Source organism: Equus caballus, chromosome 27, assembly GCF_041296265.1.
Source record: "Equus caballus isolate H_3958 breed thoroughbred chromosome 27, TB-T2T, whole genome shotgun sequence".
Lineage (NCBI taxonomy): Eukaryota > Metazoa > Chordata > Mammalia > Perissodactyla > Equidae > Equus > Equus caballus.
The window spans coordinates 40,392,522-40,464,610 of NC_091710.1; positions in this window are offsets into that span (position 1 = coordinate 40,392,522).

Below are 72,089 nucleotides of genomic sequence, written 5' to 3' on the forward strand. Positions count from 1 at the left end.
CTCTTCCTCTTCTTGCTATCAAGAGCTTGACAGTAAGGAGCCCTCTTTCAATAATGAGGTAAAAAATCCTGAGAACAAAACGCACAGGATAATTCCAACTCAACAGGAAGAGAGAAGAATACCAGTTCCTGAAAGCATCATGATGCATTTGAACTAGCCTGCCTTGTTACGTGAGCAAATAAAACTGCTACTTAAGCCACTTTAAATTGTACTTTCTGTTGTGTTCCACTGAATGAATTCCTAGCTGATAAATCATCTTTGTACCATGATCTTATGACAGGTCTTGTTCTTGCCTCACCTGGTCTTTTTGGAAACCACCTTTCTCCTTATTCTTGAACTTCAAGCAATTTTTATATTCATGCTCTCCTTAGAAGCATCATTGCCGGAGTTGCCAATTCCACTGACTGCCTTGCTTATGAAATCTCTACAAGTTTCCATTTTGGTTTTCCATTATGTTCTATATCCTCTGTTTCAGAAAGCTGTTTATATTTCAGAATATTTCCATAATTTGCTCATGCTTAATCCTACAAAATTATGGTGAACCTTTGCTGTCTGCTTATATTTAAGAGTGAAGCCCTAAATTGTATTTATATGTATATATTTCCTAAATATATGGAAATTACAGGCACAACCTTCACATCAACTTGAGCTTCACTCTAGTTTAAACTAGGTTAGGCATCTTCGGAGATCCCCTGAAGTCAATATTTTTATGCCCTTTTTCTTGGTTTTCTCAAATTCCCCAGAAGTAACCCTCGGATTTCCTGCATAGAATATGTTTTAGGAGCCACAGGAGAGGCTGAGTAGTCTCAATATTCATTTTGTAAACTTTACTTCTCTTTTTTGTTGCCCCTCTTCTTGGTGTCTCCCATTGTAGAGAAGCTCTGTTTGTCCTGTTCCAGAGAATAAACGCCAATCTTCTCCCAGGGTGGAGAAAAGAGAGTTGCCTGGCTGGCTGGCCGGTGTGAGAGTGAGGATTGTGGGAGGAGAGCGTCTACCTGTTTCTTAAATGGCCTTTCATTCTATGCCCACCAATTTCTGGAGCTTTGGGAGTTTTCTGGTATAAATCATGCTGCTTCTTTGCTTTGCCCATTGCCAACCTTGACTTGAGTTTTCACAGGTCCCCTAGTCTATCACTCCTTCATTTGCTTTCTACTTCCAATATTTTGTTACTATTGTCTCCTCTCTTCATAATTTTACCCTTATAAGTTCATGCCTTAAAATAAAACAAAACAAACCCCTTTATGCAGCTTTTGTGCCCACTTGAGAAGAAGCAGAGGTTGATACATATTTCCAATCTCTCTTCTTTAACCAAGAAATTATACCTTCGCTCCAAATGTTTATTATTAATATAACAGAAATATTCATTGTACTAAATGCAGAAACATTTGAAAACTGATGGTTAGCAGTAGTGTATTTCTTTTGAGCCTCTTCTCCCTATACCTATATTCAATGCCAATTTAAATATATTTTATGTTTAAATTTATGATGTATAGCTTACATATTATATAAATATAAAACCTATGAGATAACATATATAGATACATGATTATTACATGTATATTTAAGTAAATTATCATCAATTTTCTAGCCTGCTTTTTAAACTTCCCATTCTATCATGAGCATCGACTCGTAAAATATTAATTGGAACATGATTTTTTAATGGCTATACGATATTTGGTCTTGTAAATGAATTTATTTAAAATATTTCTTTATCGTTTACACTAAGATTGATTTTTGGAATTTAGTTGTTTTCGATCAGTGTCCTGCTCCCACCTCTGTTCCCCTCTACAGGTGGTACACTTACTTTCCTCAAACTCCCACAAGGAAAAGGAGTTCTGTGACCGCTGTTGTTGACAGAGGAGTATTGATAAATCAACTCTGGAAGATCCTTCAAAAATACTCCAGAAATCCTTCTTGAGGAGCAGAGCGATGTTGGCTAGAACCTCTCACCGTGTGAGGTTGTTGCTGCTGTTGCTGGTGCTGTATTACATGCCTGCGTGTGAGTGTGTGTGTGTGTGTGTGAGTGTGTGTGTGTGTGTTAGTATGGCTGGGGAGACGGCAATAAAAATTCCTTCTTTTTTTTTAAATTCTCATGGGCCACCCAGCAAGCATGGACTTTTACACTCTCCATGGGGTAGTGTGGCCAAGCTAACTGTTATATAAATACCAGTTTATGGGACATTCCCATAGCATATAAACTGAGATTTATTCTCCCAGAACAGCTATACGGTTTGAGACTGGCCTGTCCATGAATATAAACCATTTACACACATACTGACTTATTTACTTTGTTTCACTGGTCTTGTTTGAATTCTAAATATACAACAGTGACCCTGATTTTCTGAGAATCATGATTTCTTTTTTCAAAACATGTGTCTGGTATTAAAAGGTTTATTTCCAGTAAGACTCCATACTCCATTTCCATGACTGCAAAGACCAAATAAACTGTGTTGGATAATGGTGAGCCCTTGACCACTTCTTGAGTCTAAAGACCAAGTCTTCAGTCTTGACCGCTTAGTCATTGCTTAAACCGTGGACCAAAAAGGTCAAGTCATTTAACAAGAATGAAGTTGTTTACCTTTTCTAAGTCTCACTTTCCTCCTGTGAAAGATAAAATAGATCTCTTCTTTCTACCTCAGAGGATTGATCAAATCCAAATCCAAACAAGGTCAAATGAGATAATGTCGAGTTATCCATTAAATATTTAGGGAAGGTTGCAGAAGTGCAAGTCCTGAGAAGAGACGTTATCTCCTCATTTCTCTAGCTTAAATGCTAATTGCTTTGTAAAAACTTTTCTCTATGCTTCCACAGCGTTTCTCTCAGGCATAAAGATTATCTGATGATACTCTTGTCTTTTCTTCTAGAGTCTAGACCTTCTAGAGTGAGCCCCCTGAGGGCGGGGATTTTGTGTCCTAAGTCCCCAGCATCTAGAAGAGTGCGTGATATCCCAGAGGTCTCAGTTAGCGATTGTGAATTGAATTGAGGAGTGTTTTGAAAAGGCTTTATAGATGTAAGGGACTTTGTAATAATGACTTCTGTGTAGGGCTCTGCATTGTACAAAGTTCTTTCACATGTATTATTCATTCTCTCTTATTTGATCTTCCTGGCAACCCTGTGAAGGTAGATATTGATATCTTCATTTTGCAGAGAGGACTTAGAATAAGCTAGGTTTGGGGCTAAGAAATGAAAAAAGCTATTAAGTATCTCTTGCAGTTTAGTGAACTTATGAAAAGGAGTCCCTTGGTTATTGAGTATAGGATGGTGCCTCTGTGACTGTCAGTTTGACAAACTGAGGCACATTCAGAGCTCATCTCTTCAGGACCGTAGAAAGTTTAATAATCTTCCACTGTCTACTCGTCTTTAAACATCCAGTGAACTCATCAGGGATATGAATTAAATAATTTAGTGCTGTTCTTTTAGAAAAATGAAAGCCCTATTTTCTCATTATAATAAAATGTTTTAATATTCAGTTCCTGTTTATAACTTGCTCTCTTTACACTGGTGGTTTCAACTTAATTTTGTATCTCTTTTATCCTTAATCTCTTTACCTTTAAATCATCTTTTATCTTTTTTGGAAACAGCTGACAATGCTGTTTTTCAGTTCAGGACGTTTTCATAATTACATTTTTAGCCTTGAGGGAAAAATTGCATACCTCATCAAATCCTCTGGCTCTGTCACTGAGTAACTTTAACAGTCCTGAATGCCACTTGCTGTTATTATAACTTAATTGTGAATTATGAAAAATAAAACTACTTTATGACTTCTGACAATGTTAAATTTGATTTAAATTGAAGCATTTTATATAGTGTTTTGATGTTCCCAGTAAATCAATAATAGGGACTCTCGCAGGCGTTCATCTCCAGTGAGAGGACTTGACCCCCGGACCAGTGTCACTCCACACTGATTTAATCACTTTACATCTGGTGCAAAACTATTTCTCAAAGTGAAACACACATTGCTTGGTTTTGGGTTTTTTTTATTTGTTTGTTTTATAGCAATCTTTTGTTTGTAAATTCCAGACTTCTTGGTAGTGTATTTTAGCTGGGTTATTTTCTCACACTTTGCAGGCCAGCTGGATCTTATGAAGAGGTGTAAGTGAGACTAGCTTAGGTAGACCTGCTAAGGAGCTGCAATGATTCTTCCTCTGACAAATAAGCTATCACAACTAGTACATATGGAAAGGCCACTCTTAATTTTGATATTCATCAAACTTTCTTTTTTTTTGCAATAGTTGTAATTTATATTGAGCCAATTGTTGCATTAGTCTCGGTCATTTTTCCTTCATAGAGACAAGAGGAAGATATTGCTGAGTGGGTTAACAGAAGGAATTCTGACTCCACATTTACTTGTATAGAAACATAGAGTATACAAGGCCCTTCACCATCTGCTACATTCCCAAATTTAAATTCTTGGCTCCAGTCACTTTTCCCTATAAATTGAACGCTTCAGGTAAGTGAGGATACTAGCTATTCTATCAACATTTCAGCTACTACCACATGGCTGTTTTTCCTCAGGCTACTCCCTCTGCAGAAATTCCCCAGCTAGCATCTTTTTTTTCGATGTCCAGTCTAAACATCACCTCCTCTCCATAGTTTGTACAACTCTGTGCCCCACACCTATCCCTTACCCCCAGCGCTGCCAAGTAAAATAGGTTTAAATGTTCCATTGTTAATAATAAATAGTTTTACTATATTAAGATTATTTGTTTTTACAATGTCTATTTAACCACATAGAGATCAAATTTCCCTCTAAACATAGCATTGCTTTCCCTGCATCCCACAACTTTTAATATGAGTTTTCCTTATCGTATTGTTCAAAATATTTTCTAATTTCTCATGTAATTTCCTCTTTGACTCTGGGTTCTTTCTAATTATGTTGCTTAATTTGCAGATACTTTGGAGTTTTCAAGATACCTGTTCCTTACTGATTTCTAATTTAATTCATTTGCGCTTAGAGAACCTACTCTGCCATTATTTCAATTCTTTTAAATTTCTCAAGACTTACTTTATGGACCAGCATATGATCTGTCTTTGTGAATATTCCATGTACGCTTGACAAGAGTGTGTAACATGCTGTTGCTATGTGCTGTATTCTGTAAATGTCAAAGAAATTGAGTTGATTGATCGTGTTGCTCACATCTCCTCTATCCTTACTGAGTTTCTCACTACATCCATCAGTTGCTGAGAGAGTAGCGTGAAAATATCCAACCATAAATATGGATTTCTGTTTATTTCTGTTTTGTGTCTTTTGAAATTCTGTTATTAGATGTATATACGTTTAGGATTGTTACATCTTCTTGATGAATTTCCTTCTTTATTATTGTGCAATGTTCTTTTTGACCTCTAGTTATATTCTTTGTCTTGAGTCTACTTTGTCTGAAATTAATATAGCCAACCCAGCTCTTTCAATTAGTGTTTGCATGGTGTATCTTTTCCCATCCTTTTATGTTAATCTATCTGAATCATTATACTTAAAATGAGTTTATTGTAGACAGCATGTAGTTTGGATTTGTTTTTTATATAGTCTGACAATCTCTGATTTTCCAACATCCCTGCCATATCCAAGTCTGGTTCTGATGCTTTCTCTGTCTTTCAAATTATGTTTTGCCTTTAGTATGCATTGTAATTTTTTGTTCAAAGCTGGACCTGGTGTACCGTGTAAAAGGAATTGCAGTAAATAGGTCATTAGTGATAGGATAGTAAGGTGTGGAAGTAAGCATAGGAAGCATCCTATAGTCTTATGTTTATGCTTCAGTGATTGTGTGTCTCTGGTGACATCACAAACGCTTCTCAGTTCTCCCTCCTACTACTACTTTGATGGGACAGGAAGTCTAGAGGGGACTGAAGTTGGGTATTTTCCTTGCTCCAGGTTGGTTAGGCTCTGGTAAATAGTTTCTCTTGAGGGAAGGCCTTGTTAAGAACAACAGAATGCTCTGGGCATAATTCAAAATGGCTGTTTTCTCCCTCACATTGCCATGAGCAAGGTTTTCTTTCCTGAGGGCCTTTTTCTCTAGTCTTTGCCGTGAGAGCCTGGTAGGGCTCCTGGAAGAAAAATACAAAAGTATGGAAGTATCCCTAATATTGGGGTCCCCTGGAGATTTTAACTCTCAATCTTGTCTAAACTGAGCTTCCAGCAATTTGTAAATTACAGTTTATGTTTTTCTACCTCAGTACTGGTTCTCATGGAATTACAGTGAGTGGTAATTCTCTGTATCCTCTTGTCTGTCTCTCCAATTTTGGGGGTGGAAGTTTGTCCTGTGACTTTAAGTCTCTGATGGATCTGAGAGGAATCATTGACTTTCAAGTTGTTCAGGTTGTTAACTGTTAGGAAAGAGTAATGACTCCCAGGTTTGTTACAGGCTGGACTGGAAACTGAAGTCAATCTCTGACTTTTAATTGAAATATTACATCATTTACATTTATTGTAATTATTTATCAGGTTGAGCTTAAGTCCATCATCTTGCTATTTGTTTTCTGTGTGTGTCATATTCTAGTTGTTCTCTTTTTCCCTTTATTTTCTGCCTTAGTTTTGATTATCTTTTATCATTCTGTTTTATGTCCACTTTTAGCTCATTAGCTATACCTCCGTATTTTTAAAGTTGTTGCTCTAAGTTTTATAACATATCTTTAACTTAATACAATGTACCTTAAAATAAAATTATGCCATTATACCATTTTATCTATAATATAAGAAACTCATAGCAGCAATTCTGTCTTTTTGCTGCAGATGCTGTCTCAGATTAAATTAACTATTGAAATATCTATACATATTTAGTGGTAGTGACTCTATAAAAGGGAACAGAAACTAACAAATGATAAAGTAATATATCAAAATGTAGGACTTAAATTTGAAATTTAAATAAAGAATATTAGAGAATTACATTGTAACATAGAATATAATATATTGAGAATAAAGTATATTAGAGAACATAGAACCCATAGGTACTTCATAATTTCTTAACTGTATGAATAGTATTCTCATGATTTTTTTCACTCAAATTTAATACAGCTTATACTTCAAAGAAGCACTTTACAATGTCAGCTTTCTGTTTCACAGGAATAATATTTTAAGACTCTAAAATACTATTTGCATTCCAAATATCATTTTACTAGAATAGTATTTATTTCATCTTAAAAAGAAATATAAAAAATAGGATGTCCTTACCATGTGGGCTGATGTTAATTTTCCTAAGTAATTTTACATTCAGAGTATGGAAAAGATGTTAAGATCAGCTCTATACGTATATCTCAGTCTCAAGTAGCCTGATTAAATCTCGCTGAATAAGAATGACATTCTTTCCATAAACTGAAGAAAATGTCCCCACAAATTCCAATCTGCATTCTATTCTATGGACACTCTTTGTGATATTAAATCAAAACATTGTAAATTGCACTCCCTCTACTGCCTCTTACGCTTAATAGGGCATTGTTTTTGATCTACAGTCTGGATTTTCTTTCTCCAAGTGTATATTTTATCTAAATGTTTCCTGAGAAATGCTTTATTTTGTTAGAAAAGGATGAAATAAAGCTATAAAAATGTAAAGAATCTAGGGGAAAAAAAGAGTAGAAATACTTGTTATTTCAGAGACATGTGTGCTGCAAAATGGAAAATAATGCTCCAAGAAATCTTAGAAGAGTATTTTAACTTTTTTTTCAAATGAAGTTAAAAAGTAGGAATTCAAGATTTGGAGTTGTTGACTATCTTAAACAGTATTGTCAAATGTATTATATAAAAGACCAAATAGTAAAACAAGTTTCTCCTTGATTCTTAAACTAAAGAAAGATAGTGAACTCACCCAAGGTCACACTGTAATATGAGGCTACAACTCAGTGTTCGTTTTTTCGCAAAATCTTCTGCCTGTCTCTTTTCCCATGGGTTGGATGATAGCCTCAGAGGACTTTGGGCTAATCCCCATAATACAAGACAATGCTGTGGTTTCTGGAGCTGGCTGGTTTTGCTTTCAAGAGAGACCAATTTCATCAGTGTATTTTGAAGAGACTTTCAGCCAATCCAGGGTCACTGCATATTTGTAGCTTCTGACCTAGGGTGGGTCCTGAGCTCTCTTCTAAAATTCTTCCATGTCCAGCAGCCTGTCATGTTCCCCTCTGTGGCTTTATTGAAATCCTCATGGTTCTCCCTCAGGATCTCAAAAATCTTCTTTCTCCCCTCATCCTTTTCTCCCCAGATGACGTTGCTTCATACGTTACAAAAGAAAAAAAAAAAAAAGACATATACAAACATACTTATAGCTGTGTTCATCCTTATCTTCTTTTCTTTTACTCCTTTCTCTTTTTAAAGGTAATTCTCTCTATGTAGAGACCATACTCCTTTCCACCTCTCCTCAGAATATTTTCCTCTTATCACTGTTACTCTCCTCACTACGTTGTATTATAAAAATCTGCTGTGGATTTTTCTCGTTAGACTGTAAGCTCTTTGAGGGAAAGGACTGTGGGGTTTTTGTTTGTTTGTTTGTTTTCACTTTGCATCCGTCAAACCTAATCCAGCTCCTGGAACAAATTCTTTCATTTGTTCATTTCTCTAAAATATTTATTGAAAGGCCAGACACTGCTGTAGTCCTTAAAGATATGGCAGTGAGTAAGAGTAAGTCCGCATCATCCTGGAGCTTAGATTTTGGTAGGAGAGATATATTTTAATTTAACACACACACGTATACATAGGCACATATATATATACGTATGTATATCTACATATATATATAGTTAATTACTCTGCTGAGAACTAAACTAAGGTCATGTAATAGCAAGAGACAGAGACAGGCTGGACACTAAGTTAGGGAGTCAGTGAAGAGCTCACTGAGGATCTTTTTTTTTTTGAGGAAGATTAGCCCTAAGCTAACATCTGCTGCCAATCCTGCTCTTTTTGCTGAGGAAGACTGGCCCTGAGCTAACGTCCATGCCCATCTTCCTCTGCTTTATACATATACATATAGTGGGATGCCTGCAATAGCATGGCTTTTGCCAAGTGGTGCCATGTCTGCACCCCAGATCTGAACCGGCGAACCCCAGGCTGCTGAAGTGGAATGTGCCAACTTAACCACTGCGCCACGGGGCCAGCCCCGAGAATATTCTTATTGTTGTTGTTATTTAAAAGATCTGAATAATGAGAAAGAGCCTGGCCTGGGACAATCTGAAGAAAGAATGCAAAAGCCCTAAGATGGAAATGAGCTTGGCATGTTTGAACGTAAAGATATAAAAGATTTAGAAGAAGAAGCTGGAGAAAGAGGCAGGAGCCAGGCAATGGAAAATTCAGTAAGTCAGGAAAGAAGTTTCAGTTTTATTCTGAGTGAGGGAGCATCATGGGAGGATCTGACAACATCCCTTGACGTGATCTATTTACATTTTAGAAAGAATATGCTGGCTGCTGGGGACGAATACAGTGAGGAGCAGCAGTGGACTGGGGAGACGGACTAGGAGGTTATTACAGTCATTTCGATGAGATATGGCCGCCTGATGCCAGTGGCAGTAGAGGAAATGGGAGAAGCAGGCAGAGCTAAGGTGTGCTTCGGAGGAAGCCTTGACAGTTCCTGAGGTGAGGGAGAAAGGAAGGAAGGATAATGTCTAGGTTTTTGGCTTGAGTTTTAGAGTGGACAGTGATGTTATTTATTGAGATGGTCCCACAGCCACCCTCCCCACTGCTGGAGAACAGAGGCAGCCTCTAAGCCACGTATGCTCCAGCCACCATACCCGGGGCTGTGCATTTCATTCTCGCAAAAGAAAAGGCAGTTTCTAGTCTCCTCCTCCATGTGTGACCACCCTTTCCATACCGGCCACATCACCGCGCCTTTAGAGAGAAGAAGCCCTCCCACCATCCAGTGCTTCGGGTCCCAGAAAGACTAATTGTTACGGAGTCCTTTTCTCTCCCCTTGGTTGCCAGAACAATGGCCCCTGCAGGAAAGAGCAGTCAACCACTGGACCCGTAACATCCATCTTGAACTGGCTACCGACCTGTCTTCAGGAAAGAGTCAGCACTCAGCACATTACCTCATTCACCCAGAAACCAAGTCCCCGGGTCATCTGTCATCATGCAGTCCCTCCACCTTGAGCTATTTGTATATCCACTAACTTGACTTTATTTCCCACGCTTCTCTATGCCTTCTTAAACACATGCTCCGCCATTTCTTCAGGATATTCTCTGGACTTTTTCTTCACTTTTTTATCCTAATTGAAACCCGATTATCCCCTGAAAACACCACTTCCTCTGAAGCCCTCTAGGTGAGGGTGTCCTTCAGAACCTTCACCTCTGTTTTTCGCTTTCTGGCAATTGCATTCACATGCTTCACTTTTCTGCCTGTTGTCACAGATGAATGCTCCCTACTCCCATAGGAAGCCAATCCTCCAACTTGTCCTCAGATTCATCCCCTCCATCGTGGAAGGACCTCACATCAGCTATTTCCCCCTCACTCTTCTATTCAATATTTTTTCTCTTGCTGCTGTAATATTCTCACTAGCAAGCCAACATACTGTATTTCTCTCAATCAAGGAAAAAAATCCAACAGCCTCATCTTGATCCTACTTCTCCCACTAGCTACCACCCCATTTCCTTATTCTCCTTTATTGTGAAGGTATTCACAAGAATTGCTATTTCCAATTTCTCTTCCCCTTTCTCTTTCTCCTCCCTCCGCTCTTTCTTTCAACAAAATTTCTGATCTACTTTGCACCATACATAAAAGTTAAAAGTATAGTATAAGAAATTCCTATATTTCAAATACTCAGTTGCTTTCTTCTATCTATCTATCTGTCTATCTATCTATCTCTCTGTCTATCTACACACAGACACACACACTTTGTTTTCCCTGAGTGATTTGAGAGTGAGTTGGAGACACTATGCCCTTACCACTAAACGCTTTAGTGTTTCCTAAAAACAAGTGCATTCTCTTTCATAACCACAATAAAGTTATCAAAATCAGAAAATTAAGCATTGATACAACACTATTATCCAATATATAGTCTACATTCAAATTTTGTCAGTTGTCCTAGTGGAACCTAGGATCATGCATTGCACTTAATTATCATGTCTCTTTAGTAGCTTTTAATCTGGAACCATTCCTCAGGCTTTCTTTATCATTGCTGACTTTGACATCGTTCCTAAATGCATTCCTTTTAGGTATTTTCCCTGCCATTCTACCAAAACAGTTCTTAGCATGACAAGTAATGTCCACAGGGTTAATTCTAATCGTCAATTTTCCATCTCATCCGACAGCAGCATTTGACACAGCCGATGACCCCATGCTCCTTGATGCAAGTTAAAGTCCATCAGGCCCCACCATCTTTGGATGCTCCTCCTCTATCCCTGCCCTCTCTTCAGTTTTCATTGCTGGTTCTTCCCCAGCTCTATTACCTCTCAAAGTTGGCTAGCCCCAAGGGCTCACTTCTGGGGAACCTTCTCTTTACCTACACGTCCCCCCTAAATGACCTCACCCCATCTCAATGGCTTTATATACCATCCAGAGGTGAATCACTTCCAAATGCGTATTTCCAGCCCGTAAGTCACTCACAAACTTTAGGCTCAAGTGTCTAACTGCCTCCTTGACATCTCCATCAGTGCTGAAACTTTTCGTCTAGGATACCAATGATACTCAAATAGGCAGTTCTGTTATTCACCGCTCAGTCCTCCTCTCACCGGATCTTTCCGCTGTACTTATTTCTATTAACCAGAGACTCTGTTTTAAAACTTGAGTTCTTTAGTGTTTCCTATATCACTTTTCTGGTTTTCCTCCTATTTCTGTTTTGCTTAGTAGCTTTCAGGTCTCCTTTTGCCCTCCCCCTCCCAGCTTCCCCGTCAGTTTGGTCCTTAGCTAATTTTCTCTTTAAACTCTTTAGGTGATTACAACCAAAATTTGCACTATCCCCAATTTTGTACTGATCATTTCCAAATATCTCTCCAGCTTTGTCTTTCCTCTGAACAGTAAATTCATATATCCCCAGGTCTGACCGACAGTTCAATATCTACAGGGCAAAAATGTCCAAACCTCATTATCTTTTCTCCCTAGCCTCTCTAATCCTCCTTCATCTCTTATATTGGTAAATTTTGTCTTAAATAGCCAGTCACACAAGCAAGAAATTATGGAGCCATCCTAGAGTTGTCCTTATCCTCTATATCCAATTAGATACCAAGTTTGGTTGGTTATACCTCATTGAAGTCTCCTATTTCCCTCTTTCTCTTTTCATCACACTCCTTTAAACCAGACCCTGTGTTCCCACTAAGACTATGGGACAGCAGTCTCCTATTATCTCTGCTTCCTGTTTTGAAAACGCTAATCACTGCTGCTAGAATAAATCAGAAGACGTTCAAATCATAGGTTTATCAACAAAGCAAGTCAGAAAAACCATTTACTATTGAGAATGCTTTCATTTTAATTCAACATTATTATTTTATTACAAAGAGAGTAAATCTCTTTTAATTTAAATATAGACAGTTTAGGCAACTTTGAATTTCCATTCATATTACTAAGAACAAATTTGCATTTGATTCTTGCTCACAAAATTGAGCAATTATGCTAAAATACTTGAATGTTTTCCAGGGAATTATGTCATTTAATTATTAAGTAAAGAAATTTTTCATGTTTAAGCTATGTTTAGTGTTATTTGTTTTAACTGTAAAATATAATTAGTCTAATGTGTTTCGTACAAGAAAATAATATAATTCTTTCAAAAAGGTTTCTTTGGTAGCATGAATAACATAATTGAAATGAATTCCAGGAAACTGAGCCCAGGAAGCAAAGTTTCTTTTTACGTTTCCCTAAGAAAAAAGTCCTTATACCAAATAATATTTGACAAAAATCTGCAAAGTTTTGTTTTCCTTACCTCCTGGATGTTTATTTCTATTTTTTATTTTATTTTATTTATTTTTTTAAGAAGATTAGCCCTAAGCTAACATCTGCCACCAATCCTCCTCTTTTTTGCTGAAGAAGACTGACCCTGAGCTAACATCTGTGTTCATCTTCCTCCACTTGATATGTGGGACGCCTACCACGGCATGGCTTGACAAGCGGTGCATAGGTCGGCATCCAGGATCCGAACCGGCAAATGCCAGGCTGCAGAAGTGGAACGTGTGGACTTAACCACTGCGCCACCAGGCTGGCCCCATGTTTGTTCCTATTTTTAAAAAGTAAAATAAAGATGGAATATCATCAATTATCCCAGTGAAGCAATGAAAAATTTCTTTCAAAATTGGCTTTGGTGTCCAGAGTAGGTGACAGAAAGTTGGTTAGTGATTGCCAGGGAGTGAAGGGAGCGGGGATGGGAAGGGACTGCTAATGAGGACGGGGTTTCTTTTTGGAGTGATGAGAATGTTCTAGAATTGGATAATGGTGATGGTTGCACCACTTGTAAATATGTTAAAAAACACTGGATTATACACTTTAAAAGGGTGACCTTTGTGGTATGTAAATTATATCTCAATTTTAAAAATTGGTTTTGTTAGCAGAAGTTACATTATGTTGAATTCTAAAAGCACCTTGTGCTCCTGCCAGATTGACAATTCATTCAGCAACGGAAAACTGCTCCTATAACGGCTCACATCTGAGGTACAAAGTCACTGAGTGGGTTTAACAATCCTGTAACAGATTAAGAGTGCTCATTTGTTTACTGATATTTTTGACCCCACAGCCGATACATTCAATTTCTTCATTTATCAAGTTGAGATAAGCATAAATGGCAAAAAAATTAGAATTATGAGTTGTTAATAGAAATATGTATAAGATTGATTGAAATTGTAAGCTCTTTATATCCTGGCTGAAGTGAATAGCATTTAATCAGTCTTCAGGAAATCCTTTAATAGCTTAACCACTGGGGAATGTTATAAAATGGCATATCTGGTCATTTTGAAGAAATATCACTAGAAAAAAATTTAATGATGCCTATGTACTTTTCTCTAGAGGACTTGATTCCATAAAACAGGGTTTTTTTCCCTGTCAAGTGACATCCTTGAGATTTTGCTTTCTATAAAAATTCTACTTTATAAAAGAACATATTAGAGGAGGTGAGTGTTTCCTGAATTAGTTCATTATGGGTCTTCTTTTTTTAAGTCAGCTTCTCTAGGACACTTAAAATTATATGTTCTCTCTCTTCCCACAAGGTCGGTTCTTTGGGAACACATCTAGTGTCCACAGAAGTGGGAAAGGGCCTGACGCTGGGGACTCCCTTCACATCAAGGAGAATTGCTCTGGAATGCTGTGGCCCATTTCACCACCCAAGGTAGAGATAAAAAAACGAAAGGTGTGAAACTTCATACTTTTCCCTGAAATCTTTGCCTTTTATGTCTAACAAATGAAGCGACCTCAGAGTATATTGAAATTTGTTTCCTAGCCCTTCTCACCTTCTTGTACACCTCTGACTTAAAAACTAAATAGTTTTTCAAAATGCAGCGTTGGGGCCTCCCCCTGGCCAAATGGTTAAGTTCACGTGCTCCACTTCCACAGCATGGGGTTCACCGGTTCAGATCCTGGGCACGGACCTACACAATGCTCATCAAGCCATGCTGTGGTGGCATCACACATAGAAGTTCTAGAATGACCTACAGCTAGGATATACAACTATGTACTGGGGCTTTGGGGAGGAAAAGAAAAAGAGGAAGATTGGCAAGAGATGTTAGTTCAGAGCCAACCTTCCTAAAAAATAAAAGAAAATACAATGTTGTCTTTCCAAATATGGATAAAACCAATCACTATTCCTTTCTAATTTATGTGCGAGGACTTAAAATATTAACCATTGAGCTAACCGCTTGCTTCTAAAATTTAGGGGGACAAAAGGAACCAAATGTAAGTTTTTGATTCAAAGTTGAACTTGCTATACACAACTATAGTTCAAATAAAGACAAAGAAGGGGAATTTTATATTCAAATAAAACAATTTTGACATGCCACAATACGTCTTTCCTTCCACTAAAAAAAATTTCAGATAAAATACATTGAAGTTAATGTGAAATACTAAAAATATGCATGATAGGCCTTCAGCACTTGCACCTGTTCTGAACAAAGACACACGCCTGGACGTAAATTGAAGAGGATATTAAAGATTAACTGAAAAATATATCACAAATATTTTTGTTTTATTAATTAGTTAATTAATTTATCACTTTGCTATCAATGAAATTGATTGCCAGGTTGTGGCAGGTCTTGGGCACACAGTAATGAACAAATATAAACTTTAAACTCATGGAACCTCCCACAGGTTCTCAGAAAAGAGCCCATTGACTGAAATTTTTTTAAAGTTCATATAATTGATTTAACAACATGCTTTCTACTGGCTTTATTTAGTTCTCTGTAGGCTTCAGTGAATGGTAAATTAAAATGCAGGGCTCTACAGTGGACAAAAATGCTAGAAATGGACATATAAAAAGCTCGGAAGTCTGGGACCACTTGATATAAGGACAATATTCATTCACTTGGCAATTAATTTATTATAATTGTTTATTTAAGGAAAATGCATTTGTCATTATGTTACTTAAGAACAAAGATCTAATATAAAGCACAAAATATTTTGAAGATGTTATAATTGAATATTTTATTTTTATTATCCAAATCGCAAATTTGATGAAATTTGTAATTTTAAGTTTAGAAAAGAAATTATCAGAGAATTTCCTGTTTTGTGCTTTAAAGTGTCTCATGAATCTTTAGATTTTTGTTTACTTTTCCTTTGGTGTTTTCTCAATGCTGATTACATTTCTGTTTTTGGATTAAAGCCCATTAAATAAAATTTTCATAATGTTCGAGTTTACTTAACCATATATGTTGTTTTATAGATCTCCATTTCTATTTTATTCTCCATGCAGTATCTATTTTTTGTGTATTTATAAATACAATATCAAGGTTAGTATACTCATTGCTATTTCAGGATTTTAAGTTGACTTGTCTGTATATAATTATTTTTATACCATCTTTTCTCCAAATCCCTTAATATTGGGCTCAGAACCCAAATTACTCTCCATAACTGATTATTTACTAAGTGCAAGTTAGTCAAGATTAGGCCTTTTGAAAATGAAATAAATGTTCCACAAAAAGAAACCAACACATAAATGCTGAGTACAGAAGAAATCTCTGAATAGTGAAAATGTGACACAGCAGGTGGCTTTCACCTTTTGACTTTCAATGATTCCAGTCACTGGAATTAACAGGTTGGGTTTTTGCTGAGCACAAAGCAATTTCTGTGGCAACTTTTTACATAGGGCCAAAGAGCAAACTAAAAAGCAGAAAGTGACTGTGTGTGATTTTCTGAGCAGCACAAAGACATCATTGAATTGTTTCTTTTTGTACAATACAGGAAATGTTTGGCTCCATTGTGACTCTTAGAGGAGGCTTTTTAGTTGTTCTGTCAGCAATTGAGGGTTTGCCACACTTTTCCAGTGCTTCTTGCTTTATTTATTTATTTTTTTGAGGAAGATTAACCCTGAGCTAACATCTGCCACCAATCCTCCTCTTTTTTGCTGAGGAAGATTGGCCCTGAGCTAACATCTGTGTCCATCATCCTCTACTTTATATGTGGGACGCCTGCCACAGCATGGCTTGATAGACAGTGTGTAGGTCCACACCCGGGATCCAAACCAGTGGATCCTGGGCCGCTGAAGTGGGATGTGCGAACTTAACTGCTATGCCATCAGGCCAGCCTCTTGCTTTATTTTAATTGAGAATGCTTGAGTATCTAACAATTCTTTCAGCTTCAAATTTCAGAAGAGATTATTTAAATGTTTGAAGAGGCAGCATCAGTAGGCTTCCTTGTATTTTTGGGGTATTATAATTTTCAGTGACCCAGTGAACAGAGACACATTTGTTTAGATTTATTACTTCAGTCTATAGGTTTGTATTTTAAACTAGTTAATATTGAATTCAGTGCCAGCTTTTGTGATATAGAAAGAGTGAAAACTAGTGAGGGAGGAAAGATTCATACCAAGAAGCATTGCTATAACATGCAGGAGGATGCAATTAGACATCTGATTTACGTGGAAGAGAAGTGAATGCAATGCATTAGGAGCTCAAAGAAGAAGACCCTGTACAAGGTGTGGAGTAGTCAGCAAGGATTTCCAAAGAGTGCTGAGACTTGAAATAGATCTCAGTAGAGGGACATCATTGGATTTTCAGAGGGGAGAGAGGGAGACAGTTTGTCCAGGCACAAGGAGTGGAATTTAGTTTGGATGAGCTCTTGGAGGTCATCTGATCCAGCCCTGTGAGTGGTCCATGAAATTCCTTTCCTTCTGTGATCATTTTGCAGTTGTTTTAGTTTAAAAATGACCTTTAGATGAGACCTGAAACCATAAGCCTTCTGGAAGAAAACGTAGGCAGTACACTCTTTGACATCAGTATTAAAAGGATCTTTTCAGACACCATGCCTTCTCAGAGAAGGGAAACAATAGAAAGAATAAACAAATGGGACTTCATCAGATTAAAGAGCTTCTTCAAGGCAAATGAAAACAGGATTGAAACAAAAAAACAACCCACTAACTGGGAAAAAAATATTTGCAAGTCATATATCTGACAAAGGCTTAATATCCATTATATATAAAGAACTCTCACAACTCAACAACAAAAAAATCAAACAACCCAATCAAAAAATGGGCTGGAGACATGAACAGACATTTCTCCAAAGAAGATATACGGATGGCCAATAGGCACATGAAAAGATGCTCATCATCGCTGATCATCAGGGAAATGCAAATCAAAACTACACTAAGATATCACCTTACACCCGTTAGAATGACAAAAATATCTAAAACTAATAGCAACAAATGTTGGAGAGGTTGCGGAGAAAAAGGAACCCTCATATACTGCTGGTGGGAATACAAACTAGTGCAGCCACTATGGAAAACAGTATGGAGATTCCTCAAAAAACTAAAAATAGAACTACCATACGATCCAGCCATCCCACTACTGGGTATTTACCCAAAGAGCTTGAAGTCAGCAATCCCAAAAGTCCTGTGCACCCCAATGTTTATTGCAGCACTGTTTACAATAGCCAAGACGTGGAAGCAACCTAAGTGCCCATCAACAGACGAATGGATAAAGAAGATGTGGTACATATATACAATGGAATACTACTCAGCTGCAAAACAGAACAAAATCATTCCATTTGCAATAACATGGATGGAACTTGAGAGAATTATGTTAAGTGAAATAAGTCAGCAAGAGAAAGATAATCTGTGTATGACTCCACTCATATGAGGAATTTAAAACTATGGACCAAGACCAGTTTAGTGGATACCAGGGGAAAGGTGGTGTCGGGGGTGGGCACAAAGGGTGAAGTGGTGCACCTACAACATGACTGACAAACATTAATGTACAATTGAAATTTCACAAGATTGTAACCTATCAAAAACCCAATAAAAAAAAAAAATGACCTTTAGAGCCTCCCTTCGAGTCCAGTCATCAGAAAGTGCCATTGGTTGCTCTTTTGAAATGTCACTCCTATCCATCCTTTCTGGTCCAGTCCCGTGCTGCCTCTGTAGTTGTGGCTCTTTTCTCATGCTTGGTTTATTCCAAAAGCTTCCCAACACATCCTGCCTCTAGGACATCACACCTCAAATTTTTCCTGCACACTAGCAGGCACATCAGATAAATGATCTTAAAATGACTCCTTTCATCACGCCGTCAACCACAGTTTATAGAATAGTCTTAAAAGCCTAGGCTTTCATTGGAGGTGCTCCCCATGCTGCAAAACTGTGATTTTCCCATCACCTCCTCCACCCCACCCACCGTGGGAATAGTCTTCCTTCCCAAAGCTAATTTATGTTTTTCTCTAAACATGCCATGCCCATTCCAGACTTGATTTTCCTCCTGCTGTGAATACATTCCTGAAATGCACTCTAATCCTTCAGCATCATTTCAAATCATATCCATTTTTGAAGGTGCGATTCATGTTCTCCATGAAATCAGCCAAGACCATGCCAATTGTAGTGAATTTCACTCCCCTGAAGTCCTACAATGCTATTTCATTGACTTAGATGGTACTTATATGTATTAACTGACTTGTTAATGAAGTTTTTAATATTCGCCTGTCCTCTTTCCATATACTGTCCTCCAAGATAAGGAGTGAATATCAGTAATGTTTATTTGACTATTGTGTAATGACTAACTCAACTTTGTACATAGTAATTGCTTAATTAAATACGTATTGGAGTATTCAAGTGAAAAATAAGATTAGGTCTTCTGAGGTAGGACCAAATTTGAAGAACTTTGGAAATTTCTTTTTATTGCTGGTACATGAACAAGCAGAAGTCAGCACTTTGTAAATATTGACTTTCAGATTGACAGACTAAAATCTAAACCCCAAATCCCAAATCTACATGACATGCTTAATCAGTCATCATCTGAAATTGTTCAGTGCAAATTTAAATGGCCAGAAACGGGAGAAAGAGCTTTAATCCTTAGCATTAAAAACAAACAAAAATTCACTATTATTACTATAGTCCACCCCCCCCCCACACTTTCTTTTTCTCTCAAGGAAGATTAGCCCTGAGCTAACATCTGCTGCCAATCATCCTCTTTTTTCTGAGGAAGACTGCCCTGAGCTAACATCTGTGCCCATCTTCCTCTACTTTATATGTGGGACGCCTACCACAGCATGGCTTGCCGCGGGGTGCCATGTCTGCACCTGGGATCTGAACCGGCAAACCCTGGGCTGCCAAAGCAGAATGTGGGCACTTAACTGCTGCACCACTGGGCCAGCCTCCCCTACGCTTTTTCATATGACCTCTAAGAACGGGAGAGGATCTTGACGAAAGTACTATTTATTTTCTTTTAACACAGTCATTTTTGGGTGATGAGCATGCAATAGTCTGGATTTTCTTATTATCTGAGGCTATTTCTAAAATTAATTAATTTATTTACTCACCATTTATAGAGTATGTATTATAGTACCTATTACAGGCCAAGGTCTGTGGAAGGGGATTGAGATGTAGGAGGAAAGTTACGTGAACATGATGCTTGCCCTTGTGGAACTTATCACACGATAAGTGACATTTAATCAAAGAAGTGGTCGGTCATCATGTTATCTAATTTATTTCTACTTTTAAATATAAAATCCACTTCTCTTTTGTTATTAATACTGTATTAATGATATTGTTTATCATATTTTGTATAGAATGGACCAAATATCATAATTACAATTTGTGAAAAATTTACTCCCCAAAAGTAAAACAATATAATGGCTGCTTTCGGTAGAAGTCAATTTGTGTTATTTTCCTTTCTTTTCTTTTTTTTCTTGAGGAAGATGCTCCCTGAGCTAACAACTGTTGCCAATCTTCCTCTTTTTTTGCTTGAGGAAGATTAGCCCAAAGCTAACATCTGTGCAAGTCTTCCTCTACTTTGTATGTGGGTCACCGCCACAGCTTGGCTGATGAGTGGTGTATGTTCACACCTGGGATCCAAACCTGTGAACCCAGGCTGGCGAAGTGGAGCGTGCACTTAACCACTACTCCTTGGGGCCTCTCCTTTCTTTTTCAACACTATCAATGTGTTATAAAATATTGAACTACTTGAAAGACTCTTAGATGTTAGAAACTGGACCATATGAATATTGCTATCTACTTTAGGCAAAGTCCTGTCTCTAACCTATTGAACCAATCTGAACTATTTATGAGTGTATGTATCTCCAACTAGATTATATTTTTCTATATTACAAACCATATTCTTTCACACTTTTATGTTCTGGTCCATGTCAATCCCTCTTTCTACTTATCCATCTTTTATGAAATCTCCTTGGTCCAACTCAAGTTCTAGTTTTCCTGTGGAGCCTCTCTGATGCTTTCAGTACAAAAACTGCAACAGAGCACATTTCTATGTGCTGTTTTGTTCCTTAACTGTTCATGACTATATCGTTTTTACCCGATCAATTAGAAGGATTTTTGTGGGAAGACATGTTTTTTCCCATTGGTTAAAAAAATTTCCTCTTTGTCTAACACAGTGCTATTTATATAATAAGAGGTCAATAAATATGCCATTCATAGCTAATAGCAGTAACTTGATTAAGTAGGCTTATGTTACACTTGATGTAAGTAGGCTTACGATATGCTTCTTCAGGCAAACTACAAGGGGAAGAAACAAACAAAGCAAGTAAATGAGTGAGGATTGGAATGAATTTCTAATAATAATTATGATGAATGGAAGAAATTTATCTTTTTCTCTTGTACAGCGACAACCAAGGGTTTCAGTGAAGAGGGATAAAAATTTATTGTTTTGCTTTGCTCAATTGAGGGCATCTGCCAAAGGCAGAGTTTTTAGAAAACCAATTCAGTTTAGAAATTGTCTTATTTTCTTGCCGTCATAAACCTATATCATCTCAAGAGGTGCTTCCTTAATTATCTGGCTTTGATATAGGAATATATGGAAAGCCTTTTGTCAAAGGTGCTAGACATTTTGTTACAGAACTGATCAATATTAGTAAGTACCTGTAATGGAGGTTGCCCAGCAAAGAAGGTTGGCAGTCTGATTTAACAGCACATGCCAGACTTACCTGCCAGGAGCATACCCTTTAAGTAGTGCCCAACTATGACAGGTAGAACCAATTTGAAATTAATTCAACAAGCTTTATAGAAGCTTTAAGCAGAGCTAACTAAAAAAAGGAGAAAACAAAAGCTCTAGACCAGAGCTTACAGTTTTCTTTACATAGCTCATTTGTGAATCTTGGAAGACAGTTTAAAGATATTTATTACTGCTGTTTTCTTTGTTTCTTTCCCATTTTATTTCCTTCAACATGGCAAAAGAAAAAAATAATAACTTCAACATGAAGAAATATGTTAAAATATCTTACTGGGGTTTCAGAAGTATAAACCACCTATTCTCATCAAAATAATTGAAAGATCTTATTTAAGGAGATACTTTACTGGCTTCAGGCACTAAAAATATTGAGTGTGTATTAGTTCTAAATATGTGATGCTCTAAATATATGGTACATTGTCTTCAGACTCCACCCGTGCCATGTCTGTAAAACATACAGCAGTCTTCCGGTGGGCAATTATTTTACAGCATCTTAATTAGTATGATCTGTTGAAACTCTACTCTTGGTTAATATTTATACAGATGTCTATGCTTAGCAGCCACCCAGTTGTGAATAAACAGAATGAACCTTTGGTAAACCGTCTGTAATATGGTCATTCATTTTGCATGCGCGTCAACCATTTTGCAGCATCACTACATGCATTATTTATCTCTCCCTCTCCTATGCCTTGCTGATTTGAAATGAGCTCAGAATCAATTGTTTACAGGCTAAATCTCTTAATATATGCTCTTGCAATAGAAAGGATGAAGTAAAGCTGACGAGGTATTACCATGCAATAATCAGCGATGAGCGTCAATGATGACATGATTAGGAAGAGCTTTGCTTTCGTGCTGGTCATCCACTCTTACTATGGGTATCATTTATGTCAGTGATGTCGTTCTGAGGTTTGTTTCCAGGACAAATTTGCATTTGCAATTGGTGGGGTATACCTGTTTGGGGACCAGAGAGGGAGTTTCTGGAGCCGCATGAATGTTTCTGCTTAGTCTACAGCTGAGGCTCTGTCACAGCTGAACCACTTCAGTGAAGTTTCTTGTAGCCACCAGCTGCTGTGGCTCTGAGTCTAGGATTTTTTCATCGTCACAAATGCTTAATCTTGATTCTGCATTTGACGGAGAATAATTGTAAAATGTGTGATGTCTTTTGGTTAGTATTGTGTTCTCATTCTCTGCTGAAATAAATAAATTCTGTTATATGTGTTCGTGTGCGCATCAGTGTCTATGTGTACCTAACTTCATTCATTTCAAAATCTGAAATTGTCAGTGCTCACAGTGCTCTCCTCAATATGAAAGTCCTTGTGCGTGTGTGTGTGTGTGTGTGTGTTTGCTATTGGCAGTACTTTTTAAGAAGTAATCTGCTCTGGGTCAGTTGAATACATCTCTTTGTCTTTTGTAAGTATGGTATTTTTTCCCCCTCTCGATGTGCTCTTTCACCCCATCATAGAAATTTGGGAAAGTGGAAATGAAGCAAAGGTATGAAAGAGACAAGGGCAGTGTCAGCAGAAAGTACTCGTAATAAAAGGCTGAGGAACAGCCCTTCAAAGTATTTTGCATTTAATTGTAACCTGATGTAAAAGTTATAAAATGCCATAGAAATGTAGACCCTAACCTTTTAAAGGTGGCTTCCAACTTTTTGTGCGTGTATGTATATGTGTGTGTGTGTACTTGTCTCCTAGGGATCATTCATTAACATTTGAATTAGTATTTTACAATTTCCTTTTAAATCATTTCCAATTATGGAGATTTGTATAGCGCTTTTTTTTCTCCTTTTATGGCCCCTATGTCCATTCTGAGCTCTTTTATGCTGGCTTTTGAATACAAATAACTGTGTCATAGAATGTACCATCCTTATATGTCAGCATCTGAGATTGCTGAATTCTTGTATTATGCAATAATATACAAACTGTAGAAGGAATAATATACCACATATACTTAATCCCCGTGTTTATAGTAGGGACAAAACCAGACTATCCTATGGATTATTCCTGTTTCCCCCAAGACATGAGAAAAAATGACCTTAAAAAAGCTCTACAAATTTTTACATTGTCTACGAATTTTTGAAAACAAGCTCAGTGGCTTATATCTCTTAATAGTTTCTTTAGCACAAAGCATAGTGCCTTGCTTAAAAATAGTCTGTAGTATGAATGAATACATAATTGGGGGGATTGATGAATGAATCCATGCCTTTAGATTAAGGAAGGAAGGGCTTACAGCCTATGAACAAATGGGTTAGTAGTGGTTTTCCTAGGGTCAGCTACTTTAATAAGCACAATATGACCAGGTGGTCATTCATTTTTCTCACTGCATGTCCTAGATTAATATTTCCTAATTAAAGATCTTTGGTTTCCACTCAGTCAATTCCCATTTTAACTCTACTTGCCCTCATTGTGTGAAAAAGTCTCCAATGACATCCAGCTGCTCCTTGCCTGGAATTTGAGTGTAGAAACAAATTACACGCTGAAAATGGATTGGAACGTTTCACCACGTATTGGTCTGGGCTGAATACCCTGCTAGGAGCAGACGGCTCTAATTAGAATGTGCTCCTATGGCAGGGAATTTGATTAGAGATGAGAAAGTTATAAATTCTTCATGGGAAAAAATTGTCTGATAAAATTAAAAATTACCTGTATTTCATGGATATTGTCCCTGCTTCTTACCCCACAAAGTTGCTAACGCTAAATCCTGTGATACAAAGGTACATTAACAAACATTTGAAAACGAAATTGGTTAGCAGAAAACAAATGTAAAATATTGTAAAATCTTGGATAACAATACAGACAATGGTTAAAGATAACGCTTAGAAGCAGCCATTTCTTCCGCAGTTGGTTTGCATGCAATGTTTTTATGGCACACCCACGTAAGAGCACCTCCTTTGTAAACTTCTTTTTAAAATTGTGTAGATGGGAACAACACGTGAAAATAGTAGAGATGATTGGAGTACTTAATGATGGGAAGTTATTTAAAGAGATTTCAACATAAGGGAAAAATACCATACCTACAAAAGACAAGAGATGTATTCTCTTTTAAAGATGTCTATCCTTATATGCTAGCCCCCATATGCCTCTGATCCCCCTCCTGAATTGTGGTCTCCTTTTCCCCACCTCCAGCTCTTGTAGATACAGAAGAATTCAAGAGTTAGGGAAATTCTCCAGAATTTCCATAGTATAGCTTCCCCTGCAATTGAAGGGATTATAAATGGAGGAATGTCTCTATCACTTAAATAGATACTCAGGACATTTAAAGCAGGTCAGGAAATCCTTTAAGGACACTGGCACTTGAAGAATTTAGAGGGGGAAAAACCACTAAAACTAAAACTTACACTTTCTCTGTGGAATTGAAGAATACCACTTTTATCAAGGACTATAGAGAATTTAACACCTTTTCGAAGTCTATAAATAATCAATCCTATAAACATTAACCATGATTAAAAAAAATACAGACATTATAATGTGTTAAAGGAAAAATCTCCATTGAGCCCTGGTTCCAGGTTGTAGAATCCTGATTCTTGATTGCTAATCCAGCGGTGGAGATGGAATACGGATGGGGTAGGGGTGGGTTGGCGGTGTCCCATCAAGGCCTGTGCCAGGCATCCATTGTCTGTGCCCTCTTACCTGATGTGCTATCAACCGCTACCCCCTGACCACCCTCTGTCTGGGTGACACCAACTTCCTTCCATTGCTTTTTATTTTCCTATTGCCCTTCATTAAAAAATTAGCTCTAGGGCAGTGGTTCTCAATAGATTTTCAACCCCCTCCCGCACAAGGGGACATTCGGCAATGTCTAGAGACATTTTTGTCACACTGTGTGGGTGTTTGTGTGTGTATGCTACTGGCACCTAGTGGTAGAGGCCAGGAATTCTGCTCAATTAATTGCCCCCGTGACAAGTAATTATCTGACCCAGAATGTCAGTAGTACCAATGGTTGAAAAAAATAACTTCTCTAGACAAAAACAGCAAAGAATCATAATTTTATCCCTTTATGGAAATTCTGTCTCCCACCAAGAGCATTTTTGTGTTTGTTGCAAGTTGCATTCCTGGTAAAGCTGACTCTGAGATGGAGGTTAGCAAACCACGTGTTTATTAGGGAATAGTTTAAGGATTCACACTTGTCCAAGGAGAGGAAGAAGAAGGACTGGGCAGAAGGTGAGCTGAAATGAAGTTCCGATGACTGTCTTAGCCAAACCCACCGAGAGTTCTGAAGTTGGGATGAACTTTCAGAGCTGCTCCTAGTGGTGAGTGGGCATAGCCTTTATACCGCTCTGTTGGTCACTCTTTGGATGTGGACTGCCCTGGATAGAGGCATGACTGGAATGAAGCATTATTCTTCACCTGAAGCAATCCCCAAAGACAGTTGAGAGCCAAGGGCCATCTTCCAACGGCACTTCAAACCGCTGAAGCAATCCCCAAAGACAGTTGAGAGCCAAGGGCCATCTTCCAATGGCACTTCAAACTGCTGGGGAAATAGGTTCTTCCTGAAATGGGAACCCAGCTGGGGAATTCCAGTGTCCCCCACAGTTTCCTACAGAGTCCCATAATGAAGCTCACAGCCTATACTGCTTATAGAGAGAGTTAATCTATATGTAGTCAAGATTCTGATTCTAAGGTTCAGTTTGGTGATGCTTTAAGACATTCAAGATAGTTCAAGTACTATTAATACTTTTAATTTATGTATCCACAAATAAAATACAACACTTTTTGAAGGATGCAGATATGTCACAATTAAACTGATAGATTAATAAGAAATAAATAGGAAGATACAAGGCAAAGAAAAAAATTTATTTATTATCTACTACATGTAAAACTGTGGTAGATATTTCAAAGAAATGAGTTCCACAGTTTATTTCTAATATTATTAATTAGTAAATACTATCACCATATTTTAAACTTAAGTCATTATTAATTAAATCGCATGTGATGTCAAAGATACCAACTCTGTTTTCCTGAAGCAAATATCACCTATTCATAATAAAACTTTGACTATTAATACATCACTCATGTAAATACTGAAAATATGTTGGAAATGACTCTCTCTTTTTTTTTTTTTTGGTGAGGAAGATTCACCCTGACCTAAAATCTATTGCCAGTCTTCCTCTTTTTGCTTGGTGAGGACTGTCCCTGAACTAACATCGGTGCCAATCTTCCTCTATTTTATGTGAGATGCCACCACAGTATGGCTTGACAAGTGGTGCTGGATCTGCACCCAGGATCTGAACCTGTGAATCCTGGGCCACTGAAGTGGAGTGTGTGAACTCAACCACTATGCCACTAGGATGGCCCCAAGACCCTTCATTAACAAGGAAAAGATACAATACAATACAATGTGATTTAATACAGTAAGTATTTATTGAAAAAGAAAAATGCTCAGGAACACACTGAGTATATCTCAATGAGTAAAAGAATAAGAATGATATTGTTTTTGGTAAAGGGACATTTGCAGCCCCTACATAAAAAGTAAGTATGGTGCACCCCAGGAGCTGTATGTGTGCTGTCTCTGGAGGTTCAGAGAGAGGACTTGCTGGATGTTGGGTTAGGGTGATCAAAAAGAACTCCAAGGAGCTCAAGTATAGACAGGATTTTCACATGTAAAAATGGAAACAAATAAGGTTATCTCAGGCAGAGGAAAGAGCATAAACGTGATTTAAATAAAGATGTAGTTTTTTGGGAATAATGTTGGATCTATAGAGAATTATCATCTTTTCTAGTTGACCTATCTATTTAATAAAATGAAACCTCTAGAAGAGGTAGTTTTAAGTATCTATTACTATGTGGCCAGCCCCAGTGGTCTATTGGTTAAGTTTGGCACACTCCACTTCAGTGGCCCAGGTTTGATTCCCGGGTGTGGACCTAGAGCACTCGGCAGCAGCCATGCAGTAGTGGTGACCTACATACAAAAAGAGGAAGATTTTCAACATATGTTAGCTCGGGGTGAAGCTTCCTCAGGAAAAAAAAAAATCTATTATGAAAAAAGCAATTTTTCTTTGGATTCAAAGCCTCTTTTCTTCATCATTATAGAATTCTGCTTCAATGAGTGTTTGTATTTTCTTAAATCCTTGTAAATGTTTATGATTAGATATGGAACATCCACTGGGGAGGAATTTATGAGAGAGAAATTTTTTGCTGGCAAGTAAACCCCTATCAGAACTCAGGCTCAGACATTTTCAGGATGGGTCAGATCAGAATAGGTTACGATCAGGAAACTGGGCAGACCCAAAGGGTCAGGAGAATGGCAAATGTGATATAGGAGTAAGGCTTGGGTTTGTTATTCAGGAAATCAGTACAAAGAGATATGTTCCCAACATTAGGTCTGAAAAGCAGTCATTAGTCTATGGGGTCAATATGGATGTGGAACAAGCACTATGAGCCAAAGATACAAACCAAGTCTGGCTTCCAGATCATCCATCTGACCAGTTGTTGAAGGCTAGTAGGTGGAGATTCAGCAGCAGGAAGTCAGTAAGTGTATAGGAGGAGTATTAGTATTGAGAACCCTGTCCCTGGATTCAGGAGCCAACGAGTAGAACATTTGCTTTGTAGGGATGAAGGTATGTGTGTAGGAAATAAAAGGCCAAATTATCAGGCAAGTATTCAGGTATCAAGAACAAGGCTGGAACACAGTGCTCAACGAACCAGGGTACTAGGCAAAAAAATAGAGAATAAACTGGTTTAGCAGCAAAATGAGGTTCCAAGCGTGCCATCCGACTTAAGGTGGAGATAATGGATGACTGATCTGGGGCCAGCATTGTGGCAGGTAGGTTCCAGGAGGCCCCCAGTCTCTGCCTTCTAGTACTCATGTCCTGGGGTGATCCTCATCCCTTAAGTGTAGGTGGGGCCTGTGACTTGTTTGTACTCAATAGGATACAGCAAAGGTGGTGAGATGTCACTTTCAGGATTATGTTGCATAAGATTTTGACTTCTCTCTTGCTGTCATACTCTCTCCATTGACTTTTTCCCTTGCTGGCTCTGATAAAGTAAGCTGCCACATGAAGAAGGTCAAGGTGGCAAGAAGCCAAGAGCCAGCAAGGACCTGAGGCCCGTAGTTTGACAACCTGCAAGGAACTGAATCCTGCCAAAACCCATGCAAACTCGGAAGTGAATCCTCCTCTCGTAGAGCCTCAGATGAGCCCCCAGCCCCGGTTAACACTACGACAGCAGCCTTAAGAGATGCTGAAGCAGAGGCCATAGCTAAGTGGAGTCTAGATTCCTGACTATAGAAACTGAAGGATAATAAATGTGTGTTGTGTTAAGCCGCTAAGTCATGGTAATTTGTTACACAGCAACTGATAACTAACATGGGGATTGAGTTGGTGGTGAGGCTAAGCGAGTACTGGGTTGAATGGCCTCGAAGGCAAAGGTTGATGAAGAGAGACAAAGAACAACACAGAGAGACAAGCGCATCTCTATAGGATCAGTCACTGTCAGCAGCTGCTAGGACAGGACATGAGACAGTTCGACACTTTGATGATACTCCACACCCTCTTTTCTCTCCTCTCTTTTTTCTAGCTGAGATGGCAACACTTTGTCATGCATACTTTCTGATTGCAAGGCTATAAACCGATGAATGGGTAATATACAAAGATCTGGCTTTCTTTTAAACAAATATCAAGTCCAGTTCCACTATGATTACATGGAAATAGAGTTTTGGGATAAATCCAATTGTATGGAATCCAAATTTAATAGCTGGAACAAAAACAGAATTTCAAAGGGATGTTCAGAAACATGTTCAGTGTTCTTAGTGAATTTAAAAAATAAACTTTGTGTATGGAGTTTGAAAGTCCTCATTCTTGAATCCAGCTTTCTTTTTTCTCCTCTAACCTTTAATGGAATCAATGATTTTTGATGTAGACGCTTAGAAGGGCAATGTGAAAAGTCTTGATCCCCAACGATATTGTGTTCTAATACCTTACGGGGAAAAGAAAAGCAAAATGCTTTTGCTTCCTCTATAAAACAATACTGTATTTTAGGAAATGAACAGAAACGAGGAGTTTATTAGATACAAGCATGAGGGATAAAATCGAAATTAGGTTCCTCATTCTAGGATAGATCCCTTTTATAACCTTGGTAAACTCGTCAACCTTTTTGGTGTGCGTGTTTTCCATAGTACTTTCAGAAATAAAGCACTGTATAAATAGGAAAGGTTTTTGAAAATGTTTTCAGTGCATGGTGCCATGTTTGAAAACTTATTTGAAAAAGTTGGATCATAAGATCTAACATAAGCTTAGCAATAACTATATAGATTATATTGATTGCTTGTTAGAGAACTTTATATTTTTCTATTTTAATAACTGTTTCTAGGTGTCTAAGATTAAAAACTAATTTCTTTTGTGTAAATTTGAGTCACAGCAGTGGAACAACTTTGCAAAACAGATGATTAAAGTCACGCAGTGTACAATTGTGACTACTTAGGCCCGATAACTAGATTTTTTCCTATTTTATCTATTTGTATAAAGAAAAAATAAGTATCCTATTACATATTTTAGTGTGCTTGTAACTTTTTACTGTATTAGAGCCTACTTTATATCAAAAAGGCACATTTTGCAGTACTGGAGCATTTTCATATGGTGAGAGAAGAGGAAAAAGAAAATGAAACTAGAAAACAAATTAAAAAATTGCCACTAAATCAAATCAGAAGTCATTTTCGCATAAAATAAAAGACCTTTTCTCTGCAGCAAACTATATCTGATAAGAAATCTATAGTGACAAATAGCTTCTTTTCAAAGTATAGTGAAACTGGCGTGCAATGTTTTTGGAAGTTGGTTATAAACAACTTTAAATAAAATGCTCCTATAGCTAGATTCTGGCAAAGGCTATAAATGGAGCTTTGCAGAGAAAAATTCTCGCAGACTGAAGATTGAAGAAGCACAATATTGAGATCTTATTTTCTTTAGAAGTCAAGCTAATTGTACATCTACAAGGTTGGGGGGAAGAAGAGACAGAAAATAGTTACTTATAAAAATTATTATTAGCAAAAAACAAAAATTCCTTTGATTTTTAATGTGAAAGAACATTTTTTAAAAATGACTTGGAATTATCATGGGGAATAATTTTATATAGAATAAAGTGCATACTTTACCCAGTCCTGTATTTATACATATTTTGCCTGAAAATTTGTAACATACAATAAGATAATTATATATAATAATAAACAATTATTACATATAATGTATATAAGCAAAACTGTATGTAACAAAGATGACTGTATATAATCTATATATTTATATACAGTTGATTTTTGTTATTCATAGCAATTTGTTCCATAAAGTTGCCACCAACACTGAATTAGCAAATGCTGAACCATTGCTCTGAGGGAGCATACATACATATATGTGTATACATATCTTACATAGATTATGTGGTGTTAAATCCTGATATAACTCATCCTGCTATTTTCTAGAATTTTTTTTATTCTATTTTACAAAACAGAAAACGAGGTCTGGGAATATTAAATAACTTGCCTGCGGTCACTCCACTAACGGGTGCCAGAGTTGGGATTCAAACCCCTGTCCACGTGGCCCAGAGCCGGAGTTTCCTGCACCAGACTGCACAGTGCTGCCCCCTACCGTCTCCAGCCTCTGGTCCTCTCTATGACCGCTGAAACAAGAAGACAGAGGTCGCTTCGTTGACCTCATCTGGGAACATGTAAGACAGGAGACTCAAAGTTTTCCCCCTCAGTCTCTTCACGTCCTTGAATGACCAAGAAAGCACCACGCTTATTGATTTGGGGGTTCTGAATAAATTTGAGAGAGTAGGCGAATTTGTAAGCATGGAATCCGCGAATAATGAGAAGGGACTGTAGTTAACCCAGAGAGCTATTCACAATCTTTACCAACTAGTACAGCTCAGGCATGGAATGATCAGAATGGATGCCAGCAGTGAATGACTGGCATGGCTGGACTGACCTGTGCTGGCTCTCATCCTGAGTTACCCCAAACTGTCAAAGTCAAGAAGCTTTCAAATACATTTTTCTGGGTTTTCATATAAGATTGCATTTGTACTAACTGCTGTTGCAGAGCAGGTCTGCATCTGTGCAGGTGTACTAGCTAACCTCGCTTTCTTTTTCAGCTTTGTGCAAATGCTTAAAGACTTCTTTCATTTAATTTTTGATGTATAAATCCTGAAAAAATACTAAACTATTACTTTTTCCTTGCACTCTCAACTCCATTATATTGCTTAAATCTGTTTCATTTAAAATGCTTAAAAACTTGTATTTGAATTACACACAATAATGATTACAAGTTTCTGAAGATAACTGGGTTTCAGTAAAAATATCTGTGAATCGACTAGGATGGTAACTCTAAGATGGATGTGACTGAGGCCGGTTGTTCCACTTTATATGCTGTATTAATTTAAATAGTCTGTGATTAGTTAGATTCACCCAGAAAATGCTTTTAATTTTTAATTTACAGATTTTGAAGTCTAAAGGACAGCAATATCATTTATTTAATTTTTATTATTTTGTAGGTAATTTCAGTGGCAATTTTCAATTTTACGTGTTTACAAAAGGTTACACTCATAAATCTTCAAGTGTGAAGAACAAATTTTCTCTACACATTAAACACGGGAATTTATTACCAGATCTATTTCTAAAAATGAAGCAAATAAATTGCACATAAAAATATGTCACTACTTCATTAAAATTCTACCTGTAAACTTTCCTCTGATAGTAGGTGTTTGTAGCTTCTTACTTCATTCTCCACTTTCCAGGAAAAATGTTTTTCCCTGATATTGGGATTTTGATTTCATATGTCCAATTTTAGTAGCAAAGAAGGTATGCAAGAAATACTTCTGCTCTAAGGTGAGTAAGAAGTCTCAGGATAGGAGTTAGTGTTTATAAAGTGATGTGGCAGATGTCATCCATCATAAGGAAGAGGTCTTTTCATTCGAAAGGAGACCAGGAGTGCAAAAGATACAATTAGTAAGTGATATTTTATTTGCATTGACAGAATGCCAACAGTTGAGTCAACCAAGTAGCTGTGTGTGGAGCATCCTAGAAATGATCTGAGAAATAACCAGGAATGCTGGTGACCATCATAATCCCAGATACCCAGCACATTTCCATTAACCAAATTTATATAGATGGTGATCAGGTGAATTTAAACCTGCCCCTCTACAGTATGGGTCTCAGGGCGATGGAGACGCATCCTCAAACCCCTCCCGCTCTCCTGTGATGTATAAGTTACAGCTCAAATTCAAATTGTAAGAAGGACTTGGCATTCCAGACACTTTCATGGGATCTAGTCACACCTGAGTCTCTTCTGGCCCATGTGGCCTTGGAGGGGACAGCAGTTCTAGATTGCATTTATAATTTTCTTTCTTGTCCTTTCTTCTTCAGATTTGTCCTACCCTCTCTGTTCCTATTACCCCTGCCCTAATTGAGCCACTTATTCTTGTTTACCTAGACCAGGGCTTCTCTAAAATTAAAGTATATCAATCACTTAGGGATCTTGTTAAAATAATAGATTCTACTTCAGTAGGTTTGGAGGGCGGCCTGAAGTTCTTCATTTCTTACTGGTGCTGACGCTGCTGTACCACTGGCCACATTTTGAATAACATGAGCCTAGATTGCTCTGCCTGCTTCTTAAGGGTTTCTGTTCCGTTAAATGTTTTCCCATAATGCACTGAAGTGTTTCCCATAGCCAAGAAGTTCTTCCTAAAGTTCTTTCAGAAGATTCTCATAACCCTTACACATCACTGCTCCTTACTTCTTGTTATCCTCAATTCTCTAATGATAACTCTCCTTTTCTCCCTTGCAGTGTTTTACCATGTAAGCATTCATTCCTACACACTATAAACTTTTTAGTCTATAATTTTATAGTTTTGCTTGTTTTCTTGAAATGTTTAATAAATCGTATTTAACAAATAAATTCACAGTATGATATCTTATATGCCTGGCTTCCTTGCTCAAAACTATCTTTGTGAGATTTATCTATAGGATACATTCATTTTCTTTGCTGGATAGTGTTCTACTGTAGGATGGATCACTAACTATGGACTTTGTACTCTCAGTGGGTAATTGGGTTATTTTTAGCTACTCCCAATAATGCTGCTATAAACATTCTAGTGGATGTACTAGAATAAGTTTTAGCTTAGTATTTACCTAGTAGTGAAATTTGGGGGCCATAGGGTATGTGGATTATATATCTTCTTCAATTTTAGTATACAATGTCAAACTCTTTTTTGAAGTGATTATATCAATTTGCAGACCCAACCTCAGTGAATGAGAGTTTATGTTGCTCTATAATCTTGCCAACACTTGCTACTGTCTGTTTTTAATTTTAGAAAATCTGGAGAGTATGTTAGTGATATCACCAGTGGTTTTAATTTGCTGATTCTGAGGTTAAACATACTTAAAAATATGTTTATTGATCAATTATAACATGCTCTTCCATAAAACTTTAAGTTTTTTGCTTATTTTTTTCTATCAGTTTGTCAGACTTTTTCTTACTGCTTTGTAGGAGTTCTTTATGTTACTTATATGTGTTGTAAATATTTTCTCCTGCCCATGTCTAGTTTCATCACTCTCTTAATGGTTTCTTTTGATAAACAGAGTTCTTAAGGTTTATATAGTCCAATTGAGCAGTATTTTATTTGAAGGTTTTTGTTTTGGGGGTGTCTATTTAAGAAATCTTTTTCTACTCCAAAGTCATGAAGTTCCTTATAATATTATCTTCTAGAAGCTTCATAAATTATTTTCATTTTTAGCTTTATAATACAGTTGGAATTAATTATTGTGTATGTTATGAAGTAGGAGTCAAGCTTAACATATATTTCTATATAGATATCCAACTGATATCTACCATTTATTGAAAAGACCATCCTTTTCATGTTGCTACTTTTGTCATAAATCAAGTGTACATATAAGCATGAGCCTGTGTATGGGCTTTCTATTGTACTTAATTGATACCTCTTTGTTTAATCCTAGTGCTAATGTAACACTGAATTACTGTAGCTTTCTTGAGTCTTGATATTGGCTAGGGCAAGTTCTCCCATCTTATTGTTTGTATTCAAGAGTGCCTTGACTATTCTTGTCTTTTCATGTTCACATATAAATTTAGTATCTGCTGATTAGAAAAAAAAAAGCCTGGGATATTTGTTACATTATACATACATCTATACATTGATGATATAGATCAATTTGGAGGAAATTTACAGCTTTACTACACTGATTCTTTCAAGCTATTAGTATATCCTCTATTCATTTAGATTTTCTTTAATTTGTCTCGATAACATTTTATAGATGTCCATGTAGAGATCTTGTATGTCATTTGTTAAATTTCTTCCTAATTTTTATTCTTTCATAAATAGCATTTTTAAAAAATTTCTTTGCCTTAGCAAATGTGTTTTTCATTTTTGTTATTTTTTGTCATAATATTTTTAAGTTATGGCTGTAAATAGTGTTTTTAAACAATTAAATTTTCTTTCTTGCTAATATGTTCACTTTGTATGTACTAATATTGCAATATTTACTAATTATTTTTAATAATTTATCAGATGTAAAATAGATAAATGTTTTTAAAAACTCAGATCAAAACCTGTCATAATTAACATCATTTAAACTTATTGTTCCATATTTAAGTTGCCTGTTCCTACTTTTAAAGCTTTTGCAGTTGTAATAAAAGTACACATTTTTTATGAGTTTTGTACTTAGGCATCTGCACTAAGATGAGACAGTTTGATCCATAGCTGGCTTCTCCTCAAAGATGTAAAGGTCATTAATGCCAATAAAAGCAATAAACACTTTTAAACTCCTCTTGGCTGATTTCTCTATCAGGCAATTGAACATAGAGCAATAATAAATTGGGATATAAACACATCAATGTATTTTGTGATCCCACATAAAATGTGGACCTTAGGGACCAATATTTGCAGGTTTAAGAAGAAATTTGGCATGATTTAAAAGAAATTGTACTAGAAAAACATAAGACAGTACTCAAATCTTAAGTATGCAACTCAATCATTTTTAATATCTTAATATATAATATACTTTAAAATATATATTTAAAATACGTGTACATATATAGTATATATATCTATGTGGCCTCAACACAGATTGAAATGAAGAACATTCACGAGACTACAGAAGTTTTTGTTTTGTCTCTTCACAATTAATACCAGTTATATCCCCTAGAGAAAATCACTGTTTTGTATTCTATCTCTGTAAATTAATTTTTTCTGTTCTTGAATTTATATAAATGGAATTATGCAGGATGTAATGTTTTGTGTCTGGTTTCTTTAGCTTTTGATTACATTTGTGCAATTCATCCCTGGTATTGCATATGCAAATAGTATTTTAAGTGCTCTATAGTATTCTATTTTATGAAACACCACAATTTGTTCCTTCTACCATTGGTAAACATTTGAGTTGTTTCTAGATTTTGACTATTATGAACAATGCTGCTATAAAAATTCATTTCTTTTGGTGCATATACACTCTCTTTTCCTATGTGTATGCCTAGGAGAGCTGGGTCATAGGTTTAGTGTATGGTTAGCTTTGATAGATATGGGAATACTATTTTAAATTAATAGAGTTAAACAATAATTCTGTAATTCCGACAGAACTGAGGGTCGTTTTTATTAAAATAAGGCCAAAAATAATTGGAGTCCTTGTAGGAGGTATTGTAGATGAATTGATTAAACAGTTTGTCAAGAGTCAGAAGCCAGCAAAGAGGCTTCTAAGTATTCTGATTGCAAAAAGTTTCTATCATGTTCTTCTACTTACTTTGAGGTGTTTCGTCTGATAAGTAACACGAGAATACGGTAACCTAACCATGTGAGGATGAGCGTAAACATTATGAAAGGTGCTTAAGAATCCCATGACTTTCATGAAATGATTGTGTCGTTATTCCCTTTCCAATTATTTTCATGTCTCATTGCTTTGGATACGATGTTGAATAGTAGCATAAAATAGTCCCACTCAATGAGAGAGAGAATATCAACCAAGGCAAAGGGATTAAGCCAGGAAAGCTTGACAATGTGAACGCCCTAAAATAAAGCCTACTGCTCTGCCTTCTGGAAATACTTAGTTGCCTTATAAATAAATCAAGTTAACAATGCACCCTTAATTCCACAAGCTATCTCTAGAAAAGTGGTCCATGAGGAAATAGGACACCCTTCCAAATTGTCTTTAGATAAGACATTGCCCACAAATTTATCAGCTGACTCTAAGAAGAGTATCTAAGGGTAGGAAGGGTCAAATGGAAGTTCGGCTACTAACCAGCTATTTGACCTTGGACAAATTATTTAACTAAGTCTCGGTTTCCTCACATGCAAAATGATGATGATAATAAGTCTTAATGTTATTCTGAGGATTAGATGAGGTAATCTTAGCATAACATTTAGCAGAATATCCAATAAATGTCAGAAAATAATTCTGGCCTCGTATTTCCAAATGGCAATATCTTAGCTGTAGAGTTAATGATATTAAAGGCTGGCTTTAGTTTGACAGTTTGCTCCTTGACATTAAAAATATAAAAATAAAGGCTTCTTACACCATTTTATTAGGATTTTGAACTAAAACAGGAAAAAATTATACCTGTTGATTTTCATTCTGACAGTGTCTGATATTAAAGAAGCAATTTACCCTAAATCTATTCTGAATATTTTTTTCTTTTCACTATTCAACCAACAGAAAGATATGGATATATTGTTTAGAGTTTTCTCTTCTGGAAATATATTATTATAAAATAAAATATTGGTATTTTTCCATTTGGAAAGCAATTTTTAGGAAAGGAATTGGAATCATTATGTAGTACATTACAAGGAAACGTCCATGGTTTGGAAGTAACTTCATGAATTTTACAGTCACATCAATTTATAGAGCTCATTGAGAGTTTGGACCTAAGCTGAATAGCCTTAGTTCACCTGACCTGACAAATAGCTGACAAGTCTCGGGGGCAAGGTTTGCTTGCAGAGAGCTAAGATTTACTAATGAGTCAATAATTTGGAAGAATTATATTAAACCGTGACTGGGAAGATTTGAATTGGACTCTGCTATTATTTTTTATTTATTTATTTTATTTTATTTAAAGATTGGCACCTGAGCTAATATCTGTTGCCAATCTTCTCTTTTTTCTTCTTCTTCTTCTCCCTGAAGTCCCCCAGTACATAGTTGAATGTTTTAGTTGTAGGTCCTTCTGGTTGTGCTATGTGGGATGCCACCTCAGCATCTCAGCATGGCTTGATGAGTGGTGCTGTGTCTGCTCCCAGGAGCCAAACCAGCAAAACCCTGGACCACCAAAGCAGAGCATGCAAACTTAACCACTCGGCCATGGGGCCAGCCCATGGACTCTGCTATTACATGATCTATGGAACTATGTCCTTGGCAAGGATAAGATCTAAGGAAGTATCATGGTGTATGCTTGGATAAGGAGTATAATAGATTGGCGAGACAGGGTTCTCTCTTGAATGGGCCTTTTAAATGAGATAAATTGAATGGTTGGTTTGGGAATATAGTAAATTGAGTAAATCAATACACAGTACTTGGGGTTTTTTGAGAAAGATTGGCCCTGAGCTAACATCTGTAGCCAATCTTCCTCTTTTTGCTTGAAGAAGATTGTCGCTGAGCTAACGTCTGTGGCAATCCTCCTCCACTCTGTGTATGGGATGCCACCACAGCATGGCTTGATGAGCAGTGTGCAGGTCCACACCCAGGATCCAAACCCACGAACCCAGGGCTAATGAAGTGGCCCATGAACTTAACCACTACCCCACCAGGCTGGCCCCAATACACAGTAATTTTAACACACTTCTGTTATTATTTACATTGATATTTACATGTCTGCACTTCTAGATTTGAGTTTTTAAGAGCTGAATCTTAATCATCTGTGCATCCTTAGACCCTAACGTGGTGCCTGACACATGGGGACCCTCCAGCATGTTTTAGATCAGTGGTTTTCAACCAGAGGCAACTTTGCACTGAGGGGACATTTGGCAATATCTGGAGAGATTTTTGGCTTGTCACAACTCATGTGCAGATAGAGGCCAGGGTTGCTACTAAACATCCTATAAAGCGCAGGCAGGCCCCACAACAAAGAAGTATCTGGCCCAAAATGTCAATAGTGCTGAGGTTGAGAAACCCTGTTTTAGATGAATGAATAAACTCATTATGGGTAAATGAGCTCTTTAATATGGGATAACCTGGAATTATTTATACCACCCAATTTTGCTCTTAAAATTTAATCCTGGAAATCAGCTAGAAAATATTTGACTTTCATACTCACATGTTTTTGAAGAGGAGTTTAACCTTATACTTTGGATTTATTTACACAATTTTGTCATAAGATTTAAAGTACACTTACACTGTTATATATTTGAACATAAATAGCATAGTAAGACTTTTACTTTCATTTCCATCTAATCCTGAGTGCTGGTGTTGAATCAAGTATATATTATTTATTTTGAAATAATAATTTAAAACAAAAATTTCACAGAGCTTCTCTTTCAGAGCATCAGTGGAATCTGTAGTATTGTAATTTCTCCATTGATTAAAGTAAAATATAGAGCCAGCCCTGACAGCCTAGTGGTTCAAGTTTGGCGCACTCTGCTTCAGTGGCCCAGGTTCAGTTCCTGGTCGTGGAACCACACCACTCATCTGTCAGTAGCCATGCTGTGGTGGCAGCTCACATAGAAGAACTAGAAGGACTTACAACTGGAATATATAACTATGTACTGGGGCTTTGGGGAGGAAAAAAGAAAAGAGAGGAGGAAGATTGGCATCAGATGTTAGCTCAGGGCAAATCTTTCCTAGCAAAAAAATAAATTAAATATAATGTAAAAATGAAAAACAAAGGCTCAGGAAAACTGATGATGGAACCTTATGGCCTTAGACATCATTCACATATAATGGGTTATATGAAATGATAATACTTGTCATTTAAGCTTCAAACATAAAAGTAGCCTTGGACTTGATTTTTATCTATTCCATTTTCATCTACTGTGTAAATCTGACAGGTTGATTGTTGCCAGTGATGTCTAAATTAGAAGGAAGATACTAGAGCACAAATGATTGGAGAGCTGAATAGTAATGTTTGTCCTCCCTGAAAAATGTGCCTAGCAAGATTTTTTCATCAAATATCTTCTCTACTATCACCCCAAATGAGTAGAAAACAATGAAGAAGTGCTCAAGATAAAAATGATGGTGCTTCATTTTTTCGTTATTTTTGGTCAATGGAAATGAACGTACATAGTGGATTTTGTCATGGTGTACACAGATCAAGTGTCAGAGTCATCCAGAACATATGTTTTGACCTCCAGATTAAAAATAGAAAGGGCCAAGAAGGATGAACTTCTCCACACGTTGAGCAGAACACCGTGCAGCGGTAACCAATGCCAGAGGAACCAACCGCGTGGAGGAGAGCAAAGACCATCACAATGCCAGACACCAGGGACAGAAGTCCAAACGCTTCTGCTCGCTACGTCGTGCTATCAGAGTCACCAGGGAAGACACAAACAGCTGAACACTGGATGGAACAAGGCTTTTACTCACATAGGTAAGAGAGAACAAGATCAGCTCCAATAATCTGCGTCAGTCCCTCATGGCTACTGGGTGCCCCTGACAGCTGACTCAGGGCAATTGACCTATGTGCACCGCTCTTGTGCTGCAGTAGAAGGATGTTGACACCTCCTCTGTGGAGTCTGAAATACTGAACTCGGGGAGTGTGCCATAGAGCCACTGATGAATGAAGAAATACTCATTGAGCTCGAAGCAGGGAAAGATATTCCCGCACAAAGTGATAAAGCTGGCACGGGCATGGGCTCTTTATCTCTTGGTAAGGAAATGTTCCAGGCCTGGGGCCCATTTTTATGTGGCTGGGCAGGAGCTGGAAGACTGCACGCATGAGTCTGCCATTCCCACACCACATAAACACACGGAGCCTCACAGAAAATCAGACACTCCTCTCAAACCAAATAAATGGTGTAATCCTTGGGGAAAACTATATGCTATTTCAGCAATCTCCACAATATACTGTATTGGATTTACTTTGTTCACAAAATTGGTGTCAAAGACAAAGCTATGAATACAGAAAAATCTGGAATGTGATGGTAAACTTAACAATTTTTAAGCATGGATAGAATAAACTACTAAAACATATGCATAATCTCATCACCTATAGAGCAAGGAAGGCATTTCCTGTGACTTCTGGAATAATTATCATAACATCTTCAAGCATCGAGATGGCAGCAATTACTCTATTTCCTGATACCCACTGCTGGTAGGGGTCATTGAGTGCAACACGTGATTGGATATACTGTGGGGCTTGAGGCCATGCAGAATTCTACTTTGAAAATCTTGTGATGTAGGAGAGAAGTTCAGAAAACAGTATTGCAGTTTCTTTATTATAGACACTGCATTTGGAAAAAAAAGCATTTGACATCATAAGTCTAGAATCCGGCAAGTACATAATGCTACACAAATCTGGACATCTCTGGAGTCTCATTAAATCCCCCGAACCTCTCTCAATCCCCAAAGGGAAGAAACAGATCTGTTCATTGTTTCTTTATAATAACTCAGGTTGAAGCTAGAAGAAGACACTGGAAACACATTTTAGAAGGTGCTTCAGTTCTTCCGCGTAGCTCTTTCCACTTTGTAATCTATAGAGACAATTGAAGTCCTTGAGATGTTTATCCATAAACTACTATAAATCCACAATTTTTTTTTTAAAGATTTTTAATTTTTTTTCCTTTTTCTCCCCAAAGCCCCCTGGTACATAGTTGTATATTCTTCGTTGTGGGTCCTTCCGGTTGCGGCATGTGGGATGCTGCCTCAGCGTGGCCCAATGAGCAGTGCCATGTCCGCACCCAGGACCCAAACCAATGAAACACTGGGCCACCCGCAGCGCAGCACGCGAACCCAACCATTCGGCCATGGGGCCAGCCCCTATAAATCCACAATTTAATGAGGCAGCAACGTAAGATAACATCACACATTAAAGACTGATTAGCAAAGCAAAATCATTCCTGTGCACATTACATAACCAAACTGAGACACAATGGTATTCTGGTCTATGTCAAGGAAACATACATGAAAACACAATTTAAGAAAAGATCCTCACTGAAGATAATTAGCTGAAAATTAATGCTTTTTACCCTCAATGAAGCATAGTGCCAAATATATTAGATTCCAGATAAAAGTTAAGGCTACAAATCTTTGTTGATTTGTAGATTGTTTTGTCCAACATTTTCTTTTTATATACCAAAGAATGGAGCACTTAGCGAATACCTGAGTGGCTTCATCAGGGTCGCCAACAATGCAGGTCTGGATAACATTTCAGGCATGTTGACGCCACATGGGCTCTACATGGGTCTAGTTCCCAAATCTACACTCTTCCCACATAACACGTTGCCTCTGAGTTCATCAGAAAAGATGTACAACTCTCCCAGCTAGGAGCTCTAACTGAAATTACAGATCACTGGAATAAAAATAACTGGAAGATGCCTGCACGACCTCTTCATTGGTTTGCAAATTTTTTCCCACATTTCTTTGTTTATAAAACCAAAACAATGTATTGGATCTGTAACTTTGCGGAAGAATCCTTTCCCCGTGAAGCTCACAGTATTTCACAGAGGAAACTAAAGAAAATATTAGCCAAAAGCAGCAGCTCTTCTAAAGGTGGGTATCTAAATTGTGGATTTGAGTTTGGAACTGCACCAGGAAGCATGTAATTGTTTACATATGAGAAGTTTACTGACCACACCCAGGCGCAGACAAGACTGAAATAGCAATTATACATGGCATTGTTTTCTTACAGTTTCCTTAGTGGTCTGTGCACCTAGATAAAAAGCAATTGCTAAACAAAGGAATGGTATTTCAATATAATCAATTGAGTGACTAGCTTTGTAATGTCTAGATTGTGATAATACATCAAGCTTTCATCAATAGCATTTTTAAGAAAACATGCACTTTTTGGTATTCTATTTTCATCCAAATAAAATATAAAAGCTAGATCCATGTATACTGTTAAAATGATCATTGTAATCCTAGTTTTAGACATAAAAGGAATGCCTTGCTAATTACAAAAAGCACATTCTCTAAATGGAGATTATTTTTCCCCGTACACATCACTGTAAAGGTATTTTAAGAGAACAGTTTCTCTGAGGTCTTTTTATGTATTATTTTATTTTTGGTAAATGCAGTGGACATTATCATTTGATCACAATTCTCCTGCAGATGTGTTATGAGTCCATGAAAATTCCAAGACACATAACTAGAAATTTTGACTACACTGCTGCAATCACTATGATACTGCTTTTAATACATCTGTAAAGAAACAGATCTATTGGTTGGGATCTATTGGTTTTGGAGCCAATAGAACTGAGTTGGAATATGGGCTCCTGCACTTCCTATATAACAGGTTCTTAATGGGGTTGGAGATAGTGAACACAGAATGCTTGGGCAGAAGTTGCTCATTAAATAGTAGCTATTAGTGTGAACTCACTTTTTATATCTATTCTTATCCAGTAAATAAGATACGTCATTAGAACCAAGGAAATGATGTTTTGAATTAGACCTGTGTTTCATCCGTTCTCATAGCCTACCTTTAATACAGGTCTCAAAGGATGTTTCGTGGAAGAACATTTTTGGCTTCCATGACACAGACAAAAATGTGAAGGGAAGTCCCTCTTATATTCCCTATTTCCCATTATTAATCACTATAAATTTATTGTCATCAATTTAACACAATCCTTTCGAATTTAATTATAACTAAATCATCATTATTTGTGTAATTCGTTATACATTCTTACCTATATTTAAAATAGAAATTACTTTTATTTCTTCAAAAATTACTTATTTTCAAGTTATAAAAAAAATAGCTACAAATTAGTCCAAGTGAAACCTATGGAATCCTCATAATACTTAGTCAACAAACAAGTTGTTTAGATGTATATGTGCAGAATATGTTGCTAGTTGTTTCTGGGAGACGCAAAAGGAATGAAGCATTTACCTTATTCTCGGGGGGCTTACAGTCTCCCAGGAAGATAAGGCATGCAAATAAACAACTTCACTACAAAGCATGATTCAGAAAAAGGCATAAAATATGAGTGCGTGTGTGTGGTGTGAAATTTTAAGTGTATAGGTATGTTGACTTATGGAGATCTTTCGGATTAGGGACCAAGGATCTCCAGATGAGGGGGCTCCCCCTATGGAAACATACGCACGCACGACTCCATGAGGGACCTCAGTTGGCTGGCAAAGGAGAGGGATGATTCTGAGTACATCACGGTAAATACCTCTTACATTTCCCTCATGTGTGAAATTCTTATACTTAGGCCCATCCTAGGGAAGGGCACCAAAATAAAAGGATAAATTAAAAAGAATATACATGTCAATAAAATATTTTGCAAGAAGAAATGCAAGTCTGACTTGCTTAAATTTTTTTTTAAAAGATGGCACTTGAGCTAACTTCTGTTGACAATCTTCTTTTTTTTTTTTCCTTCTTCTCCCCAAAACCCCCCGGTGCATAGCTGTATATTCTATTTGTGAGTGCCTCTAGTTGTGCTGTGTGGGGCACCACCTCAGCATGGCCTGATGAGCGGTGCCATGTCCGCACCCAGGATCCCAAACAGCGAAACTCAGGGCTGCTGAAGCGGAGTGTGTGAACTTAACCACTTGGCCACGAGGCCAGCCCCGCTTAAATTTTTTGAAAATGATTTATTTTAGTATAGGAGTAATACCTACTGAAAAATTAAGAAAGCACATACAAATATAAATAAGCAAACAGAACTCCATTGCTCCAGCACCCAGAAATCATTTCTGCACGTTACTTCAAGATAATATTTAAGGCATTTGAATTCATATGAACTATTTTTTATGGGAAATAGATCATATTATATGTAATTTTTGTAAACTGTTTTTTTCCTGTTGTTTCCTGTTCCAGAGAAACGAACATGTACACACAGATTGTGGAGTTTCCTAAATCAGTATTTTAACTTGTTTCCATTTTGGTAGAGAAACATGGCATTTTATTAATTTAAAATAAGCTTTAAAACGCTTAATGTATTTGAAGATTTTAAAATACATTTTGATTTTTTAATGAAAATTGGCACTCCCTTTTTCTAACTTTAGCAAGTTTTTCATGAATTTAGTCCATCTATTTGGTTTAATATATTAATTAGTCTTAAGAGCTCTTTATAAACTTGAGATAATAACCCATTGTTATATTTTGCAATTTATTCTGTTTATTCTTTGTGAATTTTTCTGGTCTTGCACAAAATTTGAATTTTGGAGTTTTTTTCCATATGGAAATCCAGTAGTTTCAACTTATTTAATCAATTTATTTTGATTGATTTAATCAATCAATTTATCAAGAGGCTTCCCTTCCACGCTAATTGTAATACACATCTGGTATACATCAAGTTTCCAAAATTCCTTGTGTCTGTTTCAGTTACATTGTTTTATCTGTTCATTCCGACACTGTTATTAGCTATTTTACTTACTGATTTATTTTTCAGTAATGCAAATCTCCCCATTTGTTTCTGTTCAAAATTGTCTCAGCTATTTTTGACCACTTTTTCTTCCCAATAAATGTTAAGATTCCCTGTTGGGATTTCATTAAAATTATACTGAAATTGTAGATTAATTTGAGGCGCACGGACATCAACAGTATTGATCCTTCCCAACCGTTGATATGACGTTGTCTGAAGTATGCAGTTCTTTCTTGAAAACACTTACACGGGGATCTCTGCGTGCCGTTGCACATTTCGTTATGTGTTCTTTTACAGAGCATGTAGGTTTGGTAGCTTCCATGAATGTGATTTTATTTTTTCTGTTCAATTTTCTAATTGATTTGCAGTGGTGTCCTGGAACCGACACCACCTTGCAAGAGCCAATTGTATGCATCTCTTCTCAGTCCTGCTTCAGTGACATCACGTTGGTAGCGTGAAATTGGCCATGATGGGAATAGGCACACCATGGAAATCAGCAAAAACTACATATCAGGTTCCTCTTTCTTTTTCCCTCCCTCTCCTCTTCTCTCCTCTCCCTCTCTTATTCCCTCCCTTCTTCCCTCCATTCCTTCCTTCCTTAAATACCAGCACATAGCTGGTTATAGGTACTTAATGGAAAAAGTATAATTTTTGTATGCTAATCTTGAATCTAATAAATTTTTAAATATTTTATTAGTTCCCATTTGTCTGTAGATTCTCTTGGGTTTTATATATAGACATCATATAAACGCAAATAACAGTTTTTGTCTCTTTCTTTCCAATCCTTATATACTTTCTTTCTTTTTCCTGCTTTATTTTGTTGTTTAGATCCTCTGGTATAATTCTGAATAAAAGTGATGAAAGAGGGCATATTTGTCATGCTCCAAAAGTTCAATGAAACTTGTTCTAAAGTTGTACCATTAGGTGTGATGTTTGTCATAAGTTTTTGCTAACTGGCCATTATTACTATGACCTCCGTGTCACTGAAACCACTGGCTAATGCTCAGTTCTCATCTTATGAGTCCAACGCGGCACGCTGAGCGCAGTCGACCTCTCCATGAAGCCCCTTCTTTGACCTCAGAACACCAGGCTCTCTTGTTTCGTCTCCCTAGCTCTTTGCACTCCCCTTGCTGGTTCTTCTTCATCTCCCCCACTTTGAAACGTTGGAGTTCCACAAGTCACTTATTGGATTTCTTCTGTTTTCTATTTACACTCATTCCTGATTTCAATGTTAAATTTATATCTGAAGTTAAATTTCTATCTCTAGCTTGGTCAGCTCTTCTGAAGTTTAAATTTGTGTCTAACTGCCTACTCATCACCTCTACTTAAATATCTGATGTGTACTTCAAACTCAACATCTGATATCTGCTGCCCCTACCCAACCAGACTTATTCTACCTGCAGGTATCAGTTACTCAGGCCCAAACCTGTGACATCCTGTCTCTTTTTCTCCACAATCAGCTTATCAGGAAATCATGGCAGTTCTACCCAATTTAGGTTCATATTTATAAAACAACTTTCCACCACCTTCACTGCTGCCACCCTGGTCTAAGGCACTATTTTTTTCCCCCTGTATTTTTTCATTAACCTAATTGCTCTTCCTGCTTTCAATCATCTCCCCTTTCAGACCATTTCCTTAACAGCAGCCAGAACAATCTTTGTCGTATAGAATAAAGATGTGTTGTATCACGTCTCTCCTCTATTTAAAGTCCTCCCAGGGGTTCCCATCTCTTTTGTCTCCCCATAATCTTTTTTTGGTAAGGAAGATGGTCCCTGAGCTAACATCTGTTGCCAATCTTCCTCATTCTTTTCTCCCCAAAGCCCCAGTACATAGTTGTATATCCTAGTTGTAAGTCATTCTAGTTCTTCTGTGTGGGATGCTGCTACAGCATGGCTTGATGAGCAGTGTGTAGGTCTGCGCCCAGAATCCAAACTGGCGCACCCCGGGCTGCCGAAGCAGAGTGAGCAAACTTAACCACTCAGCCATGGGGCAAACTCCCACCCCATAATCTTTTTTTTTTTTAAAAAAAAGATTTTATTTTTTCCTTTTTCTCCCCAAAGCCCCCCAGTACATAGTTGTATATTCTTCGTTAAGGGTCCTTCTAGTTGTGGCATGTGGGACGCTGCCTCAGCGTGGTTTGATGAGCAGTGCCATGTCCGCGCCCAGTATTCGAACCAACGAAACACTGGGCCGCCTGCAGCGGAGCGCGTGAACTTAACCACTCGGCCATGGGGTCAGCCCCTCTCACCCCATAATCTTTAGGATGCCTCGTGCTTTGCTGCCATCCTCATCTCTCTGACCTCATCTCCTACTACCCTCCCCTGGCTCTCTCTGTTCCAGCCACACAGGTCTTCTCTTTCACTGGACAGGCCAGCTATGCCTCTCCATCTGGACTTCCCACTTGCTGTTTTCTCTGACTGGCGTGGTCATCCCCCCAGATATACACAAGGCCCTACTTCCTTATTTCCTCTGATGTTTACTCAAATGTCACTTTTTCAGTGAGTCCTTTCCTATCCTCTAATCTAAAAAGTTAATGACCCTTCTATCATGACATTTATTACCTTTCTTCTCTGCGTTATTCTCTTTGGAGATGATCACTATCTAACTTCTTTTTTATTTTATACACTTATTATTGTTTCCCCCTACCCACCTCCCCGTTAGAATACGAACTCCAACAGAGCAGGGGGTTTTTTAAAAATCTGTTTTTGTTTATTTTGATATCTCCAATGCCTAGTAAAGTGCTTACCACACAACCGAGACTTGATAAATATTTGCTGAGTGAATGAGTAGATTATATTATGTAAGTGTATTAGTTTCCTTTTGCTGTTGTAACAAACTTAGTGGCTTAACACAACACAAATTTCTTCTCTTACAGTCAGGGAGGCCAGATTCGGAAATCAGTTTTAGTGGGCTACATTACATGCAAGGGGTTGGCAGAGTTGGTTTCTTCTCAAGGCTTTGAAGGGAGAATTCATTTCTTTGACTTTTTCATCTTCTGGCGGCTGCCTGTATTCCTTGGCTTGTGGTCTCTGTCTTCATCTCCCAAACACATCACTCCAGTCTCTGCCTCCAACACACATCTCTTTCGGCTCTCTGACTCCTCCTGCCTCCCTTTTAGAGGGACCTTGTGATTACATTGGCCCACCTGGATGATCCAAGCTGCTCTTGCCGTCTCGACATCCTTAACTTAATCATCAGCAAAGTTCTTTTTGCCACAGAAGGTACCACTCCCAGGTTCCAGGGATGAGGACGTGGACATATTGGGGCAGGAGGAGTCATTATTCAGCCTATTAGAGTAGGGAAACTCCCTTTTATTTTGGATGTGCTAGTTTAAAAAAAAAAAAATGAATAAGGGGTGCGGCCCAGTGATGTAGTGGTCAAGTTGGCACGCTCTTCTTCGGTGGCCTGGGGTTCATGTGTTCAGATCCCAAGCATGGACTTACATCTGCTAATCAAGGCTTTCAGTGGCGGCATCCCATATACAAAATAGAGGAAGATTGGCATGGATGTTAGCTCAGGGCTAATCTTCCTCACCAAAAAAAATTGAAAAAAGAGTAAGCATTGATTTTATTGAATACTTCTGCATCTATTGAGATAATAATTTATATATTTGTTTTGTAATGTCTTTGAAAATAGATTAATCATGATAAAAAAGTCATAGCATAAGATTTATCATTTTCACTTTCTCTAAGTGCTCAGTTCATTAGTGGTAAGTATATTCGCATCGTTGTGCAACCTCCAGAACTTCTTCCTCTTGCAAAACTGAAACCGTATACCCGTTAAACGATAACTCCCCATTCTCCTCCCCTCAGCCCTGGGCAATCAACTGTGTAATTTCTTAATGTGGTAAATGACATGAAGAAATTTTTCTCTTGAATCAGCTTTTCATTTCTAGGGAAAGTATACTACTTGAGTATCATGTGTTATCATTTTTTAATGCACTGCTGAATTCAATTTTCAAGCATTTTATTTAGGATTTTTAAATATATATTCTAGTTGGTAAAAATTTTCTTTTCTTTTACTGTCCTTTTTTTAATCTGTTTAATCTTTTTTTCCCCCAGCTTTATTAAGGTATATTTGACAAACAAAATTGTAACATACTTCAAGTGTACAATGTGATGATTTGATAGACACATACATTGTGCAAAGAGTCCCACATTTGAGATAATATATCCATCACCTCACATATTTATCTTTTTTCTTTGACTGTCCTTGTCAGAGTTACGCTATCTTTGTAAATCAAGGTTGATTTTGCCTCACACAACAAGATAGGTAATTTTCCTTCTTTTCTTCTTCCTTGAAAAAGTTTGTATGAAATAGAAGTTATATCTTCATAAGACTAAATATTATTTTGCTATTTACTATTTGTTATTTACTATGTTATTCAGATTTTCTGTTTCTTCTAGAGTCACATTTAACATATTTTTTTCTAGAAAATTATTCCTTTAGTTTCATTTTGAAATGCTGGTTTAAAGTTTTCAAATAACACAATTAGGAGTTTTTAAATTTTAAAGTATATCTCCTTTTTAAATTCTTAATATTACATATTGTGTCTTTTCTCATTTTGTTTTTCTCAGCTCTCTTAGCATGTTATTATACATACATACAAACATACATACATACATATATATATATATCCATACCTTATTTGTTCTTTTTCTCTGTAGAACCCTAACTTCCTATTCCACAATTTTATTTGTGGAGCAGGTAAATCCTATCCAGAGGAAGCTACAAATTTTTACTGCCTAAGGAAATGTATAGCTGTACGAAAGGAAAAGCTGCACACAAGTGATTTAATATAGAATGGTTCACACTTCTCCCCGACACAGCGTTACTCTGTGTAACTGTTATACCAAATCATGATGTCAAATGCACATTAAATGTTGACAAAATTTCCAGCTGACTTTAACAAGGGAAATGGAAATTCTACTAAAGCTAATGGAAAGATCTGGAGGATTGCTAAAAAAAAAAAAAAAAAGAAGGATTTCAAAAGAAGGAAAGGTGTGGGGGGGGGGAGATGACTGATCAATTATACATAAAAAAGAAAAAGAAATGAGAATGATGAAACATAGTTAAAACTACAGCTCTGGAGTTGGAATCATTCTAACAGACACATTGAATCCAGAAGGAAGGGAGGAATGAGCCTTAACAGTCTAAAGAAGCAACTAAAATGAAAGAGAAGGAACATAAGGGAGCTGATCTGAGCCAGAAGGAGGTGAGATAGTCTGAAGAGGAGAGGCTGAGGGCCTCCACGGGGATTACAATTTGGGGGCAGTCAGGTGGGCGTACGTAAGACATTCCAGGCTACAAAGTCTGTGCCCTGTGAAGTGAGACCAAAAAGAGAAGAGCTAGAGACAGCGGGACGTCTTCTCTGTGTTTGCTTGACTCCACTGGGAGTGCCAGCCTTCTGTTTCAGCTCCAAGGGTATTTTCATATTTACACTCAATGCACCATCTGTTATTTTCCTGCCTGACTCATGATGAAATTCCCCTGCGTGCCGGAGCAACTGAAATCTCTGTACCTTTATTCTCTCTGGGAGTGAAATTACGAATGACCAGGAGGTTAGAGCTGCTGGCCATTCTTCTCCTTGACCCAACCTCTCTGACGCCCTGGGTCGCATGGGGTGACTGTGAGCGCCCACATCTCCAGCAGCTGGTCATCTGCATGTTGCTGCTGGCTTGCGCCTGGCTTGGTGAAGGAGAGGCTGCTTTGGAATGTTTTACAAACAAATGCAGCAGGAGAAACTGGAGGAATGTGACCCACACCTTGCTCTGAGGGATAAGTAATTGCGAGGTATGACAAGCATCCCAATTGCATCTAAAGAGCTTGAATGTGTAGTGAAGATCTCCCCCCACCCCCATATTATTTAACCGTAGAGAAATTAAACCTGAACACCACTTTCTAAATAAAGAAATGATTGGAGTGTCTGAACCAATTTTCCCAAGTCAATTTAAAGGTAAATGTTTACACTCAAATGATAAACTCACGTAGGAGGGAGCGAGGGAGGGAAGGGATTAAAACATTAATGGCGACTGATGCGGGGTCGGTGAGCTGAAGAGTCAAAAGAAAGATTTCTTGGACTCTCAAGATCTGGCAGTAGTGCTCTTTTATTTAGAGAATAGTGTAGCACGGGGACAGAACCCATGGGCAGTCAGAGCTTCTGCTGCCGCTTCTGCTGTCCCCGCTGGCATGGGGACAAGACCCATGGGCAGGCAGAGCTCCTGCTGCTGCCCCAGGTTGAGGGTTAGGGCTAATTTTATAAGGCATGGGTACGTGAGTCATCTCTTCACAAGATAAAGAAAGAACATTAAAAAAAGTTAAAATGGTATCAGTGCAGGTGGGGTCTGGTCATTGGGTGATCCCATGACTTTTAGACAAGAATCAAATCGGATTAAGTAAAGGTTAGAAAGGTTAGAAGCCACCACCCTAAATCAGTTACATGAGATTGCCAGACAGCAACCAACTTAAGTTCTTGCCTTCCCCATTAAGAGTTTCTAGGGATAAGGTTATCTCTCTTCTTCTTCCTGGTACAGAGAGGGAAGCACCTTTTACAGATAGAGATTTACCTTACAAATGTAAATGTGTCCCAACAAGGGCAAGTTCCATTCCCCAGAGCCTCCTTCCCTGTCCCTGTTATCAAAAGCAATCAGCCCCAAACAATCCCGATGCCAAAGAGACATATCCTGGGGTGGCCAATTTCAGGTCCCTACAAGGTCATCCCCCCTTCCTTCACAAATGTAAATGTCTCTCAAAAGGGCAAGCAAAATTCCAGTCCTCCAGTCCTCGGAGCCTGCTTCTCATGTGCAGTTTTAAAAGTAACCAGCCTAAAATCCTCATCAGCGACAAATCTTCAAATCAGAGCAGAAGTGAAGCTTCTTCATGCATCTTCTTTAGATTAAGAGTTTTCTTTTTCATAGGGCTAGAAAAAGGAAGTACAAATCATCCTAAACTAAGGGTTTCTAATCTAAAGGCATTTGTTTTAATTCAAAGGACCCACAGCAGAGCCAAATGTGTGGTGTACAGCTCAGTGGCCTCTAGGGCTTTCTCTTGGCTCCACATCCATCAGTGTGGTGCTCCTTTGCCAAAGCTGCCATCGTGGTTTCTGTCAAAATGGCAGCACTGTTCTCTCTGATAAGGATGGAGGAGGCAAGATGCTCCAAACCTTTAGACAAAAATACTTGGCTCTGACTCTGAGGAAACACTCTTTAAGATCAATCAATGTGTGCCACCTCACTCGACTCTGGGAAGACAATTAAAAAGGGTTTATGCAGATATTAATAAGGAAGACATTGTATAAATTTAGAAATTTATATAATGTATAATACATACTATATATAACATATGTTTTATATATAATATATCTGTAGAAGTCTCAAAAGGATGCTGTTGAAATTTTGACCTGTCTCTAACAAACAAGAAGCATGGTTCTTAGAAAACCACAATTAGAAGGTAAACATTAATCCTTGAAAGATGAGACAAGCTCTGAAGCATAGTACAAAGAAATGGCATTGCCACAAAATTCTCTCAGATTATTATATTCTACCATAAACTATCTTCCACTCACTGAATTTTCTGGTTTTGATTTGAGGTAATTTTCTCTTAAATGGTAGAAGGAAACGTTAGTCTCTGAAGACCCATATCCCTTAAGAGTTACGGGTGTCATTTGATCAGTTTCGTCTATTGCGCAGACTCTGGTTCCCATCTATTTACCATGTCAGTATATAAATAATTTTTCATTCAAGTATTCTATAGTACTTTTTGGATATCACAGACTTTCTAAAGCCCCAGAAAAAAAGCACATTTCCTTGACTTGAACAGAAAATGAGTTCTTATTACTTTTCCTGCTGCTTAATTTCTTAACTTCAGGTGAACAGAGAGCAATAAAAAATAACCAGTAAACTCAGCAAAATACATATATATATCTCTCAGTGTCTAATGAATTAGATTATATTTTCGACAGGCAGATAGCATTGTGAATCCTAATACTTGCTAGCTTGCCTTCTGTGTGCTGCTCTGAAGAGTAAAGAATTAAAGGAAGTGTTTCTACACTTTCCAGCAGCATCAGCAGGAGAGTGAAATAATTCTTCCTTTCAGTCGGCTCAAGTTGTACTTGGTTAGTCTATTATGCTATATAAAGGCTATGAAAAAAGCAAGCATCCTTCAAGTGTGTTGTCTGTCACCTCCCAGACTGGGAAAGGGTATTAGACTGTTTGCTCAAGGATATAATTTTGCCCTTTGTCTTAATTAGCAATTGGAAGATTGCAAGGCATAAAAATGGGGTGACATGAAAATAAATGCATGTTCACCTGCAGCCAGCAGTGTTCTAAATTATTTTCTCTTCCTCTGAAACTGACATAGTCATGCTAGAAAAAGAATGATCTGATTTAAAAATGTGAGAGAGAATGTATGAACCAGAAATACAGTACTTCGTATAAGCATCAAGATCTTTCTAAGAGCCACCTATGTATTCTTCACTGTCTATGTTTTCTTTTTAACGACAGTCAGTTTAACTGTGAGGTTACTCAGAAATTATTTTAAAAAGAAAGAGCACTGCCTCTGAGCTCTGACAACCATAAGGCACTGCAGAAATAAAGACAATATTGTTATTTTGGTTTTAATTATGATTACTGGAGTTGAGATTTGTGTCTGGAATCACCTTAGACTCTGATGACATCCAGAAGGTGAGTGGAGCCGTCGTACCACACCATTAGGTGGAATTGCAAAAAGTGCCATTCAACATTCAAATGCCACTTATCACGCATCTTTTCCATGGCAAGACTGTATTTGGCATTTATTTCTAAGTAGGGTTACCAGATTTAGCAAAAAACAAAGCAAAATGACACAAACCAACCAAAAACTAGAACAGGACACCCAGTTAAATTTGAATTTCAGATTGACAACGAATCATTTATTATTGTAATCGTTTTCTTATTCCAAAATTATCCAAATATTGCACGGGCATATTTATACTAAAAACGATTTGCTGTTTACCTGAAATTCATATTTAACTGAGCATCCTGAGTTTATCTGGCAACCCTATTTCAAAGGTAAAAAGTCGTCTCTCTCCTCTTGAGAAACCTACTGTAGGCGAAGGTCACTCGGTAACTACTACTGGTTGGAACAGCAGTAGAAGTGGAACAGCATGCTTGTGAGCACAGAGGAAGGTGTGAACTCCCCAGTTTGGCATGGCCCTCTTGCTTTCCTCACTAGAAAAGTGTCTACAGGCTCCTCAAAAATATTTTCTTGTATGCTGAGATCCTCCACTCCTAGCCAAGACTGATTTTTCTCCCCAAATCTACATTTACTAAGGTCAGCTTCTCAACAATGGCACAGACTTGGAAGTGGATACATAAGTGAGTTCAGCTAATCTGAACAAGCCTGTGGAAATCTCCCTTCCCTGGGTTTGTGTAACTGACAAGCTTCTGAAGTCATACGACATCAGGTGGTGATTTTAAGCATCATAGAGTGCAAAAGCAAAAACGTCTACCTGATCTGGAAGCTGGGTCTGGTCACACGTTTTATTTCTTACCTCTAAGAAACGGATGACACCATTAGAACTACATGTTTCAATTTTCTACCATCAATACCCACATGCCCTAGCTGAGTCCCTAGCCAAGCGCTGAATTTCTGTCCTGAGCTCATAACTGCCAGGTCGCTGCCCCCAAGAGAGGTGGAAGAAGCGTGGCGCCAGCTTCAGAACCTCTGCGCTCCAGCCTCTGCTCTGCCGAATTTGCTACATGGCTTGATTCTAAATTAAATTACAGAGTTGAAAGAAATGCTTTCTAATGATTTTGCAACTCTAGAAATTCACAGCTTTAAACTTTAGAAATATACATCTAAACCTCTATTCTCAATTTAAAGCTGGGGACCTAAACTCAAATGAGTGACAAGCCAGATGGAGTCCTCTGTGCTTGGAGAGCACACGCAATTTCAGGCGAGTGACAGATCCTCAGCTCCAGATGATGTTTATGAGGAGGGAATGAAGGCCATCATGGCTAGATCCTGAAAAGTCAGCAAAATATGTACAGAAGCTGAAAATGTGTATTTTTACATGAAATCTCCTGATTTTTAGATCGCAGTAACTAATACAATATTTACTAAAACTGAGAAAAAAATTCTGCCATGTGGATGTGGTCTTTTGGTTTTTAGTTTGTCGCTGATGAAAAGCCTCATTAGGTCCATAAGTTTTTTTTCCAGTGTCAAATCACTGTAGTTTTTGCCCTTACTTATTGCCTATCTCTTGCTTATATTCTGGAGTATATTTGCAGATTCTGAACAAATAGTCTAGAACTTGCAAGTGTACATTAGTGTTGTCCTCTTCCAATTAGTGATCTTGCAATAATAATTATGATTAACATCTATTGAGCATTTGCATGGTCCAGAAATGTTCTAAGTGTATATATATTTTCATTTCATCTTCAACAAAACCTTGTTAGATGAATGTTATTGTCCCATTATACGGTGTTTCAGTTAATCTTTGCTCTTTAACAAACCACCCCAAAACGTAATGACTTAGAACAGCAACGATTTATCATTTCTAATGATTCTGTGGGTTGGCAATCTTGATGGTTCTTCTGCTGGTGCCATCAGGGGTTATTCATGTGGCCACCATCATCTGACGGCTCAACTGAGGCTGGATGGTCCAACACAACCTCACTCACGTGTCTAGCTATTGGCTGTCAGCTGGGGCACCACACGTCCTCTCCATGTGAAGTCTCATCCTTCAATAGGCTGGATGAGGCATCTTCATAGCAGAGGGATCTGACTTCAAGAGGCTGAAAATGAAAGTTGCAGAGCCTCTTAATACATAAGCCCAGAACTTGCATAATATTGCATCCATTACACTCTATCGTCCAAGCAATTCAAAAGGGTAGCCCGGATTAGCGTGGGAGGGGACCACACAAGGGCACACATTTACGGAGGCGCATTTTATCCGAGGCCATTTAATAACAATCTACTATATACAGACACCTAAACTGAGGCAGAGAATGTTTGCATAACTTGCCTTAGATCATACCATTTCTAAGTAGCAAAACCAGCTTTGAACTCCACATAGTCCTCTCATTGTTACTTCAGGCCAAAAGTTGTTATTCTAGTAACGCTGCTATTTATCCAGTGTAACTTCCTCAAACAAGAACGTTTATTTAGAGATAGAAGTTTTTGTTTCTTTGCTTTAAAAATCACTTTATAATTATTCTTGGAATGCCTCTTTACTTAAAAAGCTGCCTATGGAGAATTGTAAACAACTCCAATTAATACTTAATGTTCGGCACTTTAGTTTAAATGCCAAAAAAGATAGAAAAATATGGATTCACCTTTAGATTTTTCTTTTTGCCTTTATAGATAGAAAAGGTGAGTTAAATGATGCAGAATCAACTGCTCCACTCGTTCCATCTCCAACAAGGGAAGGGAGGGGGAAAGAGCGGTAGCTAAAATATCTTCTATTTATAAAGAAAAAAGATAAAAAACTAATCCACAACTGCAGACAATTCTGAGAAATGCATTATAAAAATGTTCCTAGCTTTCTTTAACGGGGTTAGATGTGCCTTTTGAGAATTGAGTGCATTATTAGAAATGATTTCTCCAAGCAAATAAAGATTCCATATCCTAGAAAATTAAGTTGCTGATCAGCATGTCATATTAGATAGATGCAATGTCATGTCTTAACATTCCAGGAGAAATATAGGAATACTTAATGCAAACCAAAAAGGACTGCTCGTTGTTAAGGCTGACTGAGTGTTCTATTTTGAGATACGAATCAACCTATAAAATTTAATTTACAACCCTTTATTAAGTGCTCAAAAGTTGACCTAACTTTTCTTTATCAATTGTTAAAAAAAAAACTAGTCTCCTTTTGATTGGTCATCAATTATTTATAAATTGCATGCTTTCTCCAAATAGTATGGTGTATTTTCTGTGATCCTATTTAGATTTGTATACAAGGGGACAAGCCAAAGAAAGAGTTACACTGAAGTAGGTTTAACAAGAATGAGAAAAAGTAGAAGGTTTCTGGGGCTTTGTGAAATTTTCAAGATTTGTGAGACATCAGAGTTTGCAATTTGAGTCAAAGACACAATATTCACTTCTCGGAGATAAGAAAGTTTGTGATTCTAGGATAAAATATAGGAGAACTCAGAGGTTATGTATTCCTGTTCCAGCGCTGTTACTGACAGCTTTGAACTTGATCAATAACTTTCCTTTACCCGGTTTCTGTCCTTTGTAATGGGCATAAATACAGGACTTTGCCTTACGGACAGAGCAGGTTATGCTGGTTCTTCCATAGATTTAAAGTAGCCTCAAATGACTGGTGAGGAAGACGCCAGGACACAACATGGCATTGCTCTGGTCCTACCTTTGTGTCAAGTCTGTTCTGGACAGTAATGAGTGGAGGGCAGATGGGGGAAAGGGGAGTGGTGCTGGCACTCCTGAAATTCAAAGTGAGCTGGGTCCCCACTATGAACAGAACTGTGTGGTGAGGCCATCTTCCCCTTCTACTGCCTTGTGAGTCTACGCCCTCATGGAAAAGCCCAGATGCTTCCAGCCTATGAACACAACTTATGACCGAGGCAGATGTATTTTCTTATAACAGGACAAGACAGCTGGAACTCCAATGTTTTTTTCTAGGAAAACATGATTCTGTCTTGATATACTACTACAGAAAACTTCAATGTACAAATACCTATACTCAATTTAACAGACACACTCACAGATTTTGAGGGAAACTGATATAGATCCTTTAGCACTTAAAGAATATCATGAAAACACTAGAAATCTTTAAACTAGATTTTAATTATTCATTTATTCAACAAATACTAAATAATTATTACATTTTGGGTACTAAACTTGACGTTGAAGATGCAGTCTTAAACTAAGACGTGGTCTCCACGTTCATGGAGCTTGTATATGAGATCCTACTGGCTTCAAAAGGAGGAATCTTCTCCTTGCCAATATCAGTTGAATGAAAACCATCACCAGGATCCAAAGCACTGTAGTCTTCACATAACGTGATTCTAAACTACATAATAACAAACGCAGTGCATATACACTGAGAATATTTTCTTTTATGTAATGGAGACGTGTACTGTAGTTTATTACAGCTTCCATGTAAATAATTTTTGCCGAGATATTTCAAAGGGCCAGATTTAGGAAGAAAATAGAAAAGCAGCTGTATTTATTTGCATATATTTGCATGAACATGGCACATTCTTCACTGGAAATTAGAATTTTTAAAAGTTACCTCAACACGTAATTTCGAAGTTTTCTTTTTCAATACCCTCTTATAAACCTATTCATCACCTCCCAAAGATCCATACCAGAGGTGTGGAATACATATTTAAAAGCTTTTTTTTTTGTGAACCACATTACAAAGATGTAACCTTTCCCTTTCATAAATGTCGTAGATGTGCAGATCTGTGAAATCTGAGCCCAGGGAGAGGGACAGCCTGAGTAATCACAGTGGCTAGTGCTGGGGAGCGATGAGCATCACAATTAGTGAGCCCCACACCCGTTCTTCTTCTAAACTGAAGTCCAAGGCGTGGTTCCACTTGTAAGTCCCTTCGTGTCGAGAAAGAATAACAAGTCCTCAATGTATTCTTAGATAGTTCAGGCTTTCACTGAAGTTTCAGTTCTGTTTTTGCTTTCCAACCACGGTGGCTCTAATAATTAAGAACAGCAATGATAATAACAGCCGTCACATGTTATTTCCTTGATGTTCACTAGTAACTTTGCTAAATGCCTTTGTCATTTTATTAGTTGATAGGAAAAAGCCCTGTGAGGTAGGTAGTATCAATATATTCATTTTCACATAAAGAAACTGAAATTCAGGGGCCAGCCTGTGGCCGAGTGGTTAAGTTCGCAGATTCTGCCTCGGTGGCCCAGGGTTTCATGGGTTCCGATCCAGGGTGTGGACGTAGTACCACTCATCAAGCCATGCTGAGGCAGTGTCCCACATAGCAGAACTAGAAGGACCTACAGCGAGAATATACAAGTATGTACTGGGGGGCTTTGGGGAGAAGAAGGAAAAAAAAGATTGGCAACCGATGAAAAAAGTCATGGAGCAATTTAAAAGAAGAAAAGAAACAGAAATTCACAGAAGTGACCTGAGCAAAGACACAGAGTTAATAAATAGGTTGGCCAAGATTCAGACTATAGCTGATTCCAAATATTGGGATGTTCACCTCTACTTACCCTGCTAAGGAAAGCAATAAGGCAATAATTAAAATAGAAGAAATCACGCATGTTGGAAAAGCAAACTCAAACCATTTAGATAGGACTAGAGACGAGGGTAATGTATATGTAAAGTGTCTATGTGACAATATGATCATACATTCTGCAAATAAACCATATACATACAGAAATATAGACTAAAATCGTTTTTTTATTCTCACCTCTTTATTGAAAGCAGCAGTTAAATAAAAAAAAAGTAAAATCTAAATGATCAGCCAAGAAGTATTGGATAGGTGGATAGGTCTGGAATATGAAATCAGCCTGTGACCGCTTTCACAGTGGTTATTCAATATCATAATAAAGCAAGCCCACTGCTTGAACTGAGAGTTTCAAAACTTATTGATACCAATCTGAGAATTCTTAAACTAAAAGAATCATACGATCCAGGCATTATAAAGAAGGCAATTAAAATAAAAATTGTAAATCTTGGACTTATTACAACTTGATTTTTAGTCCTTTAAATCATGTTCCTTAGAAAGAAAATGACAATTTTCATAATTTAAGAACTATTTGATTTGCTTGCACACTATGCTCAGACTTACCAAAAATATACTCTTGTTTAAAAAATGTAACAGAAATCACCAGGCTGAGAAGAGGTATGACTGTCCTAAAAAAAAAAAAAAACATTGCTTTTGGGGCAAGCCCAGTGGCATGGTGGTTAAGTCGCATGCTCTGCTTTGGTGGCCCGGGGTTCACAGGTTTGGATCTTGGGCACAGACCTACACACTGCTCATCAAGCCATGCTGAGGCGGACTTCCACATATAAAGTAGAGGAAGAGTGGCACAGATGTTAGTTCTGCAACAATCTTCCTCAAACAAAAAGAGGAAGATTGGCAACAGACGTTAGCTCAGGGCCAATCTTCCTCACACACACACACACAAAAAAGCCCCAAAACATTTCTTTATATCTTCCATGGCTTCAAAACCTTCAGTTGCCTTCTTCTCCATCAATTCAGAAATTTGGCTCCAAGTTTCTCTACAGTCTGACTTCACTTTACAGGCCTCACCCTCTTTCCTTTCATCAGGCCAGCATGTTAACTCCGATGCCATGTCTACCTACACATCCGCTTCCTGCCTCTCACTGCTTAGGTTATAACACACAACGTGTACGTATATACGCTATGTCTTTTCTCCTTTTCTTTTCCTGCTGAAGATTCAGTTTGTCTTACCTGCTACACAAGACACATTCTGAAGAGTTCTGTTACCCTATAGAACTATATCTATTACACTTATAATCTTTAGCACAAAGCTCATTATATATATATATATACATAGTGTGTGCTTATGTGTGTCTGCTTTTTGTCTGGAGGACACTTTGGCAACACAAAAGTAAAAATATACAATCCCTTTAATCCACAATGACATAAGAATTTACATGCAAAATGTACGCACATATATGTATTTATATATTTATAACTTTATATATATATATGTGTTATACATATATACATGAAAAAACTTGGAAAACAACCTAAGTAGGAGACCAGAAAAGATAGACTCCCATATAGGAAGGTAGGTATATAGTTTGATGAATCTCAAAAATATTAATAACTGATATTTATGATAAGCACTTACAATGTTAACTTCCTTGTATTTTTCTCTTTAGTCCTCACAAAAATTTTACTATAGGAAATGCTATTATTATCCCCATTTACAGATGCATGTGGATATGTGTTCATATCTGCATACAAGATCAGGAAAGGATACATAGTCATTGACAGTGGTTGTCCAAGTGGAGTGCAACTCGTATTAGGGAGACAGTTTTCCCATGCTGTTTTTTTTAAAAAAATTATTTGTATAAATTTAAATGCATAATAATAACAGAGGAAAGTGTCTGCTGAGTTTTTCCCTCCAGCTGGACTGCAGAGCCTGGAGAGCCTTTCAGGAAGAAGCAGAGATCTATGAACTGTCCTGACACATTCAGTTGATCCGCCACTGGAGCACATTTTCATTGGAGACAAAATAAAAACACAAATGCAGTTTCACAAATATAAATTCCTAGAAAAAGCAAACTGTTATTTTATTTAGGGAAATAATATTTTACTTATTTCATATTCGCAGTGCTGTAAAATAACATGACTGTGTTTTAACAACCATGAGAGATATTTCTGAAAATTTTGTTCAAGGTAGACACTTTGTGAGAATGTGAGATTCTTTGAAGTGATTCTGCCACTCTTCAAACAAATTTTTCTTTAAGAATTTGTAAAGCTTTGTAACATATTTTTATGTGTTTCAATGTTTAGAAATTTTTACCCACTTATACATATATTACACACACATATATATTTTTTTTTGCTGAGGAAGATTAGCCCTCAGCTAACATCTGTTGCCAATCTTCCTCTATTTTATATGTGGGCCACTGCCACAGCATGGCTGATGAATGGTGTATGTCCATCAGTGCCTGGGATCCAATCCTGCAAACCTGGGCTTGGGAGAAGAGCACTGAACTTAACCACTAGGCTATGGGGCCAGCCCTTATACCCACATATTAAAATATCAAATAGTTACATGCATCAGAGCCATTCAGTAAACTGACACTCATGTAAAGTAATTCAATTCAATAATAATAATTTGATATGGGAAATTATTTTCAAAGGTGTTAGAATACTTAAGGAGCCACCAGGGAAAGATGAGATTACCTGTCGTTTGTTGGAGGTTGGCATTATTTGTAGGTTCAAGGTTCAAATGGAGGAGCTGGAGCCACTGAACTGAAGCTGGAACCTTGGCGGCCGGCTGTCTACTGGGAACTAGACCCGTGGAGGGGAGTTCCGGCTGCCAGAGACTACACCAAAGCAGACGGGAAAGAGAGAAATACCTTGCTTCTCTCTTCTGCCACAAACCTTCTGCCAAGGTCACTCATTGGCTGAAATACTCCAGGAGTCCATTTGCAAGGGATCTTGGGAAAAGTAGTTTGCAGACGTCAGGTCTCCACCCCCACCCCACACAGAACTGAGCAAGGGAAAAGGGAGAATGATTTGAGAGAAAACATGCAAATAACTGCACTGTATTGGGAACTTAAAATGCTACACAGTGGCACCCTGCACTTCTCCCTTCTTCCTAGTGCCTTCCCTGTAGTGGCATGTTTAACACTTTTAGCCATTGCTGTTGCAGTTTTATCGATATTTCTAAATAAAATTCTATACTACTGTTTGGTAACTTTTCAAGTTGCAAGATTATATAGTGATTTTCTATTATGACAGATATAGATTTAGTTATCTTACTTGCTCCTCCTTCATTCTTACAATAGAATTATTGCAATAGAGTAATATCATTTTTAAATGTAAATCAGTAAGCAGTGTTTACATCACCATGTGATGTAAGTGTTGTTCACTGCTGAGCCATGTAGCATACTATGTTTACTCTTTTTCTTCTTCTTTTTTGTTTTTGGTGAGGAAGATTGGCCCTGAGCTAACCTCTGTGCCCATCTTCCTCTATTTTATATATGGGAAGCTGACACAGCATGGTTTGATGAGTAAAGTGCATGTCTGTGCCTAAGATCTGAACCCAGCAATCCAGGGCCACAGAAGCAGAATGTGCAAACTTAACCGCTACACCACCAGGCTAGCCCCTGTGTTTACTCTTCATATATTGTGTAGATACTTGTTTTTTGGGTTTTTTTTTTTTAAGATTTTAGTTTTTCCTTTTTCTCCCTAAAGCCCCCTGGTACATAGTTGTGTATTTTTAGTTGGGGGTCCTTCTAGTTGTAGTATGTGGGATGCAACCTCAGCATGGCTTGATGAGTGGTGCCATGTCCGCGCCCAGGATCCAAACCGGCAAAACCCTGGGACACTGAAGCAGAGTGCACGAACTTAACCACTGGGCCATGGGGCTGGCCCCTAGATATTTGTTTTGAAGAATAATCACATGCTCCTCCACTTGTATAATTTCCCATTCTTATATCCTTAATTCTTCTCTATGACCCATAGTATTATCTACCTTGCTACAGAGTATTTTTTTTTTTTAAACTAGAAGAACCTCCTTTTAGAACTTCCTTTCGCCTGTTCTGATCTGGGCTGGCTGCTCTTTAGTTTAGCTATATACTGTCATCTGGAGCTTTGTGTTACTAGTTTCCTGACTTGGATACTGTATTCTAGAAACTTCTTCCTCTTTCTTAATTACTGTTTGCTTTTCTGTGGCACATCTTACAGGAGCCTTTAAAGGAAGGGCTCATTAGAAGCAGTGCACCTGCAAATAAAGTCTAGAAAAAACACCCTCAGGATGAAAATTATTTTTTCCTCCAAATTTGTAAGGCATCGTTCCATTGTCTTTTAGCAAAATGGTCTGCTGTGAGTCAGTCCAATGTCACTCAGATTCTTGTTCTTTTGCACGTAATCTGTGTTCTTTCTTTCTGGAAAGTTTTTGGGATGTTTTTCTTCATTGCTGATGTAGGCATTGTTACTTTCTGGAATTCATTCTAGGTAATTCAGGAGGGAGGAAGCTTTTTCTTCAAGTAACCCCAAATACCAGTATTTGGAAGTCTTTTCTCTGGAGACTTGTAGTGTCTTCCGAGAAGAATTCTTTGGCATCTTGCCTGGAGAGCAGATGTAGCCTGAAGTTGGGATATCCTCAATGGTGGTAAATCCTTATCTTTGGGGAGTGGATTTGTCTTTTGAAAACACCCACTGGTTATTTAATCAAATTTGATAAATCAGGGAAACAGTAATTAAACAAACAAACAAAAATTTAATTATAAAATAACAAAACTGTCATGTAGTTCAAAACTACCTTTCTAGAACCTGCTCTGGGTGCTGGAATGGAAATACACAAACTATATCAATGTTTTGTCATCTGACATCTGCCAACAGAAGACACAGCAGGAGACAGGAAGACAGGAGGAGGTGAGAAGGGACGTCCTCCCTCCTGTCAGCATTGCCCAGTGGCAGCATTTGGTTTAGTTGTGGTGGATGCAACCTTTGTTTCACACTCCTAGAACCATTCCCGTTGTCTCCAACTGAAGTACCAGCACCAGCCAGGCAGCACCACTCCCCCTCCGCCACCTCTCCTTCCCCATCTGCCTGTCCCCAGAAACCTGAGTCTCAGCTCTCTGGGGTGCCTTCTCAGACTTCTGAGATACTCTGTCAATTGTAACTCCCTTCCTCTTACCTGTGGTTCAAGATTCTTGGCTATGATAAGCCCATTTTCTTCCCTTTGTTCCAGCCCTCGAGGTGTTATGTATGAATCCTCTTATCCCCTTTTTTGTGTTTTCAAGCTTCCAATAATTTTCTCTGCTAAGATGCTGGTGTGGTTTCTCCTTTCATAACAGGTCTCTGACTGAAACATTCCTGAACCGACCTTGAAACAAGTGCAAAACGTTAAAAAATATGAGTAGTGACGACACCACTTGCATATTATACAGGAGAAGAGAGTGTAGTGTTTTAAACTGCAGGCTTTGAAGTCCCGCAGCCCCGGTTTTCATCATGGCTCAGCTACTTGCTGTGGTGTGAGCCTGATATTTTTGAACATCTCTTTTCATGTAGCTAAAATGGGGATAATACCTATTTTCTTGGGCAGATAGCAGCAGTAAAGGAGAAAATAGACATGAAACACTTGGAACAGTGCCTGGCACATCATAAGTGTTCAATAAGTTACATCTAACACTTTAAAAATAAAGAAAAGTTGACTAAATTAAAGCAGATACATGCATTTTTGTTGGTTCAAAAGTCTCAATTTATGTTCTTGGTGTGTGTGTCTTTTTTCCTTTAGGACTTAACAGAAGGTTATGTGACCATTAGGTATTCCAAAAGATTACTTTGTTAATATTTGGAAATTTTAGCATTGAAATTGAGTTCTAAAACATTTTACCTAGTAACATCTCATTCACATACGTGACACTTTCTTGCCTCTCACTGCCTTTTCCTACCTTCCATTTTAATAAATTCCCTCTCTCTTCATTCATTTCCTTTCTCTGTCAGGCATTTGTATTTCTTAAGCACTTACTCTGTGTCTAGCATTGAGTTAGCAAGTATAAACCATGCTGCTTATTAGTTACTTTATCTTTATAGCAGACTAAATTTATTTCAGATAATTCTTTGGTGCAATTCACTGAAATAAACCAATGCCCCAAATCTCTTTCACATTTGATCCAATCATCCTTGGCAGTCCCTACTGCGTATTTTCTCAGAGGAAACGGATAAATTGCATCATAGAGATAAAAGTTTGAATTTGGGAGAATTTTAAAATTTTCAGTTTCTAAAGATATATATTTACCGACTTCTATCCTCACAACAAACCTATTCTGGAATTATGCACGCTTTACAAATAAAGAAACAGTAGTATTTTAAGCACCCTCCTCAAGGTCAGGTGCATTCGTTGATAGAGTCAGGAAGTACACTGAAGTCTTCTTTCTCTCATGTAACATCATTTAACTATCTGTTTCACGAACTCTTTTAAGGTTACATGAATGAGCTACCCCCCCATGGCTATGACAATCACTGAGCAATTGACTGAACCAATCTTTTGTTTATGTTCAGTTTCTTTCAGTTTATAATGTAAGTTCTTTAAAGGAATACACTACATCTCCTTTTATCTCTTGTTCTCAGTCTGAGGGTTCACGTTGGCAAAATATAGCATGCTTGAATCATCTGGGAGAATTTTTTTTATTCAAATGACTTTGCAGGAGTGTCTATGCCTGATGTAGGAGAGGGGCCAAGGATGGTGAGGGTTGAGAACCGCGGTGTTGGAGTGTTGCCAAATGCCCATGGAATTTCCTTACCTAAAAACATTTTAAAACTAGAATATTTCTCTGCATAAAATGAGTTAAAATATTCTTGACCAATGTTAAAGAAACCAGTTTATCTTAAAATAATTTCAGATACCCACAACCATCCCAATACTTAAACTGCTTTAATATTGCTGACATGTAAGGGCTTCAGTGTAAATTTCTAGGATCACACGTTCGTTAAAATGATCTATTTTCCTAGTTAATTTTTATTAGTTCTTCAAAGAGCCAAATTAACAACAAAATAAATAACATTAAATTTTATTGTACCTTTATGTAAGTCGTCGTTTTGGAAGGTGTTTTTTGATTAATCAGTAATATTTCTTTATTTTGATTAAATCCAATAAGAAAAATTTAAAAAATAATAGGATAATATAATGCCATCTGCAGTATATTAGAGTCTGTGCAGCATGTTCGACATACCACTTAACTGAAGATGAAGCAACTTAGGCTCTCGTCCCATCTCTGTTACTCATTAGATTTTTGGCCCTTGGAAGACACTTGCTTTCCAGTATCTTATTTATGACATCCACAAAATAAGATGAATGAATGAAATAGTATCTAAGGATCCTCCAACCCTAATTCTCTAATTTCTGATTTTTCTTAAAAATTGAGGTTTTAAATCACCAGATCAGTTCAAAGATACATGACATAACTATCAAAACCCTGTTAAATGCACACACACACACACACACACACACACACAGATATACACATCCAAGTTATTTTATAGTTTCAGGTAAGTGAAAAGTATAGATGATTATTTATTATCACTTTTTTTTATTATGTAAAAACACTGTGTGTATCTGTCTCTATCTGTATCTTTGTCTCTGTCTCTCTCTGTCTCCATCTCCATCTCTGTCTCTCTGCCCACACTCAGAATGGCCAAACGAATTAGACAAAGTGCACCCTTTGGAATTCTAACAAACAGACAAGGGATTTAATTTGCCCCCTTGCTCCATTGCCTCCCCACCCTCTCTGGAAATGGGTGCTATCTATGGAGCTGTTATTCCTAACTTTACCCTAGGAAAAAAATTAATAATTTATTTTAGTTTTGAAGTAAATGAATGTGGGATAAATGTATATATAGCTCCCTGTGTGTATAGGGTGTATATCACTGTATGTCAGATGGACTGAGGACTTTCCAACATACGGAAAATTTTCTCAAGATCATATTTAACTAGAAATTTCTCTCTTTTACTTCCCCTGTGTGTATATTTTAACACATATATATAGAGAAAATCTGTTGTATATAATTTAAATGTTTAATATGCAATTTAATTATGTATTTGTACTTTAAAAAATTATTCTATTGAAAGTCAAGAATTTATTGCCTTTGTAAAAGTCGATATAACGTACTTTGTTACACTCAGACAAACATCATCTTTCATAATAGGACTAATAGAGTAAAGACACATCAAAAGATAAAATAAAAACATGGAGTTAGTATAATTATCTGAAACCAAAATTTTTATTCTGAATTATCAACATTTTTTAGCTAACCTTTATTTTGACACAGTTTTGAACACTCTTGCAAGAGAGAGCTGAAGGCACAGAAAAGTGTCAGAAAGGACATAAATTAGGAGCAGTGGCCCCGATTTGGTCTGCTCCTGATGGTCCATGTGGAATAATCAGAGGTGATAAGGAGAATTCAAAGGAGAGCTCTGAACTCACATGCACAGAACAAGATAAGACTCCCGGTAGATTCTTGCATTAGTTTCTCTCTCAAGTTCTTAAATCATTTTGATAGAACCGCTTGACTTCAATATCTAATCAGATGCATTTATGAACACTATCTGTTTGTACAGCTTGCTTCCAATCTATTTCCTATTATATCTCTACTAGCCTTAAGTATGGAGTTAGAAGCAATGACAGAATAAACTGTCATGTTTTTAAAATGCCTTATTTATTTGCATTTGGAGATCTTAAAATTAGACATTTTAGAATACGGTATGCTTCTTTGATATAGTTCTTTATGATAACTAAAGGTATAGCTGAAATAATTTGCTGTGAAATATTCAAAAATTATAACAAATATATCTTCACTAAAAATATTAGTTCTGCATAATATTTTATAGTAATTCTTCAGTTTTATTTCGTTTTTTTGTATTTTGGCATGATCTTGTCTCATATAACATAGATAGAAGACTGACATTTTTGGCCAGCCTTGAGGCTGAATGGTTAAGATTGTGCACTCTGCTTCGGTGGCCCGAGATTCACCGGTTCACATCCTAGGTGTGGAACTAGCACTGCTCATCAAGCCATGCTGAGGCGGCATCCCACATAGCAGCACTAGGAGAACCTGCAACTAGAATATACGGCTGTGTACTGGGGGCCTTTGGGGAGAAAGAAAACAAAAAGAGGAAAATTGTCAACAGATGTTAGCTCAGGGACAATCTTTAAAAAAAAAAGAAGACTAACTTTTACAGAACATAAAAGACAGTTAATTTCACTGAAAATACTTGATAAAAGTCTATGCCTAATCAAATTAAATGTATACTCCTAAAAATAGCATCTTAATAATCTCTTTCCACTTATAACATCTCAATGCTTATAACTTTAAATTACTTTAAACTTTAAACTACTTTTAACTTTAAACTACTTTAAAGTTTTTGTACTTAGATTTATAACTTGACCTTTGCCAATGAATGGAGGCTAGAGGTGATAATCCTAAAGATATTAGGAAGCAGAGAATTGAGCCAAAATAGAAGTTTTAACTCCACCATCAGGATTTGAGTTTTGTGTTGTTCTGTTTGCTCTAAAGGTCAACGGTTCCAAAGAAAGCAAGAAAAATAAGTTGATTTCTTAATAGTATCGTCAATCATTTGTGGGAAGTATTTCTGCATCCAAATATTTCAAAGGAAGAAGGAGGAAAAGAAATAAAATCATTGAAAGATAACTTAGAAAATTTAGTAAAAGGAAGGTTTATTCAGAAAAAAAATGTGAGTGGGGAAGAAGAAACAGTGGGGTTAAAAAAAAAAGGTAAAGGAATGGCAAGGAGATGCTCAGGGAAGAACGTAAACTTTGGGTCTGAGAAATTATTAATAAAATACGATGAGAAATTTATAAGGAAGAACAACGAAAATTGCTTTATATGAAATAAATTTGACATTCATTTGACCAATTGTAGAGGAACATGTGCCTCACCCAGCAGACCTCAGAAGCATTCCTGAACCCAAGAGCTCCGATACTACACGCATCATCTCTACTTAAGACTTGCTTTTATTACCATATATTTCATCCTTGCCTCCCAAGTTATTACCATGGTAATTGTTGAATTTCTCATTACAGAAAGCCAGACTTTCATAAATATTATATGTGGCTATTATTGGCAGACACAGTGTCAGTTGTTTAAGAAATATGGAAATTCTGTAATTTGAGTTGATTCATTATTTATCTTTTTTATAATTTTAATGAATACATGTGCCTCTTATTCATTAAAAATAGAACAACAAAAATATCCATGGGGTCATTAGCCCCTTGATTGATCTGTCCCATTAAGCTAAAGATCCAAGCAGAGCACCTGGAAGCACCTTAATTCTTCTTCAAAAATTGTCATCACACTAAAATTATTTGCTTCTGGAGATCATTAATTTCATTTTATGGAGATGAGGATTTCTTTCTGGATTGAGGCAGATTAACATTCCTTTTCATTCACCCCATTCAAAGAATTCTTAGCAATGAAGCAGAACTAAAGGGCACATATTAAACATTATTCATTTACTCTTGGTGGAGGAGAGTTCCAAGGAAAGTTTGGAGAGTAAGATGAGAGTGGTTCTTTGATCTCATTGTAGGAGTGATAGCCAGGGTAGCTTGTTTTATTTGCCAGTAAATACATAACTATATATGTTACTTGTGCATATCAAGAGGTATAAAATGATCATGTTATTATTCATCATTATTTAGATGCCGGAAACTCCTAGGATTGACACCCATGCCCTTTCTCACCTTTTAAGGAGCCTCCTGGCCTCTGCGATGTTGCTTGGGGGTCCTTAGAATGACCAAACACTCTCAGCTAAATCCAAATTGCTCTCCAGGTACTGCTATTTTGATGATCAGGGAAGGAAAACTTCTGAAGACAGTTTGGCAATGGGAAAATATTTCATGTGATTGTAAAGAAAAGACAATTTTTTAACAAGTAATCTTCAGTTCTTCTGTAATTTTTCTTAGTTACCATACGTATCAACTATAAGGCAATTGTTTTTCCTCAAAATTCTCCTTCAGAAGAGAAGTCTGTCTGTGTCCTTAAGAAGTCTCTCATTTAATACATCTCTCTTGATCATTTGTTTTGAACGACAAAGTTCCGGTGTGCCTGAAATAATTTCAAACTGTGCTAGATTTTGATGTTTACAAAGGGTAAACATCTTACCTAATGGATAAAAAAGGAAGAGAGAAATTTAAAACAGATTTTATAATTATTCCTAGGTGTAAGATCTCACAATTGCAAGTATTGGATGTGGTTGTGAGTGAGTCTTTTGACAGTCTTTTGAAAATAATTTGTAGAATGAAAGGCTTTGTCATTCCCATATGGATGCTTTGGTTCCTAAGAACCTAGAAGAACAAAGTGCTGAACTCCAACATAGGAGTAGGAGTCTCTTCAAAGAGAATGGTGCCTGGATTTATTTGGCATCTCCTCTCCTCAATCTCATTTTAGGCACAAGTATCGTGGACACACTTTTCTTGTTCTGTGTTCCTATCTTTGCACATACCATTTTTTCTAAATATTCTTTGTATTATAAAGCAACTTAGAAGTAAAAGATTACATCCTATTGAAATGATTAAATAACACACCTAACATCGTTGCAATGATGATGAAGATAATGTTGTCTAAGATGTATGCGAAGAGTTTGAATGAGAGTGGAAAAGAACATTTCTAAAAGAATCTTTAATTTTCCAGAGCCGTGCTGTCCAATTTGGCAGCCACTAGCCACATGAACCAATTTAAATTTAAATTAGGGGCTGGCCCCATGGCCGAGTGGTTAAGGTCGCATGGCTCCACTTCGGCTTCCCAGGGTTTCACCAGTTCCGATCCCGGGCAAGGACATGAGGACATGGCACCGCTCATCAGGCCACGCTGAAGCAGTGTCCCACATGCCACAACTAGAAGAACCCCAAACTAAAATATACAACTATGTACTGGGGGGATTTGGGGAAAAAAAGCAGAAAAAAAAAAAAGATTGGCAACACATGTTAGCTCAGGTGCCAATCTTAAAGAAAAAATAAATAAATTGAAATTAACTGAAATTAAAAAATTCAGTTCCTCAGTTGCTCTAGTCGCATTTCAAGTGCCCAATAGCCGCATGTGGCTAGTGGCTACCATATTAGGCAGGGAAGCTATAGAGCCCTTCCCTCATTGCAGAAAGTTCTACTGGTCAATGCTGTATCAGAGTATCATTTTAAATGTCTGGATAATTAAAATAATTAATATTGTAAATAGACATTTGATTATTTCATTTATATGCCTATATTTCAAGTTCATCAAAAATATTTTGGGATAAATTGGGAATTTTCTGACCTTTGAGATTGTTTTTATATTTGGGCGCACATAGTAATGCATTTAAAATATAAATTGACTATGTTTATTTTATTTAAAGTCAATGCCTTAAGTGCTCAGTGCAGTTTGTTAATTTTGGGACATAGCTGATATTGATATGAAATTTTGAAAAGCCAGTATTAAAGACAACTCCTCTAAGGTAGCGAATATAGGATTTGATATTTAATGAAAGTTTCACAACTTTTATAATCCCTGATGTCATTTCATCATGACATTTACTACTGCAGGCTTCTGTTTTACAAAAGGGCCCAGGGGCACCAAATAGCATGTTCTGTGAAAATGTAATATGGAATAGTAAAATTTCTATTTAAAAAAGAGTGAGAATTGTATTGCCTTTAAAATACTTTCTTCCTGGACCTGATAAGCAATCCTTGCAGGATTAGCGGCCTCTCCTACCAGTTGATATGGAGCACAGCCTCTATAACTGAGTCTTAATGGAATTTAGAAAAAATATATAAGATTGGTTTCTAAATTTAAAAATACAAACCTACCTAGTGTTCAAATCAGAAGTCTGGGAAGGTTTTTTTTTTTTTTGTTATGTGGATTTCCTGAAGGGATATTAGCAAAAGCCTTTTGCTAGTGTTACATTTTGCTTTAATATTTGTGTGCAGAAGTAAAATGATTAACTTGTCAGGGTTCTCACCAACCCCCCACCCCCACCCCCCCGCACCTGGA